General features: G+C 36.3%; 1 protein-coding gene across 5 annotated transcripts; it reads right to left on the bottom strand.

The window, feature by feature from the left end:
* Positions 1–36,793: 36,793 nt before the first annotated feature.
* LOC141560379 (uncharacterized) lies at positions 36,794–53,633 on the bottom strand. 5 transcript variants are annotated; one of them, XM_074298412.1, is made up of 3 exons: positions 48,266–48,553; positions 45,408–45,468; positions 36,798–38,557 (listed from the first exon to the last, which is right to left on the bottom strand). In XM_074298412.1, exon 3 carries the CDS (start codon positions 38,526–38,528, stop codon positions 37,701–37,703), a length of 828 nt encoding a protein of 275 aa, XP_074154513.1. In that variant the 5' UTR covers positions 38,529–38,557; positions 45,408–45,468; positions 48,266–48,553; the 3' UTR covers positions 36,798–37,700. The 5 variants fall into 5 exon arrangements, with proteins under 5 accessions (XP_074154511.1, XP_074154513.1, XP_074154516.1 ...); XM_074298415.1 differs by having other exon boundaries at positions 36,830–38,557; positions 45,408–45,489; XM_074298411.1 differs by lacking the exon at positions 48,266–48,553 and adding an exon at positions 45,663–45,793 and having other exon boundaries at positions 37,535–38,557; positions 45,408–45,572.
* Between the last annotated feature and the right edge of the window lie 18,456 nt (positions 53,634–72,089).

The following is a 72,089-nucleotide window of genomic DNA, read 5'->3' as shown; positions in this document are numbered from 1 at the left end:
CAATTGGGCTTATATCCCAAAGAAATACTGAGGAGGGGAAAGGAACCTGTATGTGCCACAATGTTTGTGGCAGCTCTTTTTGTAGTGGGTAGAAACTGGAAGTTGAATGAATATTCGTCAATTGGAGAATGGTTGGGTAAATTATGGTATATGAAGGTTATGGAATATTATTGCTCTGTAAGAAATGACCAGCAGGAGGAATACAGAGAGGCCTGGAGAGACTTAAATCAACTGATGCTGAGTGAAACGAGCAGAACCAGAAGATCACTATACACTTCAACAACAATACTGTATGAGGATGTATTCTGATGGAAATGGAAATCTTCAACATAAAGAAGATCCAACTCACTTCCAGTTGATCAATGATGGACAGAAACAACTACACCCAGAGAAGGAACACTGGGAAGTGAATGTAAATTGTTAGCACTACTGTCTATCTCCCCAGGTTACTTACACCTTCGGAATCCAATACTTAATGTGCAACAAGAAAATGGGATTTACACACATATTGTATCTGGGTTATATTGTAACATATGTAAAATGTATGGGATTACCTGTCATCAAGGGGAGGGAGTAGAGGGAGGGGGGGATAATTTGGAAAAATGAATACAAGGGATAATGTTATAAAAAATTACTCATGCATATATACTGTTAAAAATTATAAATAAATAAAGTTAAAAAAATAAAAACTCTTGCTAAAAACTTTTGTGATTCATTGATCTTCTAACTCAGATGTGACAGGAGTCCAAAGCATCCTTGGGACAGTGAGGGAATGCTTGTCCCTTTTAACAACAAATTTCGGGGTGCCAGTCAATTCTCAAATCTATATTAAATTTCTCATTGTAAAACAATTTCCATTTACATATTTTTAGCTATATAAATTACGTTCTTTACAATACCCCCTAAAAGGTATGTGTACAACGAGCATTATCATTATCCTTTTACAATTGAGAAAATTATAGCATATGAAGTTGAAATAAAATTTCAAATAGTTCAGTGTCAGAACTGTGATTTGAATGCAGATATCCTCCAGGGTCCAGGGTTCTCTCCTCCAGGACTACATTTATTAGGTGTATGACTCTGCTTAAATCATTTATCTTCTGTCTGTGAAAGTTTTCTCTACAATAGGATAAAGATAATAATACCACCTCTCTTCCAGACTTGATATAAGGATCAAGTGAGTCCATTTGTTTTCCTATTGAACAAAAAAATAGAATTTGACACCAAAAACAGAACACAAAAGTAGCCATGTGCAGTTTTCTTTCCTATAATTACCAACACATAATTAAGACTCATATCTAACACATTGAATTTACTTATGATCTCTTCACTTAACTTGTGGCAATCATTTGTCTTTCTTAGGTTCTCAGCTTGGCATACAGTAAGTATAATAAATGCTTGTTGTCTGACTGATTATACTTTCCCCCTTCTGTACATAGTAGTTTTCTCTCATATTGTATTAGTCTCTATTCTCCTCTAAACTCCATAAGATATCATTGTTAATTTTTTTATTTCAATCTTTATTTCAAACTCCCTTAGTAATGACAAAAGTTTTAAAAATACTGATAACATAGGCACACATCATAAATAGTTTAACCTTTATTCATATTTTATAGTTAGTTTTTAAGGTTATACATGCATAATAAATTTTAAAGATATTTTCATATTGGTCATATTGAGAAAGAAAAATTAGAACAAAAAAAGAAAACAACAAAAAATGGTGAAAATAGTGAGCTTTGATCCAAAGTCAGTATACACAGTTCTTTCTTTGCATGTGGATGACATTTTTCCATCCCAAGTGCACTGGAAGTGACTTAGATCACAGTATTGTTAAGAAGAGTTATGATTATCATAATTGATCTTCATACAATCTTGTTATTACTATAGACAATGTTCTCTTGATTCTGCTCACTTCACTCAGCAACAATTCATGTAAGTCTTTCAAGGCTTTTCTGAAATCAGCCAGCTCATCATTGCTTATAGGACAGTAATATTCCATTATATTAATTTATCCTAACTAATTCATCCACTCCCCAGTTGAAGAACACCCACTCAATTCCCAATTCATTCTACCACAAACAGAGCTGCTACAAACATTTTTTTTGCATATGCAGGTCCTTTTCCCTCTTTCCTGATCTCTTTGGGATTCAAGTCCAGTAGTGCTACTGCCAGGTCAAAGGGTACCCACAGTTTTATGGCTGTTTTGACATAGCTCCATATTACAATTTTGGACTTAGTTTGATTCCTGGCACATAGTAGGTGTTTAATAAAGGCTTATTTCCATCCTTGCATCTTAACATGGGGCTTTTAGGTTAGGAGTGGGGCTGGGAATAATGAAGGAGGATTTTCATTTCAGGAAAATATGAAATGGAAATGATAGATTGTTTCCTAGAACATTTTGTATAAATTATCAAACATAATGACATAAAGAAGGAAGAAGAAACTGGAATCATAGCAGCTGAAGGCACCTTAGTAATCATTTTGTCCACTTTCCTCCTTTTGTAGGTGAGAAGCCTATAGGGGTTAAATGACTCATCAATGGTTATGCAGCTAGTTTAAAGAAGAAGAATGATAAGAAGCCTGGTCAGCAGTCTCTAGGACCAATGCTCTTTTTACTTAACTACATTGCATTTAGATAAGATTTGAAGTAAAATGTCTGTGCAAAAAAAAAAGAAAAAAAGTAAAAAGAATCAGCCTAAAATAGCAAGGCATTTAGGGCAAGGTAATAAGAAAATGTTTGTCTACAGACATGCATTATTTTAAATGGAATTTATGATGCACTATGACAATCTCTAAAGGTGTATACAGATAAGGGAATATTGAAGATGTTGAGAACAATAAAAACCTTAGTTTGTATCAGTGATGTTTTAAGACTGTAGAGTTTGTAGAAAGGTAATTATTGGGCCCACATAGGTAGAAGGAAGAGAGAGGCTGTGGTTCAAATTCTGGTTAATTTATTAGTTCTAATTTTATTTGAAACTGTTAATGAAATGTGAACATTTTTTTTCATTTGGGAAAAAATAAAGTTTTTTTTTCTTTGAGAAAGTTTGATTTGAGAGAGGAAAACATTTCACAATAGTCTATTGACAAGTAATTAAACCCCCTTGTTTTCCCAGCACTGTCTTGAATGAGAGTTGATCTACCTAATTATAGTATCCTTATATTTTTAAGTTCTGATATATTCAAAGATGAGAAAAACATTTTAATTAGATTTTCAAAATAAGCAGCCAACTCCCAATGCTTCTGATTTGAAATGCTTATCTTTATTGACCTAAGCAATCCAAAACCAAGACAAATAGCAAAATTTCATTAACAATCCATTTGCTTCAACTACTACTTTCAATTGAATTGATGCTATTCATTACAGCTACCATTTCCTAGGGGAATAGTACAGAAGCATAGCCCGGAATGCATGCTGTGCCTCCATACCTTTTCTTTGGATTAATTTATTCAAATTTTCAATGCCATGGAGGAATCTAGTGGAGCCAAAAGAAAAACAATATGTGTTTTATTCTTTAACTTGCATTTGAAATGTTAATATGAAAAATAAAGAGCCCACAAATGAAATACTGTTGTTTTGTCAGCATTTGCATAAGAAAAGCAAGGGAAAAAACCTCAAATGTTATGGTCATGTTGATCAAAATGGTACCGTGTTATGTGACTTTTTGATGAACCCCAAAGAATGCAAATGTCATCATTGAAGAGTATATTGAGGAAAATGCAATATCATACAGAGATATAGAAGGCTAGAAATGGAAGAGATCTCAGAGATTATTTTTTTCATAGATTATTTAATTGAAATCCTTAACTTACACATAAGGAAACTGAGACCCAGAGGAAAGCAGTCAAAATAGTGGCAGAGTCTAAACTTAAATGCACATTTCTCTTTTTATTCTGTTAAATATTATTTTGCAAATTAGAAAGTTATAGTTCCTAGATTCCAAAATCTTTGAAGCAAAACAATCATATAAACCATTTCCAAGAACAAAGTTCAATTCTCTGGAGATAACATTAGTTGTAATAGTATACTGCCATGGAATAGAATTAGGTAACTTTAATTAGCTACCCAGTTCCACAGAAGTCTTGTCACCTGCTCATTTGCCTTGGCTCCTTTTCCCCTTCCATAGATAAACAAGTTAGTACTGAGGATGCTATGTTTTGAATTTCAACCAAGTTGGAGCTCATTTTAACAAGCTATATTGGCTGTCAATTAGAGAAAGGGTTTATTCACATATGGCAGCCACCAGAGAACTGCTTTAAATTAAAGAACAAGGGAATGAATCACTTGAAAATGGCTCCCCCATTAACTGCAACCTTGGGGTAATGCCAATTGGTATATCCATTAACTTTTTTAAGCACGTAAAATCTAGAGGACAAAAAATTCAATGAAGGATAATGGTGTGGTAGACAATTTTAGAAAGGACAGCTGTTCTTCCTAAGAAGTTGTACCTGGAAATCCAAACTAATGTAATCAATACACAAAGGACAACTCCTGAGGTAGTAGAAAAATAAATATCTAATTAGAACCACCCCAAAGCAAAGTGTCAATGAAGGAGTTAATTCAGTTCATCTCACCGGTGACGTTGGATAGACAAAACGGAGGGTTGGTTTCTTGATTTTCTCATTTTTCAGCCATTTGCTATAATAATACATAGAGAAAGGATAGATGGATGCGGCAAATTTTCCCAAGACATCTACAGCAATATTTGCAAAGGCAACTGCATGTGAAAATTATTTTCCAGCTAGCTTTTGCTAACTTTTATTCCATTTGATGTTGTGATAATGTATGTAAAGTGCTTTTCAGAGTTTAACATTTAGATACATAATGTTCTTCTATTCTTTCAAGGTTCAGCTCAAATGTTTCTACCTTCCTGAAGAATGTTCCCTCTTCCCAAATATAAAGTGATTTATTTTTCCTTAATCTTTTAAACTTTCCTGTATTCTATACTTTTAGTCATTATTCTAACCCCATAATAGCTATCTATCCCCATGTTGAGTCAATGGTATCATATCACTGATTCCATATGTGAAGAGATGGCTATAAAAAACAAAACAAAACAAAAAACAACACTTCACAATAAAGTTTCCTGATTATTTCTCCCAACAACCTGGGAGGTAGATGTTATAAATGAGGCAGACAGAGGTATATGACTTGCCCAGCACCACACAGTAGCTAGCTGAGTGTCTGACAGTCTCCCAACTTGAGTCTTCCTGTCACCAAGTCCAAGGCTCTACTATCTAGTTATTTCTCAGTAGTTGCTTAATGTTTATAGAATAGAAATCAAAACATATATTCATGTATTAAAACAGTGAATAGTAATTATATACATACATATTATATATAATATGTATATGTATATATATGTATATATAATATGTGTGTATATAATTACTATTCACTGTTATATATTATATGTATATATTTAATATATATATAATATATACTAAATATAATATATATATTATATGTATATTAAATATATACATATAATATATAACACACACATATATATATATATATATATATATTAGATATATGGCTGTTTTTTTTTTGTATTCCTTTACTGATGTCAAGTTGAATTGGTTGAGTAGTTCAGCTAAAAGAACTCAATTAGCTTATGTAGACAGATTTAAATAAAGGAGTATGGACTGGAAAAGATTATTAATCTTTAGTACTAAAGATTAAGAGCTTTTAATTTAATTTTCAGTATAAGATTAAGAGAACATTATAACATATACATAGTTTAATTTCAGTGCCTTCCTTAATTGATTATATTTAATTTTTCTTTATTTAATCAATCAGTTAATAAACATTTATTAAGCAACTATTGTTCCAGGCTGTATGATAAGCACTTTGCAAAGTAGGAGGTAAAAGACAGTTCCTCAAGGAGTTCACAATCTAATGAGGGAGGAATCATTCACAAAAATAGATGCAAAACATGCGATATACAGGATAAATAAGAAATAATTAAGAGATGAAAGGCACTGGGATTCAGAATTGTTGTGGAAGGTTTTCTACCGAAGAAATGAGGGAGTTCAACTAGTCAGGGTGGAGAAGGAAGGACAATCCAGGCATGGGGGATAATTAAGGAAGATGCCAGGGGTCTTGAAACAACCAGGAGGTCAGCATCACTGGATTAAAGAGTATCTGCTTGGCAGGAAGGCATAAGAATATTGGAAAGGTAGTAGAGGGTAACTTATGAAGAGCTTCAAATATCAGAGCATTTTGTATTTGATCGTGAAAGCATTAAGGAGCCCCCGGAGTATATTGAGTAGTGAAGTAATATGATTAAACTTGTATTTTTAGGAAAATCACCTTAGTTAATGAATGGGAGAATGGATTGCCCTATAAAGAGACTTGAGGCACGCCGATCTACTAGCAGGAACTAGTGGAGGCAGTCATTAAAAAGTTTTAAAAAGCGATTTTGGGGGCAGGTAGGTGGCACAGTGGATAGAGCACCAGCCCTGAAGTCAGGAGGACCTGAGTTTAAATGTGGTCTCAGATACTTAATACGTCCTATCTGTGTGACCCTGGGCTGAACCCCAATTGCCTGAGTTTAAAAAATTGGGGTTTTTCCATATCATTGTTAGTGTATTGTTTTCCACATTAGATTGTTAGTTCATTGAAAGCCAGAGCTTTCTTTTGCCTATCTCTGTATCCCTGATGATTAGCTCTGTATTTAGTGGATGTGGTAGTGCTTAATAAGTGTTTATTGATCAACTCTGTTTACTTAAAAACAAACAAACTGGTCCTGTGATTTCATTGATGTACAGAGCTTCTGTTAAAGAATTATGTCTACCAATACCATAAAAAGCACCTATATCTTCAATTTATAGTCTTGAAAATTACCTGGGTAACTGAGAGGCTAAGTAGCTTGTTCAGGATGACAGTTAGTTTGTGTCTACAGGTCTTCTTAACTATTTTATTTTTATTTTAAGGAAACAGTCTTCTAGAATGTCTAATATTAACATATGATTTTCAGTCTTCAAGAAATTCAATTTCATGGATTAAAAACAAAGCTTTTACAATTAGTTATCCTTAATCTGAAGCATGGGTGACATCATAAATTGGAAATGATCTGAAAGGTGCTGAAGAAAAATCAGAAATGTGTACATCAAAGCAATACATTTATTTAAGTTTGGCAGGAAATTGATACAATAAAAACTGGTTGGACATTGAAGCTGAATTTCAAGAAAGTATTTTTGTTCATGGACTGCTAGATGATGGGAGTTTTAGAGTGAAATAAAGGGACAGCAAGTAAAACTGAAAACCATCATTCACAAAATCAATGAGGGATGTCTTCTGTAATACCAGCTCAGCTCTTTTGATCTATCTCTCACATGATATTCAGGAAGTTGCCTTTCATGTCAAAAAGTTCCTTGAGGATGTGACCCCTATCTTCCCTGTCCTCTGCAAAATATGTTTTCATCCAGGGATACCACATACAAATTAGTTTTCAATGATGTGAGTGGATGGGGTGATTTCTACTGTTTAGTATCAAACTGGCAGTCACCAGTTTTTTTTACTTCCCATTTTTTTGGTCCTTCATTCCATGCTGCCTAAAAAGCCCCTGTAATAGCCATACTTCTTCCTTCCTTTATCTGCTTATTTGACAACTCTTACCAGTGATGATATGATGATGGATGCAATGTAGTAGACTTGACTCCTACTTTGCAAATTGGTACGTTGAGGGATCACTAAACCTCTTTAATTTTTAAAATTTGTAATTTGTAATTTAATTTGTAAAATGGTGAGATTGAACTAGGCAATCTCATTCCCTTTCTAAAGTCTATGTTTGAATAGAGGAACACCATAGCACCCATAGTTCTTTTAACAATGAATTTCCATTTCATGTCCTAAACCATCTCTGAATTCTTTCAAGTCCCAGCCAAAATTCTACCTACTATCAAAAAATGCTTCTGGATTCACCTCTCTTGTTTTCTTTCTGTTCCCAGCCTCTGTCAACCCTACATACAGCTTGTTTGTATAGAGTTATTTTAATGTCTTCTTCCTCTTTTGATTGTGAGCTCCTTGAAAGCAAGGATGAGCTTTTTTTTGCCTTTCTTTGCATCACCAGAATTTGACACAATGCTTGGCACAAAATGGGCATTTAAGAGAGGCTTATTGAAAGACTTGACAGGGATTAGAAACAGAGGTGGGATGACATCCCTCTTTTAGCCATTGGAACTCCAAAGAAAAGACACAACTTCAGGAAATCAGGACAATCAGGTTGAGCTAGAACCATTACCAAGTCTTGTGGCTGGTAGCAGCATGTATATCATGTGGGATTTAAACGCAAAAAGGCTTGAAGAATAAAACCTATTATTTTAATTTCACAGATATGATAATATAGATGATTGCAAATCTTTGAATTGTAAGAGAAGTTAACCAGTTTCCTTAGAAACAATAATGGCTAAAAACATTAAGCTGAATTAACTAGAGGTAATAGATTTAATGAATTATCTTCTACCTACTCCCCCTTCTTCCCTTGCCTCTAAGCTCTTCCAATACATTATGTCCCTTGCTTTCAATCTTTCCCCATTAATTCTTACAATTTAGGGTTAATTATCTCCACTTCACAGAAATTGTTTTTATTGAGTTAAGAATCACCTTGAATTAGTTAATACTAAATGTTTGTACTTTTTTTTCTTTACTTTATGGCTCTAATAGTTTACTACGTTTTTCCTTTAATTTCTTCATGGCTAATATTTTTGTTATTTTGTGCCATTTCCCCATACTTCCCCTACCCTTCAATTCCTTTAGGTTATATCAACACAAAGCATATATTTCATGATAGTTGATACTTTCTTTTTTTCCGCACTCCTTTATTTGTCTGCTGACGTTGAGGTATATTTTTCCCCTAGGGAACACCAACCAATTTTTATAGCTTTATATATTGGCCTGGACTATTGTAGTATCCTTCTAAAGGATGTATTTCCAATCTATCTCTCTTGAATTCAATCTTCCCTCCACATAACTACCAGATTAATCTTCTTAATGCGTCATTCTGATTATATTACTCTTGTACTTGGAATCTTTCAATTAGTTCCTGGATGGATGGATGATCTTGTTGGTGTAAGTACTCTAGTCATCAATGCAGATTGCAATCCCTACATGCCTTTTCATATTCCAGGCTGTTCACTCAAGACTTTCCCTAAGAAGTTCATGCAAAATGCAAGGGCCTTCCCTTTGCCCTTTAACATGTAGCACCACAATCAATGGATCATTCACCTGTTTTCTACTTTGTTGCAAGCCTTGGTCATGTTCATTTTTAATGATTGTCTTTTAAGTTTGAATTTTTATTTGCTATGCATCTTGCAGTTATTGACTTGGAGGGCCATTCATGCAGATCTACATTTTGCCACTGGACTTAGATGGCTCCTGAGGAGAAAATGAGGCTGGTGACTGTCAACAGCCCTCCCCAATCCAATTCACTTGCAGGTTATAGCACTACCTTTTTGTTATCATGGATCTCTTTAACAGTGAAGGGCAAACAAACAAACAAAACACTTCTGTGAGTAGAAGCAAGAGCTGCCCCACTGGAGACCTTATTAGAATTAGTCAATTGGTTAACACAACTCTCTCTCAGAGACCATTCTCTGCCTCATTTCTTAGCTGGCTTTAATCATTGATAGGGCATTGCTTCAGGCAAACTGAGATCTGTTAAGGACTTAGCTTAAAAAGGCCAAGGTCTCCCCATGTCCCCCAAGAGTGTCAGGAGAGACAAAATTTATGAAGACAAAGAGAAAAGTATTTTAATTGAAATTTTCTAAATGCTGTTCAGATGTACCATTACTCTAAGGCTTTGAGTCATCCACACCACAGAATCTTCTCACTGAACTTGGTGTTTATTTGAAAGAGAAGAGTTTAGCTGTTCACATTGGAAAGACAGAGTAGATGAATAATATTTCTGGCCCAGATTACGAGGTGCAGCTGGCTATTGAGTGCCTGCCAAATGATGGTCAAGATCTTTAGCCTGGAGCATGCAGTGGGAAGAGCCCTAGCTCTGGAGCAAGAAGGCATAGATTCCAATCCAGCCTCCTGATGCTTATTACCTCTATGATCAGGGATAAGTTATTTTATTTTCCTGTAGCTTCATTTTCTCATCTATAAAATGAGAGAGACAGAGTAGATGAGAACAGGGACTATCTTTTGCCTTATTTTGTGTATCGGAAGTTGATCCAGTGCCTGACACACAAAAGACACTTAATAAATGTTTGTTGATTGATTTGCATTTTGGCATAAGTTTTGTTTTATTTTTGAAAAGGACCATGACATCAGGGAGGTGATATCATGAGAGACAAGAGAACTGGATTGAAGTGATGGAGGGCTGTGCAAGGTGACCTGCCTCACTTTTTCTTCCAGAGCTATCTGGGTCCTTGCTAGAATCACTGAATAAATAGAAATGACCCTCTTGGGCATAGGTGAGGAGTAGAGAAGTGATATCTTTGTTTGGCGTTTGCCCCCCATAAGCTAATTGAACATTTAGAGGGAAGGGGCTGGTAAAAGAGAGAGAATGAATAGCAAAAAAGAATGTATACTTTATTATTCCTTCAGGAAGATCGAAGAAATTCTGTTTTTGGCTGAGGAAGTCCTGAGCTAAAGGTTATGGTGAAGTGTGGTTGTGAGAAGGTGAGCAAAGAAGATCGAGCTACATTCTTACTAGAAAGTAGGAGGGAGAGCCCAGGACACATTAAGGAGCGATCTGTGGTTGGGACACAGAACAAGAATCGTATAATTCTTACCGTGAAGGAGGCAGCACGGTGGAATGTTTGACCTGACGTTAGGAAATCTTGGGTTCAAATCCCTCATCAAATATCCTTGTTGGTAACTCTTGGAAAGCCATTAATCTCTATTAACTCCAATTTTCTTGTCTATAAAGTTAAAACAATGAACTAAATTCAGCTCAGAAGTTATCATCCCATGATTCTACTCATCACACACAACAACAATATGTTAACCATAAACGTATATTCAAAATAATTTGGGAGGAATTAGGGGATTCCAGTAAGAAATTTCCTATAGAAGGTGCCACTTAAGCTAAGCTATCGAGGAAATAGAGAACAGGAAGGAATATAATCCAGAGTCCTGCAATATTCTTTATGAAAATAGGAAGCTTTATGCTGTTTTCTACTACCACCACCAACAATCACAAAGAACAGCACAAGAACCACTTGGAATATAAAAGCTGGGTCTTGACATTGGAGACTGAGACATATTATTCCTATATGATGTCAGCTACAGGAAGAGATTTTTCAAAAGTTTTTACTTAGATTGTCTCATTTGTCCCTCACAACAACATAGTGCAGTTGTATCCAGTAACATGAACATCAGTCCCCATTTTGAAGACAACAAACTGAGACTTGGAGATAGGGGCTGCAGAGGACAGAGCCCTGACCTTGGAATCAAGAACAACGAGTTTGAATGCTGCCTCAGATATTTATCTCACTCTGGGCAAATCACTTACCCTATATTTGCCCCAATTTCCCCATCCAAAAAAGGATCAAAGGTGGCAATATTTGTAAAATGTTTTACAAACCTTAAATCTTTACTGAAATACGATTTTTGTTGTTTTCATGATTAATCTGATTGTATCTATTATCTACATTGTTCCTATATAATGTTTACCCTTTATTTTTAAGACGACCAATGTCATCACAGGATAATGTCCTATGGGGCATTAATTGTATTTAAGTGAAGCAGAGTTGCATGGAACTATCAGAATTATTATCTCTTCCAAAATCATTGATGTCCAGTAGCAAGACAAAAATCAGGGTGATTGCTGGTGGTCTAAAATATTGACCTTCATCTTCAATGTCTGACCAAGCTCTAAGTGCTCCATAGCTTGTTACAGTCACCTTCATGTCTAGTGGGTTATATTGCTCTTGTTTGTCCATTCTGTGGAGTATGTGAGTATGAGTGGGGATTCTTCATAAGTGGACATCCCCTCTTAATCACCAATGGGTTTGAGGCTTGTCAGTTATCCTGAACATGGTTTACTCACTCTCCCAATGTGGTTTTTCAAGAACTATTTATTATAGAGTTAACCCAAGGTTTCCCACCCCCCCATCCCTACAGTTTTTCTTATTATCTCCTAACTCTCCTCAGACCACCTGCCTGTAATTTTTTCAATTTCATGTTGATAGTCACTTCTCCCACATTTTAGTCTGGCTCATCTTCTGCTAAGAAGAAAACAGCATTCTAGAGAAGGGCTAATGTCTATGCTACCATGTTAATGTCTGTATTTGATTTTTTTTTATAGATTGTGATTTTTAGGAAAACAATACAACAGCTGCCAGATGGCTGTTGTAAAACATGATGCCATATTGAAAGAGAAGCCAAACTCAGTCAATCCTTTCTTCTGAGCCCATTTCCTGCTTTAAACATTCTCAAAAAGTGGGGCATAGAAAGCACCTCCCAGTTCCTTAAAAGGCTCCCCCGAGCTCATATGCATCTCTGCATTCAGATGCAGGTTGAACTTAAGCCAATTAGTCCCCTTCCAACCACATACAGCCCATTTGTTTGCCAGCCTGCTGGACAGCTGAGACACAGCTCGCTGTGCCATGGCGGCTGTTGCTGGCTGTTGCTGGACTTTCCTTATTGTCCTCAATCTGTTGCTGTCTCCAAATGAATGAGGAACAAGTGCTGAGTTGCTCATCTCTTCCTACAATCTGTCTCAGTCTTAGCTGCCAGGCCACCCAAGCACGATCTCTTTGCTTGTTGCCTTTTATTCCCCTGAAAATCCATTCAGACTCCTTTACGATGCCGTCTAGTGTTGGCTTTGGTGTTTAAGTGCTCAGATGAGCTCATAAATAGAAAGCATGGAGCTGAGAAACTTTATGAAAATTCAGTCATATAAAATCTCAGGTATAAGTGACCTTAGAGGACATTTAATCCAACTCAGATTTACAAAGAAGATCCTTTCTAAGACATACCCAAAAGTAACATGCTGAATAAGTAACAACAAGGTGAGGCTTGGAGGTGGAAGGAACAGTTGATAGAAAATTTGATTTTGATTTCTTTCTCAGTTATTTAGCTATATGACCTTATATAAGTCTATTTCTCTATGCCTCAGTTTATTCATCTTTAAAATGGATGAAAATAATATTTCCTCCCACATGTGTTGGAAGAATAAATGGGATTATTATCAAGTGTTTTATAAACCTTAAAGCAATATATAATTGCTAGTTATTTTTATTATTATTTTAAATAATAATTCATTCATTGCCTAAACATTTTTACTGAGGAGAGGTTATAGCCTTGTAAAGCAGCCCATTCCAATTATAGGTCCTCAGGGAGTTTTTTCTTTTACCATGCCTAAATATTCTTCTCTTCAGTGTCCACTAATTGGTCCTGCTTTTGTACTCTTAGTAAAATAGAATTCAATTCAATTTAACAAGTATTTGTTAGGTGTGTATTATGTGCAAGGAAGAGGTGATAACAGACAAAAAATAAAGTCCTTGTCCTTGAAAAGTTCACATTCCACTGGAAGAATACGACCTGCATGCAAGTAAATATAATGTATACAAAGGACAAGCCTAATTCATCCTCCCTGGGATAACCCTTCCAGGACTTGAAGACAATTGTCATTTCTCTACTGAGTATCCTCTGGGAAAATATTCATAATCCTACAACCGAATCTCTTATCAACAAGGATTGAGCTACCTATTATGTGCCAGGTACTACATAAAACTGCAACCATCCTGGTTTTCTTCCTTTTGATATTTTCAAACTTGTCAGTTTTCTTCTTAAAATATGGAGTAATTAATCCCAAGTGACTTGTGATGGAGGGAGCTATCTGCATCTGAAGAAAGGGCTAGGGAGACTAAATATGGAATACAACATAGAATTTTCACCTTTTGTTGCTGCTGTTGTTTGCCTGCTAGGTTCTTTTTTCTCTCTTTTTTTGTTTTTGATAAGAAAGAAAGAAAGATTTCAAAGAAATTAAATTACAGTAAAAAACTTCTTGTAATGGCCAGATCCAAAAATATTCCTTTCTTTCTAAATTTAAGCCTACTACCTCTCTCTCAGGAAGGAGGGCAGAATTTTCTATCTTAAGTACCTTACAGTTCTATTTGGTTGCTGTATTGATAAGAATTTTTAAGAGTTTCAAAATTATTTATGTTTGTAATGTTACTGTCATTCCATAAAATTTCCCCCAATTCTGCTAACTTTACTGTACAACTGTTTTAAATGATCTTTTTAAATTTCTGTGCAAAATGTTCTTGTCATCATTTCTTATAGGTCAGTCACATATACATCTCTCCCTTGATTTTCACTTTAATTCTAGTTCTTTTATACTACAAAAGGGGCTATTATTAATATTTTTGTACATATAAGTCTTTCTTTTATATCAATTTACCTCTATTTTTGAAATGATAATTTTAATGATAATTTGTACTTATTAAATTGATTCAATAGTTTTTAAAAGAAGAGGTGTTAATAAGCTGTCAGAGGAATAAGAAATCTCTCAGGCTTTAGTTAAGAAGGGAGTTTATGGAACTTCAGTATAACTATTATTATGTTATACTAATTTTGCACAAAAAAAGGTTAATATAGGTTTTTATATGGCATCATTATATCAAGCACTACTTTTGGTGCTCGCAACAATCCTATATAGTTGGAAGTATGATTGTTATTTTCCCATTTTAAGATGAAGAAACTGTGATGTTATAACTTATTTAGGGTCATGTTTGTTTTAATATTTAAATATTTAAAATATTTAAAAATTAAAAAAATTAATGGAACATATTAAAGGATTGATCTCTCTGTCTCTATCTGTACCATCTGTCTGTCTGTCTATCTATCTGTCTGTCTTTCTGTTTATCTGTCCATCCATTTGTCTATCTTTATATCTATTCCTGTCTTTGTGTCTATTTGTCTATTTATCTGCCTGTCTTTCTGCCTATCTATCTGTCTGTCAATCCACCTATCCATCTGTGTCTATCCATCTGTGTGTCTATCTATCTGTCTGTGTAATCTGTCTATCCATCTGTGTCTGTCTATCTATTTTTGTCTGTCTATCTCTGTAGCCCTTTTGCTTTTCACTGTTTCAAATTATTAGGCATCTTCCCTTATATTAAGCCTAAATCTGACCACCTGGCTTCTTATTGTGCTCTTTAGGGTTAAGTACAAAACATTTAATTTCTTTTCCAAATAGCTGTCTTCAAGTATTTGAAAGGATGTTATCATATTCCTTTTGTTTTCTCTTTTTTTCTGAGCTAAATATCCCTACTCATTTTAACAAAACCTCATGTGGTATGATCTTGAAGCTTTTTATCATCCTAGTCACCCTGCTTCAGCTGCTCTCCACTTTATCAATGTCTTTTCTAAAATGTGTTACCCATATTCTCCAAACTTGGTCTGTTGAGGACAGTAAGATGATCATTTCCCTATTATTTGTTGTTAGTCAGTCATTTTTCACTTGTGATTCTTCATAACTTTCTTTGGGATTTTCTTAGCAAAGCGGTTTGTTGCAATTTCCTTATTCAGCTCATTTCACAGATGAGGAAATCGAGTCAATAAGGGTTAAGCGATCTGACCAGAATCCCACTGCTAGTGTCTGAGGCCAGATTTGAATTCAGGAAGATGAGCTTTCCTAATTCCAGATCCCATTCACCATGCTAACTAGGTGCTGTCCATATTAAACTGTAATTAATGCAGCCTAATATCATATTCAATTTTGAGTGACCATGTGATATTGCTGATTCAAACTGAGCTTGGAGTATACTAAATCTCTTAGATTTTTTAGATCAAATATTATCTATTTCTTCTTTATTTTTGCAGTAAAAAAATATTTTGAACTTGAATGTAGCAGCCCTATTAAAATTGATTGTATTAAATCTAGGGCTAATCTGTTCAGATCTTTTTTTATTCTTCTCTCTTTGTTGTCTGTACTCTTTGTATATTTAAAGGTTATATAATGCCTACTTTAATTGAAATTATTGCTAAGCATTTTATGTAGCATAGGGGCAAACCCTTGGGAACTGGAAAATTGCTACTGAGTTCTTAACGGTGACTCATGGATCCAACCATTCAACTACTTCTGAATAATTGCACCATTATTTGGAGTATGTTTTACCTAGAAGAAGAGTTTGAGAGATGTAGACTTTTCTTAAAGCACTGGTCAAAACCTAATGAAATGTGTTAAACTTTTACTTCTCTACCTATCAAATATGAAGGAAATCAGGTTATTCTAGCATGACATTATAAAGCCATGTTGAATTTTTGTAATTAGCATAGCTTTTCTATGTATTTATATATAGCTATCCAAGGTCAAGTGTTGGATTACTGGTTTATTCTCTTTTTAAAAGATTTAGTGTTGTGTTAATTTTATAGCATATCTACTGCTATTCTTAGACTTTGGCTAACCTCTGGTGACCAGCTTGGTAGATATATGAACTCAATATTTTGCCTTCTCCTTTTCCAAGTATCATCCCTTTTACATAGATTTGCAAAACATCAAGCAGATATCTTTTGACCATCCCTTATTAGGTATTTTCAATTCCTAGCCAAGAGCTTACTCTTCCTATATTTTAAGCTGAGTGTGTATGCATGGGGAGATAAGTATTTATTAAATGCCTAGTATATGCCACGAACTGTGCTAAGTACTTTATAAATATTATCTCCTTTAATCTCATATGTGGTACAAAACTGAAATACATTTTCCTTCTCATGTAAGGATTCATTTTCCCAAACTTTCTATTTTCAGAAATTTGTGTATTCTTTTTAAAAAAGTAATGAAAACACTATCCTTGTTCCTGGCTTTTTTATGTCATAATTGTTAATACTGCCTTCTAGGTTTTTGGCAGAATCATTTATGTCCATATGATCATCAGAAATGAGTAGCTATCCTCAAGGTTAGTAATTTCTAGCAACTTTTAAATCTTGTCTTTGGATACATTCTCAGGAAGTAAACAGATCTATTGTTGACCAAGTCAATAAATAGATGTATCAGTAGCCCTTGTCAGGGAGCCCTCACCTACCACTATTCATCTCCTTCTCAGCACAGATCCTACCGAAAGGATCCCATACCTGAGAGTACTTGTGATCTACATTATCATCCCTTGGATTGAGCCACTTAATTTTTCTTCTTAAATTTCATATCTGCTTCTTGTCTTTAGGTGATGAATTATCCTTCTTTTAACCCCAGTTGACTTTTTTTTAACTCTTAAGCCTCTTACTAGCTCAGGACTCCAATCTGCTTTTTTAGCAGGTCACCTCTCAGATCAAATATGGAAAATTGGAGGTAATAAAAGAGTTCAAGGGAAAGGGAGGTCACTGAGGGGTAGAGTGTTCAAGAAAGGATTAGTAGAGAAGACAGGACGTAATCTTGCCCATGAAGCATTAAGACAAAAACATTTCAATGATTTTTTTTACACTACAAACCTTTAGAGAGTACTCACTTCATGAGAGATCCCTTTTAAGAAAATAAAGTAATTAGATAATTAATTAAAAATAAACAATACAATGACTATATCTGAAACTGTGAGCAACAGTGCAGTATTTCACATATATATTACCATCTATTCCCTCCCTACATAAAAAAGGAAATCTAGTTTTATTCCCTAACCCATTGTTTTGCTAAACTCTGCATATTTATAACAATCCATTGGGGTGAAAAAGAAATTTATTGTAATAAATATATATGATTTAGTGAAACAAATTCTCTTCAATGGCTGTAAACAAATGCATGTACATACTTATATGCATAATTTAAAGACATAGATGCAAAGACAAATATGTATATAAGTATATATATACATGTATGCATATCTCTCTCTATATATATCTAGCATAGATATATAGAGACATACATACATACATAATCCTGCACCCTAAAACCATCAACCTTTCTATAATGGATAGTGTCGATGGCCTTCTGGAATCATGGAGGGTCATTAGAACTTACACCTTTTCCTTTATGATTTAACTAATTAGAAAGAATTGAGCACATTCCAGATGACAAGGCTATTATGAACTTCCTGACTAAAGTGGAGTACACATATTAGTGAGTACTAGGGAAATAAGGTAGCATACATAGGATGGGGCTCTAGTATGTCAACCTTTGAAATCCTGGTAAATAAGTTCAGGCTAATGGGGAAGAAAAACAAAGAAAGAAAAAGGAAAAAGAGTGGGATGATTGTGGGCTGTGCTAAAAAGTAGGAAGTTACGGGGAGGTGACTATGAACCACTACATAGAATTCCCAATCCCTCTATTTTTGTCTGCTTACATTTTTATTTCCTTCACAGGCTAATTGTACACTGTTTCAAAATCCAATTCTTTTAGTACAGCAAAACAACTGTTTGGACATATATATATATATATGTATATATTGTATTTAACTTATGCTTTAACATATTTAACATGTATTGGTCAACCTGCTATCTGGGGGAAGGGGTGGGGGGAAGGAGGGGAAAAGTTGGAACAAAAGGTTTTGCAATTGTCAATGCTGAAAAATTACCTATGCATAAAATGTTTGTAAAAACTAATTAAATAAATAATTTTTTTAAAAAGTAATGTAAAAAAATGAAAAAAAAAAGTGGGAAGTTAGAACTATATTGTAAGGCCTGTGCTGTGTCTTTTGTATCTTTTTTATGGTATTATCTTGCCTTGTGCCAAAAAAAATACTAGGAAGATTGAATTTAATGCTAGAACTCTATAAGTGTCTTTTTTGTCCAACTAATATTGCAGAAATCTTCAGAAAATAACATTTAAAAAATTGGTCCTGGATTTCTTTCTCGGAGAAGCACTTATGGAGCAATAACAAATGGTCTCTTAATCACATAGTCTTTTGAAATGGAAATGGGCATCCATGAGTTTTGCTGTGCTAAGTGCTATATGATTCATTTACTCTCTTACTTCTTGCCTGCCAATCTGCTATAGTTGTAGTGCTAGGGATGGGAACATGCTGAACTCTTCAATTGATTATTATTTTTTTTTGGATGGAAAGAGAGGCAAGGAAATTATATTTTAGGAATTCCACACCTGAATGTAAATGTGAAAATGTCCTTTTACATGACTGATGCATTTTTTTTCTTTTCTTTTTTTCTTTTACTTTAATGAAAACTGACTTGTCCATAGTCAGCTAACTGTTGGACTAGGATTTGAACCTAAGTCCCTTGATTCCTAATGGAATATCATTCTCCATTTATTAGACTCTGCTCAATTTCCAATTGATATGAAAGTGAGTTTTTGAATACACTAGGAGCTTAGTACTTAGAGTGAAACAAGATGCTGTATGGATTAGACTATAAATATAAGAATTGTATAAAATACTCAGAAAATAAGCAGAAGGACCACTGTTTCTAATATGCATTGCTATATTAAAAACCTGTATCTAAAAAGCTGAATATACTAATCCCATAATAATCCAACTTCTCCTTTAAGGAAACCCCTGCAAGCAGACTAATTCTTCCTACAGTCTGGTTATGTCTGACAATTAGTCACAGTATTACTTCAATGCCATTTTGGGGCATAAATATGAATGGGCTTTCTGGAGAACCTTGTCAGGGGAGTAACTCTGGCAAAACTTCTCAGGCTTCAAAGAGAATTATTACAAATTATGTGGTTGTTTTCTAAGAACAATCCTTTTCTTGGATCAGTTTCTGATTTTATGAAATTTTCTATCATACTTTTCCTACCCTCTACCTCTATGGTCTTCTCACTATGGAACATCTTTCTACCTCTGTTACCTCTTTCCATGGATGAGTTCCTTCCATTTTAACTTTTCAATTCTTCTTAGTATTTTTTTCTTCCTAAGTTAGAATATAAGATCCTTGAGGACAACAGAGAACATAGACATGTATTTGGATAAAGGCAGAGATAGACATGGATATAGGTATAGACATAGTTTTAGATATAGATATGGATTATATATATATATATAATAGACATGCATTTGGATATGTATATATATATATATATATATATATAAAATTTCAGATGCCTAGTTAGCTACTTAGATATAGATATAGAAATATAAATATATGCAGAAGGTATTTTTCTGATGAAGTTATAGTTTTAAAATAATTTATCTGGGAAAATGGGAAGGAGGCTACAAAATGAGCTCTCTAGAAACTCAAGGAATTGGATTAAAGATGATTACTTGAATCATATAGTCATGAATTTATAGAAGGACTTCATTACTATCTCTCCCTTTCCCTTTACAAAGAGCAAGCTAAAACTTAGATTAGAAGTGTGATTGAAGCAGGAACTTTAGGCAAGTCCAAAAATGGCTATTAACTTTGATAAGTAAAACTATAGTTGATTGTGAAAGAGACAGTTCATATAAAGGGAGACTAACTGAATAAGAAAGTTAGTAATAGGACGGGAGGTCTTAGTGGTTGAAACCACACAGCCCCATAGGAAGTGATGCTAAAAAAGAATAAATATCAGTCAAATTCACAAAGAAAAATATTCATACTTCCCCCAAAATTCTGTAGAGTGTTTGTTTCAGGAAAGTCAATCAGACCTAGAAAGTATTTCAATTTCTAGGATTCAGAATATTGAGGTTTCTGGAAAAAAAAGGCCAGTATTTTTCATTAGTTTAGAACTATGATTGGGGATAATCTTCAGGTGCAAAATAGAGATGTCTTCTTTATCTCAAAAATCAGGGAATAGGGAGAACATCATGGAAGTCTAGAACTATTATTGTCTCCATGATGGGTACGGGAAGCATCTGTTATATAATGATAGGACTGTCTATTTAAAATCTATGGCAGGATATTTTAGGAAAAAAAACTGGAGAAGAATTTTCTATAAACTGGAAAATCCCACACTAGTAGATAGAATTAGAAAGTAGATTCTAAGAGAGATTTGGCAAATCTCTTGACTGGAAATCTATTTATCTTCACTGGAAAAAAAAGAATCATTCATTACAGAAGGGGTTAGGCTGGTTGATTGATTATAATTAGAAGAATGCCTCACAGATCTATGAAGAAAGAAAGCTCTAGGCTTAGTTCCATGTATACTTGCATGGAAGACCATTATTAACTTTTGAGCCTTTTATAATTTTGCAAATTTTCTCTTACTTTAAAACTAGTATTTTCCCCCTGTTCCTGATAAAATAATTTTAAAATAACATTTTAATATATTTTATTATTAATTAATTAAATATTAATATATATTTAATTTAATTTAATTTAAATAATTTAATTAATAAAATTTAAATAACCCTAAAAAGGGTTGTTGGTTAAGTTAGAAAATAAGTAAAAACCTGTGTTTCTTGTCTGAAGACAATTGCTTGAGAATAACCTGTGATGAGATAATAGGTGGCTGCAATGAGAAATTAGTGTTTGTGAGAGTCAATCAACCAAATCTTGGGGTTTGCTGGCTGAGGAAAAATGGTGACTATGAGAGTTCAGCATAAACATGGCTCCATACATGAATTTAAATTTAAAGGGAAAATAATGTTCAATTACAGTTGTGACATCTCTTGGTGTTTTATTTTTATTTTGATTTTGTGTTTGTTTTTGTTTTTCTGTTACATATTCCTTGTACCTGTTGCAAACTTTAGGAAGACCTAAAAGGGGTATCCTAAGGTATCTGAGTGTGTTATCACCCAGAAGACAGGATTTTCAGTTGCTTTCTTGGCTTTTAGTTCTCAATTCAAGAAAGCAACTGAAAATCCTGTCTTCTGGGTGACTTGTTCATGGTTTCATAGCAATTGTGTAGCACAATTTCAATTTCTGGTTGTTGTTCAGTCATTTCAGTCCTATCTAACTCTTCATGATCCCATTTGGGGTTTTCTTGGCAGAGATTGCCATTTCCTTTTTTAGTTAATTTATAGAGAAGGAAAATGAGACAAACTGGGCAAAATGACTTGCTTAGGATCACACAGCTAGTAATTTTTGTAGGGCAGATTTGAACTTAGTTCTTACTTACTTTAGGCCTGGTACTCTATTCACTGTACCATTTAACTGCCCCTTTAATTTGAATCCTGGTCCCATGACTCCAAATTCAGAATATTTTCATTACATCTTAAATGTTTAATGTCACCATGGGACTTACCCATTGCTTCAGTACTCAATATTTGTTAAAGAAATAAATAAATGCTGCATGAATTTTAAAAAGATTAAATGAAACTGATATTACCTGTGTTAGAAACAATATTTTTTCTGCCTAAATATTCTTTCATATTTTATGTCTTTTTTAGCTAGCCAAGTACTGACATTTAGTCTGATTTCTTATGAGAAAGGGATTTTAAGTGAATTTGACTTATATTTATGCACCAATATCTCCTTTCAAAGGAATATCATAAATGAACCACAATGTTAGAACTCAAATGAAAAATTTACCCTATATGCATCCCTGCCTCCATCCATCCCAGACTTCAGTTTGCTTAGCATTTATGTTTCAGTAGAGCAATATCTTACTAAATGCATGTTGGATTTAATCCCTTTTGATGTTTATAAATATTTATATGACTTTTGATGCAAGGAAACTGTAGATCTCCATTTTGTTTTGGGGTAGAATAAAAATGTGACATTATGTTGATTTTTGTTCAAATATATTTCACAATTTCTGATAAAACTTGAGGACATTAGTAAGATTTTCAACTTCTTTTCTATAATATGAAACCAAGAGGCATTTAGATAGAATGAAAAGAACTCTGCAGTAAGAGGCCCACAGTTTGAACCCTGGGCTTACCATTTAAATGTGTGAGCTTGGTAAATAAAGTCTGTTAGTGCCTTTATTTTTCCGTTTTTTCATTTATTAAATGAAGTAGTTAGATTCAAGGTCTTTTGAGATTCCTTCCACCTCTAAATCTGAGATCCTTTGAATTTCTTTTCTCATTATCCCTTTGAAGTATGCTAATTAGTCTTTTTTTTTTCCTAGTATTTAAAAAAAATTGTCATATTGCAAAATGTTAATTACCAACCCCATTAAACTACTAGCAGCTCAGGGCTAGTCAGTCATGACTGTAGTGACATGGCACATCTCCAGCTTCCTGAACATCTTCCTATCCTCTGTGAGGGCCTGGATTCAGTTGAAAGCAGGGCCAGCTGGTTTTTGAGGAAAAGTTATATAGATTGTTAAATCAGTCAGGTAAAATACTCATGTCCCACTAGACCCTGCACTGTCAATTAGGAGTCCACAGCTGATAGTGCCAAGGAAAAAGCTAATGTACTATGTGGCCATTAATATACTCCCTCTGAGCATAAAATGAATGAAAGGTCTGAGGGGGTAATCCGGAAACTGGGATGGCTTGCAATTAGCTCAAGCCAAATAGGCTCAAGACTTGTCTTCCTTTGTCATTAATGACCAAGTAGATAATTGAGCACACACACACTCACACACACACACACACCTTCTAGTAATTAGCACAGAACCATGGAGGAAGTTTCCCTATGTTAAAAACAAACAAATTTATTTTAAATCCATCTTCGATAAGGAGAGCTTGTCACAGAAATGAAAAGATTAAAGTTTTATCCATTTATCAGGGGCAGTATCTTTCAGAAGCCATTCCCAACCCCTATAGGTGGAAAACATGTCTAGAATGTGTAAAAATCTAATTATCCTTATCTTTAAAAACAAAAAACAAACAACTTTGTTATTGAAAGTTATAATCTTATATGGTTAGGTCAAAGTAGAAAATTTGGCAAAGACATCTTTTAGATATATTTTGCTATTAATTGATAAATTCAAGATCATCAGACTCAGTCATGTGATATTTCTCTCAGCAACAAGGTGGTCCTGAATGATGGGTTTGACAGGGAGAAACTAAAGAATTGATCCCCGTTGTAAGCAGGGAGAAGGCTCTGATAGAGATCCCTTTAGGTCCATGTTCCCACCTCTGGGGAAGTTGTCCAATGTGAAATCCACGTTATACAAACCCCTGAGACTGTAGGGGGTCTTGGGCAGCCTCATCTTGCCATGCTCTGTCAGACATCCCAATCATGTCCCTGAGGTAAAATTTTCCCCTATAGAATATACTTATGGGCCATCCCAAGGCTGCTGCTCTCCTTTGGGTCAGTCCACTATGGCACTTTGCCCTATGGTATCTTTCTCTTACCCCTCCTCCCCCATGCTCCTCTAGCCCCACCATGTTTCTCAACCCCATGTTTCCTCCTTATAGCTAACTCTCAGAGTGCTATCTCCCTTTCGGGAAACCCCTTTCTATGCTCTCTAATTCTATTTCATATTTACCATTCCCAGTGTTTATTGTATCCCTTCATTTAGTCTGTAACCTATTCTCCTAAATAGATCCACCTTTTGCCAAAGAAAATGGCCATTGTGAATTCTTCACATGACCAAACCCCAACTTTTGGTACCTATCATCAACTGGTGTTTACATCACCCACATCATATTGGTCCTCAAACCATACCAGTAATAAAATTAACTCTTTAAAGATCACAAAATGTGATAAATAATTTACCTCATTTGATATTCACAATATTGTTGTTCGTGATAGATATTTGTATACCCATTTTAAAAATGAAGAAATTGTTTCACCACTCTCCCAAATTACTTAGTATTGATTTCATATATACTTTATATGTATATATGTCTATCCACATATGTATATATGTCTATCAGATACCTACTAGTAGTAGACTATAAACTCTTTGAAAATAGATACTGCTAAATTTATGTCTTGTTTTCTAAATACCTACTAGTTAACTGAATCACTAAATATTCTGAAATCATCTACCCATTGACAAGTATATAATGCACAATTATTACCAAAAAAAATGTTTTTATTTTTTATTATTTTTTTTTACAAAAGGAAAAACTGAACAAAAATCCTCGAATCAGGGATCTGACAATGGGAATCCCTAGAGTACTTATGGAAGCAGTTTTGGACTGTTGAACTACAAGTGTCTCAGCAGGAGCTGAGTTCTGATTCCAGTTCTTGAGCCTTACTCATCATGTAAACACTCTGGGATCCAGTTTTCTCATCTGTAAAATGAGGTGGTATGATTGTAGCAGGTGTTCATAAACTGAAATCTATGAACTTTTTTTATTTAACCCATTAATATTTATTAAGCCCCTATTATTCTATCTACTGAAGATACACATAAGAAATGCATAGTCCCTGCCCTCAAATAGTTTACAATATTTTTTAAAAATTCCAAACTTAAATAAAATAAGCATTTTCATAACATAGTAGAATGGAGTGGGGGATGGGAAAGATAATTATACAAAACATATTGATAACTATATTTCAATATAATTGTATCTTATGTATTTTATTTTCTGAATTTAACGATCATTCTTCATCAATTGTCAAAAATGACTGACATAAAAAATTTAGAACTCCTGTATTTGATGATCTCAAGGGTCTTTCCTCATTCCAAATCAATGTTTCTGTGATCACTTACAGTTTCAAATCCCAGACATCTTCTGAAACTTGAGATCCATCACTAATTTTATTATTATTATTATTATTTGCCCACAAGTCCTGGGGCGTTGCCCTGTAACCATTTAAATGCTCCCAGTTGGTGGTTCTAAGGATTTTTCTTGTTAGTTCCAGCTGTAGATACTTGGGCAAGGCTACTTTTCACTTTTCAGCCCAGGTGATTTGGTTTCATCCACAACAGATCATGAAGTTATAAGAAATGTGCAGGGGCCTGTGGGTAAGAGGTAGAAATTTTCTGCAACCTACTATAGAGCTTTACAGATAGAGTGACACATCAAGGATTCCCCTGTAAATGAGAACATTCTCTTTGCCACGGATGGCCACAAGTGACTTATCCTAGAGTGAGATTATAATTGCCATCCTGCTTCATGAAATCACACCCCAAACATCAGATTCAAATTTAGCTAAGTAAAAACCTTAATGTTCTAGTCTTCTACTGCCTCCATCTTTATACCTCAGGGCACTTTCTCCTGGGCAGCAGAGATGGGACTTCTTTGCTTAGGAGTTTCCTCATTTATTTTATTTCCTCCTTTACCAGGGACCAAAAGAACACTTAAATTTTTACCAATTTTTTTTTTCTTAGCTAATTAAGTAGGATTCTTCAAAATCATTGAAAGCTGTCAGCAGTTTTGTTTACTGTTGGCGATATGTGGTCTGTATCTTTCCCAGTTTCTGAAGCAATTTTAAACTATTTTACAGGTAAGAAAGAAAGTGTAGTTTACCACAGGCAACACTTGTTTCTAACATAGAGTGGGAGATTAATTGGAACAATCTCTTAGTTTACCCTGTACTATATATTTCTCGAGGTAATATCTAATAACAAGTGCTTTCTTTCTTCAGAAAGTAGGGAGGAAACAGAATAGAAATGAACAAACTAAAAAGGGGGGAAAAGGAGAAAGAAGCAATTTGGAATAGTTTTCTCTATTCACAAATTAACCTTCCTTATTTAAAACTGATAATTGTGTTCAATTAGAACTTGGAACAATCAGAAGGAGGCTTCAAGGAGGGGAATTAAATTTAATATAAGAAAAAACCTCAGTAGTTAGTCGATTTCTTTTCCCAGAAGGTCTTCAAACGGAGGCTGATGGCTATTTTGGGTACAACTAAAGGAGATTCTTGTTGTGATATACGTTAGAAGAGATTGCTTCAACTCTTTCCACTTCTGAGATTCTGTAATTCTGTGAAATATTTTATTTTCCACATAATCTAAAGGAAGGGAGAAGTTTCTTTTGGAAAGTCAGATTTGAGAATAGGGTTTCTTCATTTTTTCTGTTATCAATGCCTTTAGATTTGTGTGGAAGTCAATGAAACATTTTTAGAAAAAATGCTTTAAAAGTTATGAAATTAAAAATGAAATAAAAATAAAATGTCCTCGGGATTACATAAGAAGAAAAGTATATTGAAATATAATTATCAAAATTTTAAAAATTTAAGTTCACAGATTCCTTAAGAGCTAATCTTTTTGGAAATCCACCTCATGTATGGGTAGAGTTCATTGACTATCAAATTTGAAAAGCAATTTATGATTCTCTTTAGAGAAGAAAGTTTAGGATTGAACTTAGGGGAAATCCTTCTTATTCAAGCCATAGGATCAAAGAATTAGTTGAGAGTGCAACAAGTTAGACTTACTTTATTTTATAGATAAGGAAACTGAGGCAAGAAAAGTTAAATTATCTCCCAGCATCACAGCTAGTAAATATGTAAAGAAGAAATCAAATCCTTGTTTACATTTACTAAAAGTCCAGCATCCCCTTTACTATACCAGTTATTGTTCAGTTATTTCAATTGTATTCAACTCCTCATTACCACATTTGGGCTCTTCTTGGTAAAGATACAGTTGCTGTTTACCATTTCCTTTTCCAGCCCATTATACAGATTACAAGTCCATTCCATCTGGTTCCCCCAGAATTCTCCCATGAAATCATTAACCAAGGTCAACTATGGTTAGTTAGCCTTGGACATTTGATGAGATCGGGTATGTTTAATTGTGCTTCCTTTTTTTTTTCTAAAATTAAAAAGGAACTAAATCAATTCTTTTTCTCATCCATGCCCATTTAAAGTTAATAAATAACTTAAACATATTAATGTTTACGATTCATGGTAGGTAGGAACCATAATGAATTTTCTTTAAATATCTTGATGGGAGATTGAATACTTCTAAAATGTTCACATAGTTAAATATGAAAGTTCACAGAGAGAGAAGCAGTGGCCAGAATAATTCCCACATCTTCTATCCATCAGTCTAAATCTGGGACTTTGTATTCAGTCCTGGCCACATTTTGAATGGGAATGGACACACGGTGAAGTACTTTGATATAGTTTATGAGAATCAGTTTAAAAAAATGAGGATACTCACCTGGGAGAAAGTTTTTGGAGTCCAAGATTTGGGCTTTATGTATTAGAAAGGATTATGAGGTAGAAGAAAATTTTATATCCTCTGCTGATCCTCAAAGTATAGAAGCAAGAAATATGCTTAAGTAGGGCATTTGTAGAGAAGAAAGTTTAGGAGTGAAATAAGGGGAAATCCTTAATAGTTTGATGATCAGTTACCCTAATGTCCTGGGATCTGCTTAGTAGAGATCTTCAAGCAAAGGCTAAATGGCTAACAGGGATATGGAAGAGGGTTTTTATTTTAATTGTTCAGTCTTTTCAATTTTGATAGTTTGGAGCACTGTATCTGAATCCTCTTCAAAAGTGATATTCTATAAGGGCTTTGCCATCTTTAAAATAAGGATATTGGCCTAGTTAATCTCTAGGCTCTTTTTTAGCTCTAGAATTTTGTGATTCATTGATTCTGTGATTCTGTGTTAGAAGTGAGAAATAAAAGGGTAAAAGTTATGTAAACAAAAATAGAAAGTTTGTGAAGCCTCTGAATCTTATGAAGTATAGTGATTAAATAATTGTTTTGAGAGGATTTAATGTTCTTTAGCTTATATACATATTCTCCCACATATATACATAAACACTAGCATGTACATATATATATACATATACAGTTCATATATGTTTTAGCATATTGCATATCTCTAGTAGATACATACTTGTTATATGTGTGTATATATGTACATAATTTTAAAAAATAACCCTTTATTAGTTGAAGGACATTTTATCTTCAATGTACATACTTTAAATTAGCTTGGTGTAGGGGATAAAATACTCATCATAAATCAAGAAACTGGTGGAAACCATGGCTCAAATAACCATGGCTCAAATACTTGTTATTTGTATGATCTTGGGCAAATTATGCAAACTCTCTGACATTAGTTTGCTTACTTATAAAAGAAAAATGAAAATACTTAGATTATGACTAGAAAAAATGTAAGGAAAGTTCCTTGTAAATTTTATAGTTTTGTGTTAAAATGATCACTTGCCAAGTGTGGTGGATGTATAGTCACTCGTGCTAAGAAGGTTGAGACTGGTGAATTACTTAAATTCTAGACTTTTGAGCTTAAGTAGGGATGAAACAGATTTGGTGTCCATGTTAAATATGTTTTTTTTAAATTTTTTATTATATATATATTTTTTATAATATTATCCCTTGTATTCATTTTTCCAGATTATCCCCCCCTCCCTCTATTCCCTCCCCCCAATGACAGGCAATCCCATACATTTTACATGTGTTACAATATAGTCTAGGTACAATACATGTGTGTGAATATCATTTTCTTGTTGCACAATAAACATTAGAATCCGAAGGTACATGCAACCTGGGAAGACAGATATTAGTGCTAACAATATACATTCCCCTCCCAGTGTTTCTTCTCTGGGTGTAGCTACCTCTGTCCATCATTGATCAACTGGAAGTGAGTTGGATCTTCTTTATGTTGAAGATTTCCACTTCCATCAGAATACATCCTCATACAGTGTTGTTGTTGAAGTGTACAGTGATCTTCTGGTTCTGCTCATTTCACTCAGCAACAGTTGATTTAAGTCTCTCCAGGCTTCTCTGTATTCCTCCTGCTGGTCATTTCTTACAGAGCAATAATATTCCATAACCTTCATATACCATAATTTACCCAACCATTCTCCAACTGATGGACATCCATTCATCCTCCAGTTTCTAGCTACAACAAAAAGAGCTGCCACAAACATTTTGGCACATATATGTCTCTTTCCACTCTTTAGTATTTCTTTGGGATATAATCCCAGTAGTAGCGCTGCTGGGTCAAAGGGTATGCACAGTTTGATAACTTTTTGGGCATAATTCCAGATTGCTCTTCAGAATGGCTGGATTCTTTCGCAACTCCACCAGCAATGTATCAGTGTCCCAGTTTTCCCACAACCCCTCCAACATTCATCATTATTTGTTCCTGTCATCTTAGCCAATCTGACAGGTGTGTAGTGGTATCTCAGAGTGGTCTTAATTTGCATTTCTCTGATCAGTAGTGATTTGGAACACTCTTTCATGTGAGTGGATATAGTTTGAATTTCTTCCTCTGAGAATTGTCTGTTCATATCCTTTGACCATTTATCAATTGGAGAATGGTTCGGTTTCTTATAAATTAGGGTCAGTTCTCTATATATTTTGGAAATGAGACCTTTGTCAGAACCTTTGTTTTTAAAAATATTTTCCCAATTTGTTACTTCCCTTCTAATCTTGTTTGCATTAGTATTATTTGTACAGAAACTTTTTAGTTTGATGTAATCAAAATCTTCTATTTTGTGATCAATAATGATCTCTAGTTCTCCTCTGGTCATAAATTCCTTCCTCCTCCACAAGTCTGAGAGGTAGATTATCCTCTGTTCCTCTAATCTATTTATTATCTCCCTCTTTATGCCTAAATCATGGACCCATTTTGATCTTATCTTGGTATATGGTGTTAAGTGTGGATCCATATCTAATTTCTGCCATATTAATTTCCAGTTTTCCCAACAGTTTTTCCCGAATAATGAATTTTTATCCCTAATGTTGGAATCTTTGGGTTTGTCAAAGATTAGGTTGCTATATATGTATCCTTTTTTGTCCTTTGTATCTAATCTGTTCCACTGATCTACCGGTCTATTTCTTAGCCAATACCAAATGGTTTTGGTGACTGCTGCTATATAATATAGCTTTAGATCAGGTACACTTAGACCACCTTCCTCTGACTTTTTTTTCATTAGTTCCCTTGCAATTCTCGACCTTTTATTCTTCTATATGAATTTTTTTGTTATTTTTTTCTAGGTCATTGAAATAGTTTCTTGGGAGTCTGATTGGTATAGCACTAAATAAATAGATTAGTTTGGGGAGTATTGTCATCTTTATTATATTCGCTCGGCCTATCCAAGAGCACTGAATGTCTTTCCAATTATTTAAATCTGATTTTATTTTTGTGGCAAGTGTTTTGTAATTTTTCTCATATAATTCCTGACTTTTCTTTGGTAGATGGATTCCCAAATACTTTATACTCTCAACATTTGTTTGGAATGGAATTTCTCTTTGCATCCCTTGCTGTTGCATTTTGTTAGTGATATATAAAAATGCCAAGGATTTATGTGGATTTATTTTGTATCCTGCCACTTTGCTGAAATTTTGAATTATTTCTAGCAGCTTTTTAGCAGAGTCTTTGGGGTTCTCTAAGTATACCATCATGTCATCTGCAAAAAGTGACAGTTTAATTTCCTCATTTCCTACTCTAATTCCTTGGATCTCTTTCTCGGCTCTTATTGCCGAGGCTAGCGTTTCTAGTACTATATTGAATAGTAATGGTGATAGTGGGCAACCTTGTTTCACTCCTGATCTTACTGGGAAAGGTTGCAGTTTATTTCTATTGCATATTATGCTTACTGAAGGTCTTAAATATATGCTCCTGATTATTCTAAGGAATAGTCCATTTATTCCTAAACTCTCAAGAGTTTTTAGTAGGAATGGATGTTGGATTTTGTCAAATGCTTTTTCTGCATCTATTGAGATGATCATATGGTTCTTATTAATTTGATTATTAATATGGTCAATTATATTAATAGTTTTCCTAATATTAAACCAGCCCTGCATTCCTGGAATAAATCCTACTTGATCATAGTGTATTATCCTGGAGATGATTTTCTGAAGTCTTTTTGCTAATATCTTATTTAAGATTTTAGCATCAATATTCATTAAGGAGATTGGTCTATAATTTTCTTTCTCAGTTTTTGATCTACCTGGTTTAGGTATCAGTACCATGTCTGTGTCATAAAAAGAGTTCGGTAGGACTCCTTCATCCCCTATTTTTTCAAATAATTTATATAACATTGGGGCTAATTGTTCTTTAAATGTTTGGTAGAATTCACATGTGAATCCATCTGGCCCTGGGGATTTTTTCCTGGGGAGTTGATTAATAGCTTGTTCTATTTCTTTTTCTGAAATGGGACTATTTAAGCAATTTATCTCCTCCTCTGTTAATCTAGGGAGCCTATATTTTTGGAGGAAGTCATCCATTTCACTTAAGTTATCAAATTTATTGGCATAAAGTTGGGCAAAGTAACTCATTATTTCTCTAATTTCCTCTTCATTGGTGGAAAGATCCCCCTTTTCATTTGTAAGACTATCAATTTGATTTTCCTCTTTATTCTGATCAAATTTACCAAAGGTTTATCTATTTTATTGGCTTTTTCATAAAACCAACTCTTGGTTTTATTTATTAATTCAATAGTTTTTTTACTTTCAATATTATTGATTTCTCCTTTTAATTTTTGTATTTCAAGTTTAATTTTTGGTTGGGGGTTTATAATTTGGTCTTTTTCTAGCCTTTTAAGTTGTAAGCCCAATTTGTTAATCTTCTCTTTCTCTATTTCCTTCAAATAAGCCTCTAAAGATATAAAATTTCCCCTTATTACTGCTTTAGCTGCATCCCAAAGATTTTGATATGATGTCTCATCATTGTCATTATCTTGGGTGAAATTGTTAATTGTTTCTATAATTTGCTCTTTCACCCAGTCATTCTTTAAGATGAGATTATTCAGTTTCCAATTACTTTTTGGTCTATTTATTCCTAACTTTTTACTGAACGTAGCTTTTATTGCATTGTGATCTGAGAAGAAGGCATTTATTATTTCTGCCTTCCTACATTTAATTTTGAGATCTTTATGTCCTAATATATGGTCTATTTTTGTATAGGATCCATGAACTGCTGAGAAGAAAGTATATTCCTTTCTATTGCCATTCAGTTTTCTCCAAAGGTCTATCATACCTAGTTTTTCTAATGTTCTATTTACTTTTTAAATTTCTTTCTTGTTTTATGGTTTGATTTGTCTAAATCTGAGAGTGCAAGGTTGAGATCTCCCACTATTATAGTTTTACTGTCTATTTCTTCTTGCAATTCTCTTAAATTTTCCTTTAGAAAGTTAGATGCTATACCACTTGGTGCATATATGTTTAGTATTGATATGGCTTCATTATTTATGCTACCTTTAAGCAGGATATAGTTTCCTTCCTGATCTCTTTTAATTATATCAACTTCTGCTTTTGCTTGATCTGAGATAAGGATAGCTACCCCTGCTTTTTTGGCTTTACCTGAATCATAATAGGCTCTGTTCCAACCTTACTCTGTATGTATCTCCCTGCTTTAAGTGTGTTTCCTGCAGACAACATATTGTAGGGTTCTGATTTTTGATCCAATCTGCTATCCCTCTCCGTTGATGGGATTGTTCATCCCATTCACATTTACAGTTAAAATTACTAATTCTGTATTTCCTGCCATCATATTATCCCCAGATTATGCTTTTTCCCTTGACGCCCCTGATCCCCCTCCCCGATATTTAATTTACAGACCCCCCTTGTGACGCACAACCCTCCCTTTTTTTAAGTATCCCTCCCCCCCTCCCTCCAAGTCCCTTCTCTTATTCTCCTTTTCCTTTTTCCTTTTTCTCTCCCCCATTTTAATGAGGTGAGAGAAAATTCTCTGAAAAACAAAAATGTTAATTATTTACTCTATGAGCCTCTCCTGATGAGAGTAAGATTCACACAATGATTCTCCCCCTTAATAAATTCCCTCAGATATGGTGTATTTTCTATGCCTCTTCATGGGATGTAGTTTCCCTCTTTTTATCATTCCTTCCCCTTTTTCTGAAATGACCTCCTTCTCTTTACTACAGCCCCCTTTTTTTCTTTTATATCAGTAAAATCAAATTATCCTTGAGTACTTTTTATATACCCACAACAGAGTTACATTTCTCAAGGGTTCTGTGTACCTTTTTCTGTGTCTCTTCAGTCTTGTGGATGTAGATCAAATTTTTTGTTTAAGTCTGCTTTTTTTCTTAGAAACATATAGAATTCCTCTATTTCATTGAATGACCATCTTCTTCCATGGAAAAAGATGCTAAAGTTAGCTGGGTAGTTCATTCTTGGTTGCAGTCCTTGATCTTTTGCCTTACGGATTATCAGGTTCCAGGACCTTCTATCTTTTAATGTGGAGGCAGCCAGATCTTGAGTGACCCTTATTGTGGCACCTTGGTATTTAAATTGTTTTTTTCTAGCTGCTTGCAGGATTTTCTCCTTTGTGTGGTAATTCTGCAGCTTAGCCACAATATTCCATGGTGTTCTTTTTTTAGGGTCTGTTTCAGAAGGAGTTTGATGAATTCTTTCCACATCTACTTTCCCTTCTGTTTCTATTATCTCTGGAGAGTTCTCTTTGATAATTGCCTGTAAAATAGAATCTAGGCTCTTTTTTTGGTCATAGTTTTCTGGAAGTCCAATGATCTGCACATTATCTCTCCTAGATCTATTTTCCAGGTCTATAGATTTTCCCAGTAAGTATTTGACGTTGTTCTCCAGCTTCTCATTTTTTTTGTTTTGTTTGGCTGATTCTTGGGTTCTCTGTGAATCATTCATTTCTATTTGTTCCATCCTGACTTTTAAGGAGTTATTTCCTTCTTTCACAGTTTTTAGTTCTTTTTGTAAATGCCCAATTTCGTTTTTAAATGAATTATTTTGCTCTATTGATTTTTTTCCATTTCCCTAATTTTTGTTTTTTGAGAATTATTTTCTTTTTCCAATTCAGAAATTCTATTTTCTTGAGACTTTTTTATCTTCTCCAATTCAGAAATCCTACTTTCCTGTGATTTTTTAACCTTTTCTAATTCACAAATTTTGTTTCCCTGCATCTCCTGTGAATTCTTTATTTTTTCCAACTCCAATTTCAGGACGTAGTTATTCTCTATCATAGCTTCCCTTTCCTTTTCCCAATTTTCTTCAAGCTTTCTTAACTTTTTAATAGTCTCATCTAGGAGAGAGTTATGTGATGGGGGGCAGGAACCGTTCCCCTTTAGGTTGTTATCTGCTGTCTCTCTGCTGTTAACTTCCTCGGGGTTGGATACCCGCTATTTCTCTGTGTAGTAGGAATCTATGGTTTTTCTGGCTTTTTTGTTCATATTTAAAAAATCTTTTGGGGTCTGTCCCTGGGTTAGGAAATTATTTATTTACTTCTTTACCAGCTTGCTCCCAGACCGGATGGATGCAGTGGCTCTTGTGCCTGAGCTAAGAGAGAGCTCTGGGAGAGAGTTCCCCACCCCCTCCCTGGAAGTGCCTCAGAGGTGACTAGCACTGCTGTGCCCCGAGGGCGCTGTGTTTTAGTGGCTTCCCTGAGGTTGAGATTGAACAGTAAATATGGCACAAAGCCTAGCATATGAGTCCAGGTGGGGAGTGGATGTCTGCAGCAGGTGACGTGAAAAGCCCCTGTGCTCAAACTGGAAGTGTCTGCCAGAAACCGAGGTCCCTAGTTCAAAGGTTCCACTCCTCTGGTACTTCCGGATCTGAGTTCCACTCCCTCCAGCTAAGCTAGGCAATGTGTGTTGCCTTGGGCCGTATCCACCCACTTGTCAATCTCTTAACTATTCTCAGGTGGTAGCTGAGGCCACACCCCCTGGTGCCAAGATCTCCTGAGTCACCCCCAGGGTCCGGGGAAAATCTAATCTTTCTGAGTTTTTTTAAAGTATTTTAGCTTTCTCTTCTGAACTGCTATATGCTAAGCAGAGAAGAGCTAACGGCCTGTGCCAGATTCCTTTATCTCAGTGGCTTCTCTGTTCCCAGAGCCCTTCCCAGCTCGATCAGAGCAGTATGCTAGCACCCAGCCATCTGTGCTGGCCTCTCTTCTTCCTCCCCTGGGAACTGACCTTTTCTGTTGAAACTCCAGATTCTCTTCAGCTGGTAAGTCGTGCTTCCAGTCCTTGTGGTATCTATCAGTCCAGGGCTATTTGTGAGGCTGATTTATCTAATTGGTTGTGAGGGAGTGAGGACGTTCACAGAGTCGTGTGTTTCTTCTCCGCCATCTTGGCTCCGCCCCCCAGAAACTATTTTTCAAGGAGTTATTTTCTTTTCCTATTTTGTCAAATCTATTTTGTAAGGTATTATAGGCTTTTACCATTTCATTAAATCTATTTGGTAAATAGTTTTCTTTAGATAATGTTTCTTTTTGAAACCCTCTTGCAAAATTTTCATTTCCTTTCCTTATCTTTCTTCTCGTTTCAAGTTCCTTTTTGAATTCTTCCAAGAGAGGCTTGTGAGATGGGGACGAATTCCTATCATCCTTTGGGATCTCATCTGGAGATGACCTGCTTTTAGTGTCCTCAGAGTTTGAAATCTCTTGTTCTCTTTCTCCATAAAAAACTATGCTGAGAGTTCTTTTTGCTTATTGTTTTTTAAGATTGAGGTCTGTTTTAGATAAAGGGGGGATTGTCCAAGCTTCCTCTATTAGGCTAAGTTGGGTCAGTGCTGACTAACTTCTGGTGCTAGTTGGGCATGGCCAGGGCCCAAGATATTCTGGGGTTGAGCGGCTGATTTGCCTTTTGCATTTGTGTTGGATGTTTTCCAGCTAATATGCTGATTTATCGGCTTGTAACAAGGACAGAGGAGCCAGCACTGCTATAGATTCCTCCTGCTAGATTCCTTGGTGCCTGAAGCCCACACCACCCTGGATGGGGGGAGGTCTGCATTACCAGTGCTTGGCCTACTTCCCACAGTGGTCAATTGAAGCAGACCTTTTCTGGAGATCTTTAAAATTATCTTCTGGCGGAAATATGTCACACTGCAAATACTTGTGGGTTCTGTCACTTCAAAACCAGATCAAAGGCTCGATTTGCTGTTAATTTGAGGGATATGTGAGAGAGTTCTGATAAAGTCATGTCTCCTCTCTTGCCATCTTGGCTCTTCCACCCCCAGGACAATTTTCCTAAATTACTTCTTGCATTTTTGTTTCAAGGTTCTTTTTTAGGTCACAATTGTCAGGCAGTCCAATTTTCTCTTCTTAAATCTGTTCTCCAGATCTGTTTTTTAACTTTTATTTCTCATTTGGTTCTCTTTGTTTTGAATCTCTAAAATCTATCCTTTCTGTTATTTCCTGGTTTGTCTTAACTTTTTTGTCTTGTACTTGCTCCATCCTCATTATCAAAGAATTATTTTCATCTTGAGACTATTTCTCCTTTCCAAGTTGGTTTCCTTTTTCGTTTCATAAGCTTTTGGTTTTCCTTGCACGGATTTTTTTTTTTTTTTTTTTTTTTTTGGTTAGTTTTTCCTTAGTGTCTCTGATTTGACTTTTAACTTCTTGTTTGAGTTGTATACATTCTCTTTGGGTTTGGGGCCATTTCAGGTTACTCTTTGAGATAAAAGCTCTTTTACTTAATCGTCCTCCTCTTAAAATGAACTCTCGGCTTCCCTGTTGCCATAATGTTCCTATGGTGGGATTCTTCTTAGCTGGTGCATTTTTTAAAAAAGATTTAATACTATTTTAAGGACCTCTACTTGTGTTGTAAAGGGATGGTTCCTCATGCTTCCTCTTCAGATGTGCCCTCTGTCCAGAAACCCCAAACTCTCTGACCCAGAAGCACAAACCAAGAGCATCCCCTCTTGGGTGTACCAGCACTCTGTACTAGCAGCCAATAGCATCCCAGCCCCTGCCTCTGCTCCCACCAGGGTGTGGTTCCTTCTTGTCAGGGCCACTTCCTCAGGTCCTCAGTGGGCCAGCTGTTGCCATCCTAATCAGCCCAGCTTCACTTATTCTCCAGGAGGCTCACAACTTCAACTTGATTTGACTGTGAGATAAAAGTGTCTGTGGTTTTTGCTGAAGCTCCAGCCAATACCTAGCCAGGCCAAGGGTCCCCACTTCTTTTTTCGGTGGATTTAGCCTAGTGATGATAGTTCAGACAGGAAAATCCTCAGTCCAATGGCTTTCTTCCCATCTTTGGGGCTGTGTCTAAAGGACCTCCATTCTACCCCAATTTTTTTTTTTTTTTATTTTAATGTCTAAATTTGATCGGCAGCATAATGTTGTCAAGCCTGTAGGCAAAATAGGCAGTGCTGGAAGTTAGCATATTTTTGATGATACTTCTAGACTCCTCCATTTAAAGAAAGAAACTTTTTAAAGAAACCCCAAAAGGGGCATTATTAGCCAGAATGGCCTCCCTGGGTTGTTTGGGAGGAATGGGAGTGGATGACAAAGGCAGGGTTCACTTTACCCCTCCTCTTTTGAGTTGTAATGAGTTTGGCAAGGCGGGATAGGGTGGATTTTTGTTGTTTGGAGCATTCTCCTAGTATCATTTCTGAGTCATCTTTGTAGCTACACTCTGGAATAGTGCTGGAGACAGGGTTGGAGATAGGCTGTACTTTAGGTCTTATATTAATGGCACTGGTTCTGATAGGGCTGGGGGGATTAGCATTTTCTGGACAAGACCATTCTTCTTGGAGCATTTCTGCAGCAAGTTTCCGAACACATTTTGGTGTACTGGTGTCCCGAAGGCGAAAGACAGGGTCCAGTGGGGTACTGTTGGAGAGAGGGCTAAGGGCAGTTTCCTCTTTAGATCTTAGTTTCTTAAATGCACTGAATTTTTCAGGGTGGTTGGGACCGGCTTTTTCAGAGCATAATTCCGGAGGCCTGATGGTGGAGGTGAGGGCGTTGGGGACAGCCTTGGGTGAAGTTTCTGAATCATTTGTGAAAATAGGATGGACTTTGCTGTTCCTGTTTGGAGCTCTGTGTGTTGTTTCAGCACGGGATGCAGAACGAGGGGGTGGATTAATCAAAATCAAAAGAAGAGCCAGGGCCTTAGGAGGAATGTCAAAGCCTAAATGTCTCATCCACCAAGGGCCCCCAGCGTTCCTCTCCTTCCTTGGTGAGCTCACAGGAATATTGTGCCCCTGGCTCCTGAGGTCGGAGGGTTGCTGAATATTTTCCAAATACAAGGCAAAAATACGGTGACGGGGACCTGAGCGTCTCATTGCTTTTGCCTGTTGCTCCTCGACCAAGTCTGTGAATGAAGAAGGGACCATATGAGCAAAGGTGAAGGAATCAGGAAATGTGGGTAGCAAAGAGCAGCAGCTCTGAGATTATGATTGGCCAAGGAGTGATTCCTGGCCTTTGGTGGGCAACTGGACCTTTATCAATGTGCTCTTGCCTATGCTCTCCCTTATCACACACTTGGAGGAACCCCAAGAGACAACTTCATTACTTCCAATTTTTTCTGGTAAACCACTTATTTGTACAGAGTTGTTTGTATGGAATCACCCCCTTATACTGGAAACTCCTTCAAACCAGGGCCCGGCTTGGGCAATTCTTGTATCCCCCCACTGCTTACTATGGAGCTTGACCCACTCTAGATAAGAAATGTTTATTGACTGTGGCCTCTACTTATTCTTTCCCCTTTCTCTCTCCTAAACTCTCTGTACTCTGATTTCTCACATTCTCATTGGATTGAGTTTTACTAAGTGAAATGCAAAGTTACTATGATAACCTCCAAAGGACAAAAGTGAATGATCCCTTTTTGAATATAATTTCAATTAATTTAATATTGAGCCCATTACATTTAAAATTTTTTCTTATACATTTCTTAATGTAAAGATTTTTTAAAGATGTTTGCTTTGTAGGTTCTTTCCCCATCCACAAATTAAGAAACCACATATGAAATTATCCAAAACATTTTCATAAATTTGTGAAAAAACATAGACCTCCCACCTTAATGAAAATAGAACACTGAAGAGAAATTATTTTAAAAATAGAGAGATTAAGAAAAAAATGAGAATGCTTCAATCTGTATTCACACATAATCAGTCCTTCTCTGTGAATGAATAAGATTTTTTATCATAAGTCCTTTAGAGTAGTTGTACAAGATTTTGTGAGTGAGAACCATTAAAATCCTTTACTCCTGATCTCCCTAGAACCTTGCTATCATTTCATATACAGCATATTTTGCTTTGTTCGTGGAGTACTTTTCAGGTTTTTTCCCCCCCATGGGAACATTCAGCTCATCATTTCCCAGAGAACAATGATATTCCAATAGATAAACACTTCAAAAATTGCTTTTACTATTACTATTGCTTTCCCCTCATTTATTCTCTCTCTCCTTTCACTCTCTCTTCAAACATGTTTTGCTATTGACCACTGACTCTCTTCTTTTATCATCCCTCTCCCATATTCTATTGCCCTCCCATTTTCCTGCAGGCTAAGATAGATTTCCATACACCTATTGAGTATTTATGATGTCTCTTATTTGAGCCACTTCTGATAAGAGTAATGTTCTCTCAATCTCTCCTCTCCTTCTTCAATGAAAAAGCCTTTTTTTTTTTTTTCTTTTTCTTATGGCACATAATTTGCAGCACTCCACTTTTTCCTTTCCCTTTTCCCAGTACATTCCTGTCTCACTCCCTGTCATCATTTTTAAAAAAAGATATTATTCCTTCATACTTCACGCACATTCGTTATCCCCTGGCCATGTATATTCCGTCTAACAGCCAGAATATTGAGAATGTCCTAAGGAGTTACAAGTATCATTCTTCTATGTCGGGATACAAACATATACAGGTTAAACCACGGCCAGGGATATTCATCCTGCCTCAATCTCTCTTGAGCTCTTTCCCCCAATTCCCATGTAATATCTAATGGACATTTTGAACCAGATGGCCAATTGCACTGGATCCTCAAGATGTCCAAAACAGAATCTGTTCTATTTCTCCTACCCTCTGTTCTCTTCTGAAATTCCCTTTTTTGTCACCCAGGTTTGCAGGCTCAGTCATCCACTACTCTTCCCTTAGCTCAGCCCACATGTCTTCCAACGACTTAGTCATCTTTTAATTCCTTACTAGATGACATTTTTACTATAGGAGTTTTTTGGTTTGTTTTTTGTTTTTGTTTTTCCCCTTCTTTTCTCCCATAGATATCAGCCTGGTGACCGTGTACACCTCTGTCCTAAACTCTTCTGATAGCCTCATAGTTCCATTAGGATTATGCCTTCTGACATTTTTATATACTCTGTATTTACTTGGCATATTCTAGTTTGTGTACTTCTGGCCCTCTCTCTTAAGATGAATTTGGGGGGAGGTGTCTTATTGAATACAGTGACTGACATAAGAATAATCATTGCTATTTATTTAGTGATTGACCCTCAGCCTGAGGAAATAATTTGGTTTCTTTGCACCATGATGAATTCCAGGAATTTCCTGAGGAAAAATACTGTCATCAAATAAGTACTGAGGACTCTGCTTCCAACATCCCATCTTCCCAGCTAAAGGAGTATCAAGCAGCCCAAAAAAGACTTAATCTCTCATTGGACACAAGTCAGCTATTGCTTTTCATTGTCCAATACGTTTTGATAAAAAATGATCCATTTCTAGAGGTCCCTTTCCCTGTTTCCTCCTTTTCCCATTCCATCTCTCCCCTCTCCTCCCCATTAAAAGTAATTCAAAGTCAGCAACTGAGAAATTCCTTTTAACAACTATGGAAGAAATAGAGGTTGAAACTTTGTAGGCAAATTGTCAGTATAAAGAAGAATTTTTAAAATTTGAAAAATGAAGAAATCTTTAAAGCTCAAAAACAAGGGCACAAAATTTCTGAAAATTCTAATATTCTTTGAATTGACAATATCCTACATACTGGTCAGGCCTACAGTCCACCGGCTCCCATCCCTGCTTCTTCTTTCCCCTTAACATTTACTCATAGTCTTTTACTCAAATCCACAAGATCTAAGGGGACAAAGTAACTACAATGTGGGCCTGAAGGGCAAGAATGAGCACCTTGAAAGCCCTAACCTTGAAAGCTTCTACCCTGGAATAGCCTTTCTGAACCCTTTCAGTGCCTTGAAACATACCAGCTCTAAGAAGAAATGACAGATTGGCTACCCAAGCACAGGGAGAAAAGGATTTTCCATACCTACCTGGGATATCTACAAGTAGGATAAACAATCTTTTCCACCCCCCCTTCCAATTAAAACAAGCAAGGGAATATATATTCCTTTTGAGATTTGCAGAGAACTTTTTCTATGAATTTAAAATATGGTTTGGAGTTTTGTGGGATAGGTAGGCTCCAGTACTTGTCTGAAGGTTAATTGTCAGAAAAAAAGTTAAAATCTTTGATACTGCTCTGCCTCATCTCGTCTCCAGCTAAGGGGATCCCCACATCTCTCATGGCATGATAAGATATAAGGGGCTTAAATCTGTAATTTATGTAATGATTGTTACTCACATCTTTTAAAGAAAGTCATAAAGGTTATGGGGTTGACTTGAAATCAATTCTTTGGGGGTTCGATTCCTTCCTTTCTCATTTAGGCTTTAATGAACACAGGTTGCTCAAATGTATGATAAGCTTGAATCCCCCCAATGGGGGGCTATTGCTCTAAATGAAGACCTGGAGGCAGTCTCAGGGTCACATCAGGGAGAGAGAGAGCAAACCTCTCCCTTCTGCCACCTGCACTGCACTCCATAGCCTTTCCCCCTATACATCTCCTTTGATCCTTACATCAACCCTGTGAGGAAACAGAGGCAAATGGGAAATGGTTTGCCTCAGGGACACTGAGTTTGAAAGGCAGTCATCCAGACTCCCAGGCCCACATCATTCTTAAGAACCGAGGAGCTTCTTCAGATTAACAACAAACAAAAAGCCATTTTCTTTGTGGTGAGTCTCAGATGGTTTGAGTAATCTCCTCAGAGTCTATAGAAGAGTTGTCTCCCTTAAGTTCTCCCATGTATCCCAGCTGCTCCCCCAATGAGGACAGACCACAAGCATCTTGTCCAGCTCCTATTGCTGTCACAAGCAATGTCTCTCTCATTCATCTCTACTCCCAGTGGCTTCCCACAAACATACATACTTCCCCCCAATACAAACTCCCTCACTCTTCTTCCTAGACATATTCGGCTGTCCCCACTCCAGAATAGTGAGTATCATGGAGTCTCTTACCTGAAAGAGCTTCACCGAGATGCAAAACCCAAGGCAGCCCCTTAGGTGGTGAAGTACGAAGTGATACCTCTCTGTCCCTCTGTCTGTCTCTGTCTCTCCCTTTCTCTCTCTTTCCCACTCTTTCTCTCTCTCCTCTTTCCCTCCCTCTCTCCTCTCTTGCTCGTTCTCTCCCTCTTTCTCTCCCTTTCCCTCTCCCTCTCTCTCCCTTTTTCCACACTCTCTCACAACCTTTCTCAGTTTTCTCTCACACTTTTTATTCACTGTTTCTCTATCCCCACTCTCTCTTTCCCTCACCCTCTCTTTCCCTCACTCTCGCTCCTCTCTTAACTCTATTTTCTACACCGCACTCTCTCCTCTCCCTCTCCTCTCCCTTTCCTCCTCCTCACTCTCTCCCTCTCCTACGCCTCTCTCCTCTCTATCTATCCCTGTCTCCTGTCTGGGCTCTGGTGCTCTCTATCTCCGCTCAATATCGCACTCTCACACTCTCTATCTCGCCTGCTCTCTCTCCCGCACAGAGCACGGCTCTTGGGACTCCTGGTCTTTTATCCCCATAATGCTTTGTGAGGTCATCATGACATCACATACCATTTTCCTATGATATCATTTCCCTCCCTCCAATCAGCTCTCTCATTGCAGATAGGATTCTTTATGCAGAGACAGGAAGCTTGTTCCTGACTTACTTTCCTGAACCCAAGCCCCTGAGCCTTCATTGGGTTTCAAACACTTTCCCACTAATTCTCAATAAACAGTTTTGCCATTTTCCCCCTAGCTTGCATCTTTACCAAACATGAAAAACATCACCGACTCTGAAATTGTAAAATTCTAGTCTGAGTATCCATTAGGAAGAAAATACATTTCTTCCTAATAGATAGATAGATAGATAAGGGGAATTTAATAGTTTGAATGTAAACTTTTTCACATCAGCTTTTTTTTCTTTCCCTCTATGGTTCATGTCCAATCAAGGAGAGATAATGTGGCTTTTTTATTGATAGGGCAAAGAATTTTTCATCTTCCCCCTCTTCTTCTTAACACTCCTTACCTCCATCCACACCTTTTTCTCAAACATCCTTTTGTTAGGATTCTTACAAGGTGCTAAGTCATTGGAATGGATATCATTCAATGGTTCAGTAGGATTGCTCTGATCCTACAAGGAGATGTTATGAGCCAGAACTTGAGACCAAGTGTTTATGTACCCATGTACTTAGTTCACACCTTTAAAGGAGTTCTCTCATTGGTTCACACATTAGACTTCATGTCTTTAGAGAACATAGAAAAGGACAGGTCCACTCTCTGAGAGAAGATTCAGAGCCAGGATTCAGTGGGGAGATTCACAAGTCCTGGAGATTCACAAGTCCAGGAGATTCACAAGTCTAAAGAAACAGCCTGCTCATGGACTTCCAGGACATTCAGAACTAGGATTGAGTTCGCGGAGATTCAGAAGGTAGAAGCCCCACAATCCCATACTCTTGGAGGCCGAGTCTGATTCATTCCCATTTTGACATTTGTGCTGGCTGGAGAATATGGACAAGAGCTCTCGGGAATCAATGAGAGAGATAGGGCTCTGAGAAAGTGAAGTGGACACAGAAAAAGATTCAGGATTTGGAAGGGTACAATAAAGGATCCGGACTGTAACTCTTGGCTGCAAGAGGTGATTATTGGCACTTAACTGAAAGCAAGGCTGCCTCCAGAACCTCCCCAACAAATCCGAGCCCAGAGAACGATTACCATTTAAAGAACAGAAAATGACATGTTGGGGCCTAATTTGGGGCAGACAGGATCCTGAGTTCGGTGGAACAAACCTCTGATCTGCATCTAATGGAAAAGTCTCTCTGACCCAGAAATTAGGGTGAGTACAACAAGGAAACTTGGCTAAAGAGCTAATGTAGAATTTCAACTCAATGGGGCAGATGTTTAGAAAATAGCCTTCTGTTTCTGTTCAAGGAAAATGTTTAGAGAGCATTGTCAAGTTATGAAAAGCCAAGCACTGATTATAATTTTGAAGGAGATCACAGAACTTTTAGAAACTGTGCTGGTCATATGCCCTTGTTTTTGTATGGAAAAAAATTGGATCTAGATGAATGGGAATTAGTAGGAGAGCAAGTAGGTGAACACTGCAATTCCAATCCAAAGTCTATTTCGAAAGATATTCTTCATACATACAATTTAATTCAAGTGGCTTTACAAAGTGTTAGACTAAAGAAAAGGAAGAAAGAACAGGAGGAGGATCATCCAACGAAACTAGGTGAAAAGGATGAGTCAGGTAACAATGGAGTTAAGTACAATGCTGAGCAACAGGAGCATTTCCCATCTCCTCCTCCCTCAATTAAACCTTCATGGGTGGAGGAAAGAGGAGGAGGGGAAGAGGCAGTGACACAAACAGAATTGCCTGTGAAGCAGCCTATGACAAAATTAGAAAAAGCAATGGTTAAGGCTAAGGGAGAAGGACAGAATATACGATATGTTATAGATGCATTCCCTGTGATTGAAGAGCATGACTCTTCTGCTCAAACAAAAAGATACACTCCTTCTGATGTGGATAAAATTAAGGATTTGAAAAAAGGTAGCACTCTTTATGGGGCCACATCATCTTATGTTAAGATGTTACTAGATAATTTTTCTTATGAAATCCTAACCCCTAATGATTGAAAATCCATAGCTAGGACAGGTTTAGAACTTAGACAAACTTGTTGTGGCTTTTGGAGTATCATGAATTATGTAGGATTCAAGTCAGTGCAATAGGGAAACAGGAGTTAACACACAATTGACTTTTGACCAACTAGCAAGTGAAGGTCAGTATGGAGAGAATAGATCCAGTGACTTCCCACAAACATACATATCTCCCCCCCGCCCCAAATACAAACTCCCTCATTCCTTCTCCTAGACATATTCGGCTGTCCCCCCTCCAGAATAGTGAGTATGATGGAGTCTCTTACCTGAAAGAGCTTCTGCGAGATGCCAAGGCAGTCCCTTAGGTGGTGAAGTATGAGGTGATACCTCTCTGTCCCTCTCTCCTCTCTATCTATTGCTCTCTCCTCTCCTCCGCCTCTCTCCTCTCTATCGCTCTCTCCTCTCCTCCGCCTCTCTCCTCTCCTCCGCCTCTCTCCTCTCTATCACTCTCTCCTCTCCTCTGCCTCTCTCCTCTCTATCCCTCTCTCCTCTCCTCCGCCTCTCTCCTCTCTATCTATCACTCTCTCCTCTCCTCCGCCTCTCTCCTCTCTATCGATCGCTGTCTCTTGTTTGGGCTCTGGCGCTCTCTATCTCCGCTCAATATCGCACTCTCACACTCCCTATCTCGCCTGCTCTCTCTCCCGCACAGAGCACGGCTCTTGGGACTCCTGGTCTTTTATCCCCATAATGCTTTGTGAGGTCATCATGACATCACATACCATTTTCCTATGATATCATTTCCCTCCCTCCAATCAGCTCTCTCATTGCAGATAGGATTCTTCATGCAGAGACAGGAAGCTTCTTCCTAACTTACTTTCCTGAACCCAAGCCCCTGAGCCTTCATTGGGTTTCAAACGATTTCCCACTAATTCTCAATAAACAGTTTTGCCATTTTCCCCCTAGCATGCATCTTTACCAAACATGAAAAACATCACCGACTCTGAAATTGTAAAATTCTAGTCTGAGTATCCATTAGGAAGAAAATACATTTGTGTCCAGCGTGAATAGATAAGGGGAATTTAATATGTTTGAATGTAAAATTTTTCAATTCAGTTTTTTTTTCCCCTCTGTGGTTCATGTCCAATCCAGGAGAGATAATATGGCTTTTTTATTGATAGGGCAAAGAAATTTCCCATCTTCCTCCTCTTCTTCTTAACTGCTTTAACACTCCTTACCTCCATCCACACCTTTTTCTCAAACATCCTTTTGTTAGGATTCTTACAAGGTGCTAAGTCATTGGAATGGATATCATCCAATGGTTCAGTAGGATTGCTCTGATCCTACAAGGAGATGTTATGAGCCAGAACTTGAGACCAAGCATTTATGTACCCATGTACTTAGTTCACACCTTTAAAGGAGTTCTCTCATTGGTTCACAAATTAGACTTCATGTCTTTTAGAGACCATAGAAAAGGACAGGTCCACTCTCTGAGAGAAGATTCAGAGCCAGGATTCAGTGGCGAGATTCACAAGTCCTGGAGATTCACAAGTCCAGGAGATTCACAAGTCTAAAGAAACAGCCTGCTCATGGACTTCCAGGACATTCAGAACTAGGATTGAGTTCGCGGAGATTCAGAAGGTAGGAGCCCACAATCCCATACTCTTGGAGGCCGAGTCTGATTCATTCCCATTTTGACATTTGTGCTGGCTGGAGATATTTGGACAAGAGCTCTCGGGAATCAAGGAGAGAGATAGGGCCCTAAGAAAGTGAAGTGGACACAGAAAAAGATTCAGGATTTGGAAGGGTACAATAAAGGATCCGGACTGTAACTCTTGGCTGCAAGAGGTGATTATTGGCACTTAACTGAAAGCAAGGCTGCTTCCAGAACCTCCCCAACAAATCCGAGCCCAGAGAACGATTACCATTTAAAGAACAGAAAATGACATGTTGGGGCCTAATTTGGGGCAGACAGGATCCTGATTTCTGTGGAAAAACCTCTGATCTGGATCCAATGGAAAAGTCTCTCTGACCCAGAAATTAGGGTGAGTACAACAAGGAAACTTGGCTAAAGAGCTAATGTAGAATTTTAACTCAATGGGGCAGATGTTTAGAAAATAGCCTTCTGTTTCTGTTCAAGGAAAATGTTTAAAGAGCATTGTCAAGTTATGAAAACCCAAGCACTGGGTATAATTTTGAAGGAGATCGCAGAACTTTTAGAAACTGTGCTGGTCATATGCCCTTGTTTTTGTATGGAAAAAAATTGGATCTAGATGAATGGGAATTAGTAGGAGAGCAAGTAGGTGAACACTGCAATTCCAATCCAAAGTCTATTTCGAAAGATATTCTTCATACATACAATTTAATTCAAGTGGCTTTACAAAGTGTTCGACTAAAGAAAAGGAAGAAACAACAGGAGGAGGATCATCCAACTAAACTAGGTGAAAAGGATGAGTCAGGTAACAATGGAGTTAAGTACAATGCTGAGCAACAGGAGCATTTCCCATCTCCTCCTCCCTCAATTAACCCTTCATGGGTGGAGGAAGAAGGAGGAGGGGAAGAGGCAGTGACACAAACAGTTGTGAAGCAGCCTATGACAAAATTAGAAAAAGCAATGGTTAAGGCTAAGGGAGAAGGACAGAATATACGATATGTTATAGATGCATTCCCTGTGATTGAAGAGCATGACTCTTCTGCTCAAACAAAAAGATACACTCCTTCTGATGTGGATAAAATTAAGGATTTGAAAAAAGGTAGCACTCTTTATGGGGCCACATCATCTTATGTTAAGATGTTACTAGATAATTTTTCTTATGAAATCCTAACCCCTAATGATTGAAAATCCATAGCTAGGACAGGTTTAGAACTTAGACAAACTTGTTGTGGCTTTTGGAGTATCATGAATTATGTAGGATTCAAGTCAGTGCAATAGGGAAACAGGAGTTAACACACAATTGACTTTTGACCAACTAGCAAGTGAAGGTCAGTATGGAGAGAATAGATCCAGTGACTTCCCACAAACATACATATCTCCCCCCCGCCCCAAATACAAACTCCCTCATTCCTTCTCCTAGACATATTCGGCTGTCCCCCCTCCAGAATAGTGAGTATGATGGAGTCTCTTACCTGAAAGAGCTTCTGCGAGATGCCAAGGCAGTCCCTTAGGTGGTGAAGTATGAGGTGATACCTCTCTGTCCCTCTCTCCTCTCCTCCGCCTCTCTCCTCTCCTCCGCCTCTCTCCTCTCCTCCGCCTCTCTCCTCTCTATCTATCACTCTTTCCTCTCCTCCGCCTCTCTCCTCTCCTCCGCCTCTCTCCTCTCCTCCGCCTCTCTCCTCTCTATCGCTCTCTCCTCTCCTCCGCCTCTCTCTTCTCTATCTATCGCTGTCTCTTGTTTGGGCTCTGGCGCTCTCTATCTCCGCTCAATATCGCACTCTCACACTCCCTATCTCGCCTGCTCTCTCTCCCGCACAGAGCACGGCTCTTGGGACTCGTGGTCTTTTATCCCCATAATGCTTTGTGAGGTCATCATGACATCACATACCATTTTCCTATGATAACATTTCCTTCCCTCCAATCAGCTCTCTCATTGCAGATAGCATTCTTCATGCAGAGACAGGAAGCTTATTCCTGACTTACTTTCCTGAACCCAAGGCCCTGAGCCTTCATTGGGTTTCAAATGATTTCCCACTGATTCTCAATAAACAGTTTTGCCATTTTCCCCCTAGCATGCATCTTTACCAAACATGAAAAACATCGCCGACTCTGAAATTGTAAAATTCTAGTCTGAGTATCCATTAGGAAGAAAATACATTTCTTCCTAATAGATAGATAGATAGATAGATAAGGGGAATTTAATATGTTTGAATGTAAAATTTTTCAATTCAGTTTTTTTTCCCCTCTGTGGTTCATGTCCAATCCAGGAGAGATAATATGGCTTTTTTATTGATAGAGCAAAGAAATTTCCCATCTTCCTCCTCTTCTTCTTAACTGCTTTAACACTCCTTACCTCCATCCACACCTTTTTCTCAAACATCCTTTTCTTAGGATTCTTACAAGGTGCTAAGTCATTGGAATGGATATCATCCAATGGTTCAGTAGGATTGCTCTGATCCTACAAGGAGATGTTATGAGCCAGAACTTGAGACCAAGCATTTATGTACCCATGTACTTAGTTCACACCTTTAAAGGAGTTCTCTCATTGGTTCACAAATTAGACTTCATGTCTTTTAGAGACCATAGGAAAGGACAGGCCCACTCTCTGAGAGGAGATTCAGAGCCAGGATTCAGTGGCGAGATTCACAAGTCCTGGAGATTCACAAGTCTAAAGAAACAGCCTGCTCATGGACTTCCAGGACATTCAGAACTAGGATTGAGTTCCCGGAGATTCAGAAGGTAGAAGTCCCACAATCCCATACTCTTGGAGGCCGAGTCTGATTCATTCCCATTTTGACATTTGTGCTGGCTGGAGATATTTGGACAAGAGCTCTCGGGAATCAAGGAGAGAGATAGGGCCCTAAGAAAGTGAAGTGGACACAGAAAAAGATTCAGGATTTTGAAGGGTACAATAAAGGATCCGGACTGTAACTCTTGGCTGCAAGAGGTGATTATTGGCACTTAACTGAAAGCAAGGCTGCTTCCAGAACCTCCCCAACAAATCCGAGCCCAGAGAACGATTACCATTTAAAGAACAGAAAATGACATGTTGGGGCCTAATTTGGGGAAGACAGGATCCTGAGTTCGGTGGAACAAACCTCTGATCTGGATCCAGTGGAAAAGTCCCTTTGACCCAGAAATTAGGGTGAGTACAACAAGGAAACTTGGCTAAAGAGCTAATGTAGAATTTCAACTCAATGGGGCAGATGTTTAGAAAATAGCCTTCTGTTTCTGTTCAAGGAAAATGTTTAGAGAGCATTGTCAAGTTATGAAAAGCCAAGCACTGATTATAATTTTGAAGGAGATCACAGAACTTTTAGAAACTGTGCTGGTCATATGCCCTTGTTTTTCTATGGAAAAAAAAATTGGATCTAGATGAATGGGAATTAGTAGGAGAGCAAGTAGGTGAACACTGCAATTCCAATCCAAAGTCTATTTCGAAAGATATTCTTCATACATACAATTTAATTCAAGTGGCTTTACAAAGTGTTCGACTAAAGAAAAGGAAGAAAGAACAGGAGGAGGATCATCCAACTAAACTAGGTGAAAAGGATGAGTCAGGTAACAATGGAGTTAAGTACAATGCTGAGCAACAGGAGCATTTCCCATCTCCTCCTCCCTCAATTAACCCTTCATGGGTGGAGGAAAGAGGAGGAGGGGAAGAGGCAGTGACACAAACAGCTGTGAAGCAGCCTATGACAAAATTAGAAAAAGCAATGGTTAAGGCTAAGGGAGAAGGACAGAATATACGATATGTTATAGATGCATTCCCTGTGATTGAAGAGCATGACTCTTCTGCTCAAACAAAAAGATACACTCCTTCTGATGTGGATAAAATTAAGGATTTGAAAAAAGGTTGCAGTCTAAGAATGCTGATGATTTATGTGGGATTTTTGAATCCTGAAACTTTGCTAAAGATGTGGATTATTTTAAATTGATTTTTAGTGGAATCTCTGGTGTTCTCTAAGTATACTATCATATCATTAGCAAAGAGTTATAATTTGGTTTCCTCATTACCTAATTTAATTCTTTTAATATCTTTCTCCACTCTTATTGCCAAAGCTAGCATTTCTAATACAACATTGAATAGTTTCATTCTATAAAAACTCTGTTCACAAACATAAGTGCTGCCAAAGATGGTTGCCATTTTGAGTGCATGGTTCCTGAGATGAGGATATGTCTCAGAGGGGAGAGATGCACAGAAATATATGAAGGCTGCTTGACTTGAATGCATCTTTCAGAGAGTCACAATTCTGCATTTCAGCAAGTTCCATTTGGTAAATTGTATCCACATTTTCAATGTCAACAGAAAATGGGTTACGGAAAAGCTGTATGTCCTGTTCATGGAGATGAAGCTCTTTAAATCTAAATTGGGACTCCTTTTGCAATTTTTCCAATGAATCCACACATGTTTTGTTTGGGAATGCAATCAGCGGTTTTGCTGCTAACAGATTTTGAGTTGTGGAGAGATGGCAGAAGTTTTCCTACTTCACTTGTTTGATGAGGAGGCCTAATTTTACTTCAAATGCTTTGACATGTGATGATTGCATATCGCAGATGAGCTTCCCCTTTCCTTGAAGTTGCATATTGAAATTGTTGAGTAGTTCTGTTACATCTGTCAGAAAGGCAAGGTGCCATTTCCATTCTGCATCATTGAGCTCTGGTACTTCTTTGTTTTTTGAAAGCAGAAATGTTATAATCTGTGGAAGTAAATCATAGAAACGTTTCAAAACTCTCCCTTGCCTCAGCCAACAGACTTCTGTGTGATATAGAACATCTTCATACTCAACATTTAGCTCAGACAGAAATTCCTGAAATTGTCTGTAATGAAGTTAATACAAGATTCCACAATTTTCTTAACAGAGTCCCTCTCACTTCAGTGATTTACAACACAGCGATTGTTGGTAGATGAGGCAGGGTATGGCTGTTGGATGAGAATGGTTAAGCTTGCCCATCTCTTGATTAATGTGAGCAATCACTCCTTTCTTAGACCCCACCATGCTAGGGGCACCATCAGTTATCACACTGGCTAGTTTAGCCCAGTCCAGCTCCAAACCATCCATAGTTTGGCAAACCTTTTCTTAGATATCCTCTCCTGTAGTTGTTCCTTTGATGCTTTGCAGTGCAGCAAGCTCTTTTATGACTTCAAAATAATCATTTGTCCTATGAATAAAAATGAGAAGTTGTGCAAAATCACGAACATCATTGCTTTCATTGAGTGCCAAGGAAAAATATGAAATTATTTTTTGTGGAGTTTTGCAAATGCTGATGCAGATTGTCTCCCATTTCTTCAATCCTCCATGTAACTGTAGGTCCTGAAAGTCTCAGTGTACTAAATAAATCGGCCTCCTCTGGACACATCTCTTTGGCAACAGAAAGAAGGCATTCTTTAACAAATTCTCCTTCTATGAATGGTCTGCCAGTGTGTGCTATTAGCTTGGCAACTTGAAAACTTGCTCTCCGTGATGAAATATTCAGCTGCTTCTGCTTCACAAAAATACTTTGCTGAGTTGTCGATGTATTTTTCAGTTTTAATATTTTATCTTTTCTCACTTCTCTAACCAACCATATTTATCTTTATGTGGAGTTTCATGTTGTCGATGCAAATTATATTCTTTGAACACAGACACTATATTCTGGCATATAAGACATACAGCTCTTTCCTTGTACTTCATGAAAAAGTAACCATAAGTCCACTGTTCTTTGAATATCCTACACTCCAAGTCAATTTTTCTTTTTCTTGACATCATTATTTTTAAGGGATTCCAAATTTCTTTTAGTAAAATACACACACACACACACACACACACACACACACACACACACACACACACACACACACATATATATATATATATATATATCACTACAAAAACAACATACAAGCAATAACTTTGCCCACAAAGAGACATACAGACTGCAATGCCCAACTTCCTCCAAGCTGCCTCTGAGCTGTGATGCCTCCGTTTCCCACATTCTCTCTCCTGCTTCAGACCTTTCCTACACACAAGTCACTGCTCAGGCGGCCCTCCTAAATGCCCTGGCTTCCTCTCAATCCTGGGATCAATTCTCATGATCCAGAGCTGCATGACTGTATGTGCTGCACTTGTAATTTATCATAATCGCAGGCAAGACTGTGGATATATGTATATAACTGTGTGATATATTGTATGTGCAGAATAAGCTTTGGTGACAAATTGTGCATTGGGGCTTCCAGAGGAGGTCATCATGTGACTTGAAGCTGCACAAGTGTATGAGGACCTTAAGAATCTGGAGGGGGATGAAGCAGTACACCAGCTCTGCACCCCCTCATACTCAGGATAAGTGGGGGGGGCACTAAAGTCAGACCCCAGTGATTATAAGGTGATGACATATGTTAGCAATATTCAATCTCTTCATGAAACTACAGAACAAACACACAATGATAAAACTGATGACCACAACAGCCAGACATGAGGTCACTATGGATACAGGGCCATGGCCTAGTACCTGGAGCCTCACTCTGGGCAACAATAGCAGTCAGTACTGCAACATGCACTAGAGAGGAAGCTGTTACGTTGTCATTACAGCATAATGACAATAATAAAGTCAAGCTGGGACTTGTAGTACTAACTGTTACTATTCCAGCACACCAGACACAGCCCATATATTCCCCCTGCAGTGGCTGTGACATGTGCAGCATACACTGTACATCCCTCACAGCTATCTGTTGTGGTGGCTTATGCTACTTTACAAGGCCACAGGCCATCAGTTCTACCTCTTCTGCATCTCTCTCCCTTCCCCACACCACACACCCCGACCTGGGAACTCACCTCACCCCAGTATTGCCTCACACTCTATCTCCATTGCTTCAGTCCAGTGCTGGAAGTGTACGTTGCTAATGTGAGTTTAGGGTGAACATTACTTCTGTTCTGATTTTGCCATAACCCAGGGGCCACATAAACGTCCTCAGCAGGCCGCATCTGACCCGCAGGCCATAGTTTCAGGACCCCTGTCCTAGAGACTTTGCCTTCCAGAATTTCATGTTCCATGATTTCAGATCTGCATTGCAACTGCCAAGTTCTGTGGAATCCTTATTATAACTCCCTAATATTTTGATTTGTTTCTTTCTGGACATTTGTGTTATTTATTTATTTATTTATCTATCTATCTATCTATTTATTTATTTATTTATTTATTTATTTATTTATTTATTTATTTTTTATTTCCTTTTCCATTTAGCCATATACATTCTTCAAAAAGTTGTTTTCTTTAGTATATTCTTGAAACTCCTTTTCCATTTGTCCAATTCTACTTTTTAAATAATTTTCCATGCTGTTGCCTGTTTTTTTTTTCAAAATTTTCTTATATCACCTTTCTTTTTTCCCCAGATTTTTCAACTGCCTTTTCTATAAGATCTTTTAACATCTTTTTTGAGCTCTTCCATGTTTTATTTCTGAGCCTAATAATACCTGCCTCTTTATTGGGGGGGAGGGGTTGTCCATAGGTATTTTGACACTGTCTTATTCTTCTGATTTTGTGTCTTGGTGTCCCTTCTCTGTGATAACTTTTTATGGCCAGAGTCTTTTTATTGTTTTTTTGCTAATCTTTTTTTTTTTTCTTTGGCGGGGGGGTTTAGGCAGGAGAAGATGGAGGAAAGGGAGTTTGAATTGTCTCTTTTGGGCTATTTGCAATATTTTTCCTTAATCTGATAATTTTGAAGTTTAGCTATGATATTCCTTGGTGATTTCATTTTGGGGACTCTTTCATGAGTTGATTGGCGAATTATTTCAATGGCTATTTTACCTTTTGGTTCTAAGATACCAGGGCAGTTTTCCTTGGTGACTTCCTGAAAGATGATATCTAGGCTTTTTTGATCATAGTTTTGAGGGAGTCCAGAAATCCTTCGATTGTCTCTCAAGTCTATTTTCCAGGTCAGTTGTGAAGGTGGTGTATGTGTGACTGATGTTTACATACCCTCCTTCTAGGACTTCTGGAAATCTTTTACAAAACCGTGTTGATTTATATTAAGTTGTTTTTCCAATGAGGTATTTTACATTTTTCTTTTATTTTTTCATTTTTTTGTATGACTAATTCTTGATGTCTCATTAAGTCATTCATTTCAATTTGTTCAATTTTAACTTTTAGTGAATAATTTTCTTCAGTTACCTTTTTTAGCTCCTTTTGTACTTGGGCAATTCAATTGTTGAGTTGTTTTGTTCAATGCAATTTTTCCATGTCAGAAACTATTTTTCTTTTCTTTTTTTTTTTATTTTATATATATATATATATATATATATATATATATATATATATATATATATATATATATATATATATATATATATATATATATATATATATATATATATGATATTATCCCTTGTATTCATTTTTCCAAATTATCCCCCCCCCTTCCCTCTATTCCCTCCTCCCGATGACAGGCAATCCCATACATTTTACATGTGTTACAATATAACCTAGATACAATACATGTGTGTGAATATCATTTTCTTGTTGCACAATAAGCATTAGATTCCGAAGATACATGTAACCTGGGCAGACAGATATTAGTGCTAACAATTTACATTCACTTCCCAGTGTTTCTTCTCTGGGTGTAGCTACCTCTGTCCATCATTGATCAACTGGAAGTGAGTTGGCTTTTCTTTATATTGAAGATATCCACTTCCATCAGAATACATCCTCATACAGTATTGTTGTTGAAGTGTATAGTGATCTTCTGGTTCAGCTCATTTCACTCAGCATCAATTGATGTAAGTCTCTCCAGGCCTTTCTTTATTCCTCCTGCTGCTCATTTCTTACAGAGCAATAATATTCCATAACCTTCATATACCATAATTTACCCAACCATTCTCCAACTGATGGACATCCATTCATCTTCCAGTTTCTAGCTACAACAAAAAGAGCTGCCACAAACATTTTGGCACATATATGTCTCTTTCCGCTCTTTAGTATTTCTTTGGGATATAAACCCAATAGTAGCGCTGCTAGGTCAAAGGGTATGCACAGTTTGATAACTTTTTGGGCATAGTTCCAAATTGCTCTCCAGAATGGCTGGATTCTTTCACAACTCCACCAACAATGCATTAGTGTCCCAGTTTCCCCACATCCCCTCCAACATTCATCATTATTTGTTCCTGTCATCTTAGCCAATCGGACAGGTGTGTAGTGGTATCTCAGAGTTGTCTTAATTTGCATTTCTCTGATCAGTAGTGATTTGGAACACTCATGTGAGTGAATATAGTTTCAATTTCTTCATCTGAGAAGTGTCTGTTCATATCCTTTGACCATTTATCAATTGGAGAATGGTTCGGTTTCTTATAAATTATGGCTCAGTTCTCTATATATTTTGGAAATGAGACCTTTGTCAGAACCTTTATTTTTAAAAATATTTTCCCAATTTGTTACTTCCCTTCTAATCTTGTTTGCATTAGTATTATTTGTACAGAAACTTTTAAGTTTGATGTAATCAAAATCTTCTATTTTGTGATCAATAATGATCTCTAGTTCTCCTCTGGTCATAAATTCCTTCCTCCTCCACAAGTCTGAGAGGTAGACTATCTTCTGTTCCTCTAATCTATTTATTATCTCCCTATTTATGCCTAAATCAGGGACCCATTTTGATCTTATCTTGGTATATGGTGTTAAGTGTGGATCCATATCTAATTTCTGCCATATTAATTTCCAGTTTTCCCAACAGTTTTTTCGAAATAATGAATTTTTATCCGGAATGTTGGTATCTTTGGGTTTGTCAAAGATTAGGTTGCTATAGATGTACCCTTTTTTGTCCTTTGTATCTAATCTGTTCCACTGATCTACCGGTCTATTTCTTAGCCAATACCAAATGGTTTTGGTGACTGCTGCTATATAATATAGCTTTATATCAGGTACACTTAGACCACCTTCCTCTGAGTCTTTTTTCATTAGTTCCCTTGCAATTCTCGACCTTTTATTCTTCCATATGAATTTTGCTGTTATTTTTTCTAGGTCATTAAAATAGTTTCTTGGGAGTCTGATTGGTATAGCACTAAATAAATAGATTAGTTTGGGGAGTATTGTCATCTTTATTATATTCGCTCGGCCTATCCAAGAGCACTGAATGTCTTTCCAATTATTTAAATCTGATTTTATTTTTGTGACAAGTGTTTTGTAATTTTTCTCTTATAATTCCTGACTTTTCTTTGGTAGATGGATTCCCAAATACTTTACACTCTCAACATTTGTTTGGATTGGAATTTCTCTTTGTATCTCTTGCTGTTGCATTTTGTTAGTGATATATAAAAATGCTGAGGATTTATGTGGATTTATTTTGTATCCTGCCACTTTGCTGAAATTTTGAATTATTTCTAGTAGCTTTTTAGCAGAATCTTTGGGGTTCTCTAAGTATACCATCATGTCATCTTCAAAAAGTGATAGTTTGATTTCCTCATTTCCTACTCTAATTCCTTGAATCTCTTTCTCGGCTTTTATCGCCGAGGCTAGCGTTTCTAGTACTATATTGAATAGTAATGGTGATAGTGGGCAACCTTGTTTCACTCCTGATCTTACTGGGAAAGGTTGTAGTTTATTTCTATTGCATATTATGCTTACTGACAGTCTTAAATATACGCTCCTAATTATTCTAAGGAATAGTCCATTTATTCCTATACTCTCAAGAGTTTTTAGTAGGAATGGATGTTGGATTTTGTCAAATGCTTTTTCTGCATCTATTGAGATGATCATATGGTTCTTATTAATTTGATTATTAATATGGTCAATTATATTAATAGTTTTCCTAATATTAAACCAGCCCTGCATTCCTGGAATGAATCCTACTTGATCATAGTGTATTATCCTGGAGATGATTTTCTGAAGTCTTTTTGCTAATATCTTATTTAAGATTTTAGCATCAATATTCATTAAGGAGATTGGTCTATAATTTTCTTTCTCAGTTTTCGATCTACCTGGTTTAGGTATCAGTACCATGTCTGTGTCATAAAAGGAGTTTGGTAGGACTCCTTCATCCCCTATTTTTTCAAATAGTTTATATAGCATTGGGGCTAATTGTTCTTTAAATATTGGGTAGAATTCACATGTGAATCCATCTGGTCCTGGGGATTTTTTCCTGGGGAGTTGATTAATAGCTTGTTCTATTTATTTTTCTGAAATGGGACTATTTAAGCAATTTATCTCCTCCTCTGTTAATCTCGGGAGCCTATATTTTTGGTGGAAGTCATCCATTTTACTTAAGGTATCAAATTTATTGGCATAAAGTTGGGCAAAGTAACTCCTTATTATTTCTCTAATTTCCTCTTCGTTGGTGGAAAGATCCCCCTTTTCATTTGTAGGACTAACAATTTGATTTTCCTCTTTCTTTATTCTGATCAAAGTTACCAAATGTTTATCTATTTTATTGGCATTTTCATAAAACCAACTCTTGGTTTAATTTATTAATTCAATAGTTTGTTTTTTTTTTTTACTTTCAATATTATTGATTTCTCCTTTTAATTTTTGTATTTCAAGTTTAATTTTTGGTTGAGGGTTTATAATTTGGTCTTTTTCTAGCCTTTTAAGTTGTAAGCCCAATTCGTTAATCTTCTCTTTCTCTATTTTCTTCAAATAAGCCTCTAAAGATATAAAATTTCCCCTTATTACTGCTTTAGCTGCATCCCAAAGATTTTGGTATGATGTCTCATCATTGTCATTATCTGGGGTGAAATTATTGTTTCTATAATTTGCTCTTTCACCCAGTCATTCTTTAAGATGAGATTATTCAGTATCCAATTACTTTTTGGTCTATTTACCCCTAACTTTTTACTGAATGTAGCTTTTATTGCATTGTGATCTGAGAAGAAGGCATTTATTATTTCTGCCTTCCTACATTTAATTTTGAGATCTTTATGTCCTAATATATGGACTATTTTTGTATAGGATCCATGAACTGCTGAGAAGAAAGTATATTCCTTTCTATTGCCATTCAGTTTTCTCCAATTGTCTATCATACCTAGTTTTTCTAATGTTCTATTTACTTTTTTAATTTCTTTCTTGTTTGTTTTGCGGTTTGATTTGTCTAAATCTGAGAGTGCAAGGTTGAGATCTCCCACTATTATAGTTTTACTGTCTATTTCTTCTTGCAATGTCTATTTCTTCTTGCAACTCTCTTAACTTTATCTTTAGAAAGTTAGATGCTATACCGTTTGGTGCATATATGTTTAGTATTGATATGGCTTCATTATTTATGCTACCTTTCAGCAGGATATAATTTCCTTCCTTATCTTTTTTAACTAGATCTACTTCTGCTTTTGCTTGATCTGAGATAAGGATAGCTACCCCTGCTTTTTTGGCTTTACCTGAAGCATAATAGGCTCTGTTCCAACCTTTTACCTTTACTCTGTATGTATCTCCCTGCTTTAAGTGTGTTTCCTTTAGACAACATATTGTAGGGTTCTGCTTTTTGATCCAATCTGCTATCCGTCTCCATTTGATGGGATCGTTCATCCCATTTACATTTACAGTTAAAATTACTAATTCTGTATTTCCTGCCATTGTATTATCCCCAGATTATGCTTTTTTCCCTTGACCCCCCTGATCCCCCTCCCCGATATTTAATTTACAGACCCCCCCCTTGTGATGCGCAACCCTCCCTCTTTTTTTTTTTTTTGGATCCCTCCCCCCTCCCTCCAAGTCCCTTCACTTATTCTCCTTTTCCTTTTCCCTTTTCCTCTCCCCCCTTTTAATGAGATGAGAGAAAATTCTCTGAAAAACAAATATGTTAATTATTTACTCTTTGAGCCTCTTCTGATGAGAGTAAGATTCACACAATGATTCTCCCCCTCACTAAGTTCCCTCAGATATGGTGTATTTTCTATGCCTCTTCCTGGGATGTAGTTTCCCTCTTTTTATCATTCCTTCCCCTTTTTCTGAACCAACCTCCTTCCCTTTACTACACCCCCCTTTTTTTCTTTTATATCAGTAAAATCAAATTATCCTTGAGTACTTTTTATATACCCACAACAGAGTTACAGTTCTCAAGGGTTCTGTGTACCTTTTTCTGTTTCTCTTCAGTCTTGTGGATGTAGATCAAATTTTTTGTTTAAGTCTGGTTTTTTTCTTAGAAACATATAGAATTCCTCTGTTTCATTGAATGACCATCTTCTTCCATGGAAAAAGATGCTAAACTTAGCTGGGTAGTTCATTCTTGGTTGCAGTCCTTGATCTTTTGCCTTACGGATTATCAGGTTCCAGGCCCTTCTATCTTTTAATGTGGAGGCAGCCAGATCTTGGGTGACCCTTATTGTGGCCACTTGGTATTTAAATTGTTTTTTTCTAGCTGCTTGCAGGATTTTCTCCTTTGTGTGGTAATTCTGCAGCTTAGCCACTATATTCCGTGGTGTTCTTTTTTTAGGGTCTATTTCAGAAGGAGTTTGATGAATTCTTTCCACATCTACTTTCCCTTCTGTTTCTATTATCTCTGGACAGTTCTCTTTGATAATTTCTTGTAAAATAGAATCTAGGCTCTTTTTTTGGTCATAGTTTTCTGGAAGTCCAATGATCCGCAGATTATCTCTCCTAGATCTATTTTCCAGGTCTATAGATTTTCCCAGTAAGTATTTGACGTTGTTCTCCAGCTTCTCATTTTTTTTGTTTTGTTTGACTGATTCTTGGGTTCTCTGTGAATCATTCATTTCTATTTGTTCCATCCTGACTTTTAAGGAGTTATTTTCTTCTTTCACAGTTTTTAGTTCTTTTTGTAAATGCCCAATTTCGTTTTTAAATGAATTATTTTGCTCTATTGAATTTTTTTCCATTTCCCTAATTTTTTTTTGAGAATTATTTTCTTTTTCCAATTCAGAAATTCTATTTTCTTGAGACTTTTTTATTTTTTCCAATTCAGAAATCCTACTTTCCTGTGTTTTTTTAACCTTTTCTAATTCATAAATTTTGTTTCCCTGCATCTCCTGTGAATTCTTTATTTTTTCCAACTCCAATTTCAGGACGTTGTTATTCTCTATCATTGCTTCCCTTTCCTTTCCCCATTTTTCTTCAATCTCCCTTAATTTTTTAATAGTTTCTTCTAGGAGAGAGTTATGTGATGGGGGGCAGGAATCGTTCCCCTTTAGGTTGCTATCAGCTGTCTCTCTGCTGTTAACTTCCTCGGGGTTGGATACCCGCTCTTTCTCTGTGTAGAAGGAATATATGGTTTTTCTGGCTTTTTTTCTCATATTTAAAAAATCTTTTGGGGTCTGTCCCTGGGGTAGGAAATTATTTATTTACTTCTTTACCAGCTTCCTCCCAGACTGGATGGATGCAGCGGCTCCTGCGCCTGAGCTAAGAGAGAGCTCTGGGAGAGAGTTCCCCACCCCCTCCCTGGAGGTGCCTCAGAGGTGACTAGCACTGCTGTGCCCGAGGGCGTTGAATAGTAAAGACAGCACAAAGCCCAGCCTATGTGTCCGGGTGGGGCGTGGATGTCTGCAGCAGGTGACGTGAAAAGCCCCTGTGCTCAAACTGGAAGTGTCTGCCAGAAACCGCGGTCCCTAGTTCAAAGGTTCTGCTTCTCTGGGACTTCCGGATCTGAGTTCCACTCCCTCCAGCTAAGCTAGGCAGTGTGTGTTGCCTTGGGCCGTATCCACCCACTTGTCAATCTCTTAACTATTCTCAGGTGGTAGCTGAGGCCACACCCCCTGGCGCCGAGATCTGCTGAGTCACCTCCAGGGTCCGAGGAAAATCTAATCTGAGTTTTAAAATATTTTGGCTTTCTCTTCTGAACTGCTATATGATAAGCAGAGAAGAGCTAACAGCCTGTGCCAGATTCCTTTACCTCAGTGGCTTCTCTGACCCCAGAGCCCTTCCCAGCGCAATGGGCGCAGTATGCGAGCACCCAGCCGTCTGTGCTGGCCTCTCTTCTTCCTCCCCTGGGGACTGACCTGGTCTGTTGAAACTCCAGATTCTCTTCAGCTGGTAAGTCATGCTTCCAGTCCTTGTGGTATCTCTCAGCCCTGAGCTAATTCTGAGACTTAATTTATCTAATTGATTGTGAGGGAGTGAGGACGTTCACTGAGTCGTGTGTTTCTTCTCCGCCATCTTGGCTCCGCCCCTCCATACTAAATATGTTATCAATCCAGTGAGCTCTGGTGAGCAAAGGATCACCAGAATGCCTAAAGAAGACTGAAACTGCTTGGGTCAGAAAAAATAATGAAACAGGTGAGAGTTTCAATGGCTATTAGAAAGTTAATGGCTGCTGTATTTCCAGTTTTAGTGAGATTTGTACATATTAAAATGAGTAAATGACTTTATAGAAAAATAAACAGATAAATGAATTAATAAAAGTGAGCTAATATGATTTCATTAATAAAAGTTCTTTCAGGTCACAAGCAGTTCATAACATTCCCATGCCTTAGCCTACGGTGTTTATGAATAGCCTCCAATATTTTGTGTTAACTTTCTCTGAATTTAGTAAGACTTAGAAACCAGTTAAAGTCTATAATCCATTAAAGCCCTCCTCTGTTAGAAGAACTTGTCAGATTTTTTGCGATCTGCTGGACTCACCTTCAAAATCCTACAATCCCTTTTATGACAAGAGGAGGTATCAGAGTACTAAAATTTACAACCTTTAAAATAAAATTTCCAAACATTAATTAGGGATTTTTGGTAATTCTGGGAAGGATTTGGGGATGTTAAAAGAAGTAAGTAGAAAGAATGCTAATTTTAGAATCAGAATTCCTTAACTGTCCTCTTAGCTCTGACCCTTCCTTTCATCTCAATCTTTTCTAAGTTTTCTGCAGTTTGATTCTAGAACTCATCATTTAACTGAAACTATTGGTTTCAAGGATACCAAAAGTCATTGTCAAATCTGAAGGCCTTTTTCAATTATCATCCTTCTTAATCTAAAAATAAAATTTCTTTCTTGAACATCTATCTTTCCTTTCTGGATATTATCTCGTGTGTGTGTGTGTGTGTGTGTGTGTGTATTTTTCTCTTACTCATCTCACCTCTCCTTATTAATCTTTTGATCATGGATTTTCATCTGGAACATCCTAAGTTTCAAACCTGGTCCATTTTCTTTTCTTAAGTATTCTCTCACCCAGTTCTACATACATGAACCTATGGGTTCAATAGCCATTTCTTGCAGATAGCTTCCAGATCCATATATCCAGTCCTGCAATATTCTGGAGCTACAATCTTTCATCATTAATTGCTTATTGTTTTTTTCAAACTGGAAATCCTATAAGCATCTCAAATGCAGAAGCCTTTGTCTTTTCTCCCAAATCCACCCTTTTTCTTAATTCTCCCATTGCTTCTAAGGTTAATACAATCTTCCAAATTATTCAGGTTCATTCTTGGTGTTATTCTTCATTCCTGTCTCTCTTACCTTACATATCTAATCAGCTGCCGATCTTGTTTCTGTCACCCATCATATCTTCACACTCAAAGCCACCACCATGAGATCATAGATTTTCGATATTAAAAACACTCAAAGGTCATTTGATTTAACTTTTTCATTTTGCAGATATCATGTTTCTTCCTTATTATATCTGTTGGGTTAATTTTATTTTTACTTTTGGTACCCAAGTGCAAAACACAATTTATCCCTTTTGAATTCTATTTTCTTCAGTGATCCCTGATATTCTAACCTTCAAAGATATTTTTTTGAGTTACCTTTTGACCAGCAAGCTATCATCCTTGCTTTACTTTTACATTCACTTGACTAAACTACTTTTCATGTCTTCTCTATTTATATTCCAACATGGAGAAGTAATTCTTTGAATTATAAAAACACACATTAATAACTCTTTTTCATTTCACTCAATTATTCAAATGATTTCTGTTTATTTCTTGTCAATCTGTGGAACCAAATGAAGACTTTCTGTACCACAGTTGGTCTTTGCTTCTTTCAAGCAATCCATTTGAATCAGTTATTCCTGTTGTTCTATCACTTGTCTTGAATGACAGTTATTTGCTTTCTCACAGTGATTCAATTGCAATACTCTTAAATTGACATAAACATATATATATATGAAAAACAGAGAATCTAAGTATTTTTAGCAGTATTTTTCCTGAGGAATTGAGGAATATTTCTGACCTTTTTTCAGTCTGATAGGTGATATATTCTGATCAACCCCATATCAAATTATAATAAAACATGAAATTTCTAACAATAGTAAAAAAATCTGGTTATTTTAACTAAGAGCATGAAAAAATAAATAATGACAAATATAATTTGTGGTTTAGAAAATTTAAAAAAATGTTCACATCCTATTTAGCAGGTTTTTTGGAAGAGCTCTAGAAAAATCACCAAATAGTCCAAACTCTCAGGTAAATTGCAGAATTATGTGGGAGTAGATGTCCAGATGTCCTAAACATGGTGTGTGTGTGTGTGTGTGTGTGTGTGTGTGTGTGATTATTTATATGTAAGTAGACAGACAAGGCAGAGAGAAAAGAACTTGGAAGGTTACCTATCAGTGGAAAATTCTTTCTGTAAGGGAACTCTCCCCAGAAATACAATTGTTAATTAATTTGAACTTAGTCTTGGAAAATTGTCTGGATTAGAGTCATATAGCCAGGATATTTTGGAGCTGGGACTTCAACTGGGGCCTTCCTGTTTCCAAGGTAAGGCTTTTATGTTCATAATACCTCCCTGCTTCTTCCTCATATGGATTTCTGAAGATGATTAATACCCTGACCCCTGAAATTTGATGGTTTGAATTGTTAGTGGATTTAAATGATACAATGCTATTAATTTTTTGAGAATTATTGAGAATATTTTTAATTGAAATTAAAAGGATAACTTTAAAACACTGAAAATTTTAAGATCTATGAGTCATAAAATTTCTTATCCTTGGAACAATCATAATTCTTTGAAAGATAATAATTTGGAATTTCTTAGTTCTCAAAAGTGAATGAGAGGTACCTTAAAACAAATTGAGAATTCAATCATCTAGACAATTTCCACCCACTGATTTTCATTGATAACTTGACATTTGATTAGTCTTCTTAAAATGCAAACTGTTTTAGATAATGAGATTTTAAAATTAGGTGGTAAGTATGTTTACTGCTTTTTAATAGTGACAATATATGAAAAACGTGAATTCAGATAGTCTGAAAGAAAGAATTAAGCCCTTACATACCCATCTTTTGTACTCCTACCCTTCGGCTTTCCTATTTACCTTCCTGATCATGAATCCTTTATCGGCCTTGAATAAGATATATGTGAAATATATGAAGGTAAAAGGGGAAAGAAAACTCAATAGCTGAATACTAATTTGGACTCTGACACTTGTTATCTCTGGGTTCTCGGGCTATTTAGATAAACAATCTCTTACAATGCCCTCGTCTATGGAAAAACATGGAAGTCCTATGAGTAATTGGTTAATTTTCCAGAAATGTAACAAAGATGAAGAGTGCTATGTAATTATTCTCAGGCTCTCTAGTGTGATGGCAGTACCTAGAATTTCTATTAGGTAAAGATAGCAGTCAAATGGCAAATGATGAACATAAATTTACATAAATATTTGTCATTACCTATGAATATGTATTTAGAATAGAAGAACAATTTGATGGAATAACATCCATTTAACTGGTTTGTATATATTCAAAGATCACAATTTAAAATAGTATTATTTTTTCAAAAAATGAATGTCAAATGGAAAATGATGGGCAATAACCTAAAGGATAAAGTAAATGGAATTAAAGGGATGAGTTTTACATAATTAAATGCTTTGTGCTTTATGCTTTTTTGAAATGTGTAAGCTTGAAAGCATATGACATTCAGGTTTGTTTTTGCCATTTTTTTGCTATTATAATGTGACTTTTAAAAGTTTCTTGGCGTTAAAATTCCCTTTTTGTTTTGTATTCCTCATTGATTTCTACAGCAATGAATTCTCCATTCAATGTCATATTATGAGAATATATGTGTGTAGCTGAGCAAGGATGATTAAAAAAAGTAGAGGAAGAAAACGCAAATTAGACTAGTCTATCCAATGTATTTAGCAATCTGAGAACTGATTGAGTTTGTAGCATGACTGATCTTATTAATTGGATGATTAATTGATTAACCTGATTAATTCAGGTATCAGGAATGGTGCCCCCAAATCCCTGGACTGATCATGTTCTGTCTCACCTGGTTGTGTCATTTTGATGGGACCAATCCTGTACAAACAAACCTAAGGCATTCTTATTCTTTATTGCCTTTGACATTTCAAAGGGCTACTTTTCTAAATCAGTTGCATAGATTGTAGCTCTTTAAGCAATTGCCTGTGAGCTCAAGTAAGGCAACTGCAGTGACTTTGGCCTGATAGAGATTTGAATATAATAGAGAGAGCATTTTAGATAGTATTTTACATTTTACAATTAGACTTAAGGATAATTTTAAACATTCTTTTGTTTTTATAATTTTGAGTTTCACATTTTCTCATTTCCTTCTTTCCCTAGTCCCTAAGATGATAAGCAATTTACATAAAATGTATTTCCATATTAGTCATGTGAAAAAAATAAACATATCAAAAGGGGAAATATAAAAAAATGCAGATAGAAATATATTTTCACTTTATCTACATATGCAAAATTTTTCTGAGTCCTTTGGAATTACCTTGGTCATTCATTGTATTGCTGAGGAAAGCTAAGTCAATCACAGTTGTTCATCAAAGAATGTTGATCTTACCATGTACAATGTTCTCCTGAGCAGTTCACTTTGTGTCAGTTCATGTCTTTCTGAAATCTGCCAGCTCATCATTTCTTAGAGGACAGTAGTATTCCATTACATTCGTATACCACAATTTGGTCAGTAATTTCTCAATTGATGAGCATCGCGTCAATTCCCAATTCTTTGCAACTACAAATAAAACTGCTATACATTCTTTTTTCTATAATTAGGTCCTTTTCCTCTTTTCATGATCTTTGGATATAGTCATAATAGTGGTATTGCTAGGTCAAAAAGTATGTACAGTTTGATTCTCCTTTAGGCATAGTTCCAAACTGCTCTCCAGAATTGTTGGATCAGATAATTTCAACAGATAGGATTTTTGAGGGGCACAAATACTGAAATGCCTATGAAATCTTTTGCCCTACACAAATTGTGACTCCATGGTGATACTTGGTGAAGTTGTTGGAGTTATCGTTCTAACAGACTTAATTATTTCATTCACCTAAACATGTTTCTCCTCCAGCCATTTTGTCATATGGGGAAAGCATATTATATCCTGCTATAATGTCCTGCTGAAAGGCCTGTATTAAAACAAAAACAATACCTTAGCAACAAGATACTTTTTAAAAAATTATTTTTTTTCTTTTTTTTTAATTTTTTTTATTTTTGTATTCATTTTTCCAAATTACCCCCCCTCCCTCCCCCCGATGGCAGGCAATCCCATACATTTTACATGTGTTACAATATAGTCTAGGTACAATACATGTGTGTGAATACCATTTTCTTGTTGCACAATAAACATTAGAATCCGAAGGTACATGCAACCTGGGCAGACAGATATTAGTGCTAACAATTTACATTCACTTCCCAGTGTTTCTTCTCTGGGTGTAGCTACCTCTGTCCATCATTGATCAACTGGAAGTGAGTTGGATCTTCTTTATGTTGAAGATTTCCACTTCCATCAGAATACATCCTCATACAGCATTGTTATTGAAGTGAACAGTGATCTTCTGGTTCTGCTCATTTCACTCAGCATCAGTTGATTTAAGTCTCTCCAGGCCTCTCTGTATTCCTCCTGCTGGTCATTTCTTACAGAGCAATAATATTCCATAACCTTCATATACCACAATTTACCCAACCATTCTCCAACTGATGGACATCCATTCATCTTCCAGTTTCTAGCTACAACAAAAAGAGCTGCCACAAACATTTTGGCACATATATGTCTCTTTCCGCTCTTTAGTATTTCTTTGGGATATAATCCCAATAGTAGCGCTGCTGGGTCAAAGGGTATGCACAGTTTGATAACTTTTTGGGCATAATTCCAGATTGCTCTCCAGAATGGCTGGATTCTTTCACAACTCCACCAGCAATGTATTAGTGTCCCAATTTCCCCACATCCCCTCCAACATTTATCATTATTTGTTCCTGTCATCTTAGCCAATCTGACAGGTGTGTAGTGGTATCTCAGAGTGGTCTTAATTTGCATTTCTCTGATCAGTAGTGATTTGGAACACTCTTTCATGTGAGTGGATATAGTTTCAATTTCTCCCTCTGAGAATTGTCTGTTCATATCATTTGACCATTTATCAATTGGAGAATGGTTCGGTTTCTTATAAATTAGGGTCAGTTCTCTATATATTTTGGAAATGAGACCTTTGTCAGAACCTTTGTTTTTAAAAATATTTTCCCAATTTGTTACTTCCCTTCTAATCTTGTTTGCATTAGTATTATTTGTACAGAAACTTTTTAGTTTGATGTAATCAAAATCTTCTATTTTGTGATCAATAATGATCTCTAGTTCTCCTCTGGTCATAAATTCCTTCCTCCTCCACAAGTCTGAGAGGTAGATTATCCTCTGTAACTCTAATCTATTTATTATCTCCCTCTTTATGCCTAAATCATGGACCAATTTTGATCTTATCTTGGTATATGGTGTTAAGTGTGGATCCATATCTAATTTCTGCCATACTAATTTCCAGTTTTCCCAACAGTTTTTTCCGAATAATGAATTTTTATCCCTAATGTTGGTATCTTTGGGTTTGTCAAAGATTAGGTTGCTATATATGTATCCTTTTTTGTCCTTTGTATCTAATCTGTTCCACTGATCTACCGGTCTATTTCTTAGCCAATACCAAATGGTTTTGGTGACTGCTGCTATATAATATAGCTTTAGATCAGGTACACTTAGACCACCTTCCTCTGACTTTTTTTTCATTAGTTCCCTTGCAATTCTCGACCTTTTATTCTTCTATATGAATTTTTTTGTTATTTTTTCTAGGTCATTGAAATAGTTTCTTGGGAGTCTGATTGGTATAGCACTAAATAAATAGATTAGTTTGGGGAGTATTGTCATCTTTATTATATTCGCTCGGCTTATCCAAGAGCACTGAATGTCTTTCCAATTATTTAAATCTGATTTTATTTTTGTGGCAAGTGTTTTGTAATTTTTCTCATATAATTCCTGACTTTTCTTTGGTAGATGGATTCCCAAATACTTTATACTCTCAACATTTGTTTGGAATGGAATTTCTCTTTGTATCTCTTGCTGTTGCATTTTGTTAGTGATATATAAAAATGCCGAGGATTTATGTGGATTTATTTTGTATCCTGCCACTTTGCTGAAATTTTGAATTATTTCTAGCAGCTTTTTAGCAGAGTCTTTGGGGTTCTCTAAGTATACCATCATGTCATCTGCAAAAAGTGATAGTTTAATTTCCTCATTTCCTACTCTAATTCCTTGAATCTCTTTCTCGGCTCTTATTGCCGAGGCTAGCGTTTCTAGTACTATATTGAATAGTAATGGTGATAGTGGGCAACCTTGTTTCACTCCTGATCTTACTGGGAAAGGTTGCAGTTTATTTCTATTGCATATTATGCTTACTGAAGGTCTTAAATATATGCTCCTGATTATTCTAAGGAATAGTCCATTTATTCCTATACTCTCAAGAGTTTTTAGTAGGAATGGATGTTGGATTTTGTCAAATGCTTTTTCTGCATCTATTGAGATGATCATATGGTTCTTATTAATTTGATTATTAATATAGTCAATTATATTAATAGTTTTCCTAATATTAAACCAGCCCTGCATTCCTGGAATAAATCCTACTTGATCATAGTGTATTATCCTGGAGATGATTTTCTGAAGTCTTTTTGCTAATATCTTATTTAAGATTTTAGCATCAATATTCATTAAGGAGATTGGTCTATAATTTTCTTTCTCAGTTTTCGATCTACCTGGTTTAGGTATCAGTACCATGTCTGTGTCATAAAAGGAGTTTGGTAGGACTCCTTCATCCCCTATTTTTTCAAATAATTTATATAACATTGGGGCTAATTGTTCTTTAAATGTTTGGTAGAATTCACATATGAATCCATCTGGTCCTGGGGATTTTTACCTGGGGAGTTGATTAATAGCTTGTTCTATTTCTTTTTCTGAAATGGGACGATTTAAGCAATTTATCTCCTCCTCTGTTAATCTAGGGAGCCTATATTTTTGGAGGAAGTCATCCATTTCACTTAAGTTATCAAATTTATTGGCATAAAGTTGGGCAAAGTAACTCATTATTTCTCTAATTTCCTCTTCATTGGTGGAAAGATCCCCCTTTTCATTTGTAAGACTAACACTTTGATTTTCCTCTTTCTTTTTTCTGATCAAATTTACCAAAGGTTTATCTATTTTATTGGCTTTTTCATAAAACCAACTCTTGGTTATATTTATTAATTCAATAGTTTTTTACTTTCAATATTATTGATTTCTCCTTTTAATTTTTGTATTTCAAGTTTAACTTTTGGTTGGGGGTATTTAATTTGGTCTTTTTCTAGCCTTTTAAGTTGCAAGCCCAATTCGTTAATCTTCTTTTTCTCTATTTTCTTCAAATAAGCCTCTAAAGATATAAAATTTCCCCTTATTACTGCTTTAGCTGCATCCCAAAGATTTTGGTATGATGTCTCATCATTGTCATTATCTTGGGTGAAATTGTTAATTGTTTCTATAATTTGATCTTTCACCCAGTCATTCTTTAAGATGAGATTATTCAGTTTCCAATTACTTTTTGGTCTATTTACCCCTAACTTTTTACTGAATGTATCTTTTATTACATTGTGGTCTGAGAAGAAGGCATTTATTATTTCTGCCTTCCTACATTTAATTTTGAGATCTTTATGTCCTAATATATGGTCTATTTTTGTATAGGATCCATGAACTGCTGAGAAGAAAGTATATTCCTTTCTACTGCCATTCAGTTTTCTCCAAAGGTCTATCATACCTAGTTTTTCTAATGTTCTATTTACTTTTTTAATTTCTTTCTTGTTTGTTTTGTGGTTTGATTTGTCTAAATCTGAGAGTGCAAACTTGAGATCTCCCACTATTATGGTTTTACTGTCTATTTCTTCTTGCAACTCTCTTAAATTTTCCTTTAGAAAGTTAGATGCTATACCACTTGGTGCATATATGTTTAGTATTGATATGGCTTCATTATTTATGCTACCTTTCAGCAGTATATAGTTTCCTTCCTGATCTCTTTTAATTATATCAACTTCTGCTTTTGCTTGATCTGATATAAGGATAGCTACCCCTGCTTTTTTGGCTTTACCTGAATCATAATAGGCTCTGTTCCAACCTTTTACCTTTACTCTGTATGTATCTCCCTGCTTTAAGTGTGTTTCCTGCAGACAACATATTGTAGGGTTCTGATTTTTGATCCAATCTGCTATCCCTCTCCGTTGATGGGATTGTTCATCCCATTCACATTTACAGTTAAAATGACTAATTCTGTATTTCCTGCCATCATATTATCCCCAGATTATGCTTTTTCCCTTGACGCCCCTGATCCCCCTCCCCGATATTTAATTTACAGACCCCCCTTGTGACGCACAACCCTCCCTTTTTTTAAGTATCCCTCCCCCCCTCCCTCCAAGTCCCTTCTCTTATTCTCCTTTTCCTTTTCCCTTTTTCTCTCCCCCATTTTAATGAGGTGAGAGAAAATTCTCTGAAAAACAAAAATGTTAATTATTTACTCTATGAGCCTCTCCTGATGAGAGTAAGATTCACACAATGATTCTCCCCCTTAATAAATTCCCTCAGATATGGTGTATTTTCTATGCCTCTTCATGGGATGTAGTTTCCCTCTTTTTATCATTCCTTCCCCTTTTTCTGAAATGACCTCCTTCTCTTTACTACAGCCCCCTTTTTTTCTTTTATATCAGTAAAATCAAATTATCCTTGAGTACTTTTTATATACCCACAACAGAGTTACATTTCTCAAGGGTTCTGTGTACCTTTTTCTGTGTCTCTTCAGTCTTGTGGATGTAGATCAAATTTTTTGTTTAAGTCTGCTTTTTTTCTTAGAAACATATAGAATTCCTCTATTTCATTGAATGACCATCTTCTTCCATGGAAAAAGATGCTAAAGTTAGCTGGGTAGTTCATTCTTGGTTGCAGTCCTTGATCTTTTGCCTTACAGATTATCAGGTTCCAGGACCTTCTATCTTTTAATGTGGAGGCAGCCAGATCTTGAGTGACCCTTATTGTGGCACCTTGGTATTTAAATTGTTTTTTTCTAGCTGCTTGCAGGATTTTCTCCTTTGTGTGGTAATTCTGCAGCTTAGCCACAATATTCCATGGTGTTCTTTTTTTAGGGTCTATTTCAGAAGGAGTTTGATGAATTCTTTCCACATCTACTTTCCCTTCTGTTTCTATTATCTCTGGACAGTTCTCTTTGATAATTGCCTGTAAAA

Source organism: Sminthopsis crassicaudata, chromosome 3 (assembly GCF_048593235.1).
Source record: "Sminthopsis crassicaudata isolate SCR6 chromosome 3, ASM4859323v1, whole genome shotgun sequence".
NCBI lineage: Eukaryota > Metazoa > Chordata > Mammalia > Dasyuromorphia > Dasyuridae > Sminthopsis > Sminthopsis crassicaudata.
Note: the sequence above shows the minus strand (reverse complement) of the source record. Positions and strands in the feature narration are given on the sequence as shown.

What these genes read in the sequence shown, in the direction of transcription:
- LOC141560379 (XM_074298413.1), bottom strand. Translation starts at nt 38,528, where the DNA reads ATGAGACGCTCAGGTCCCCGTCACCGTATTTTTGCCTTGTATTTGGAA.